Source organism: Euphorbia lathyris, chromosome 2 (genome assembly GCF_963576675.1).
Source record: "Euphorbia lathyris chromosome 2, ddEupLath1.1, whole genome shotgun sequence".
Lineage (NCBI taxonomy): Eukaryota > Viridiplantae > Streptophyta > Magnoliopsida > Malpighiales > Euphorbiaceae > Euphorbia > Euphorbia lathyris.
Genome location: NC_088911.1, coordinates 35,037,480 through 35,109,568, shown reverse-complemented (window position 1 = coordinate 35,109,568; position 72,089 = coordinate 35,037,480). Strand labels below are relative to the sequence as shown.

Genomic DNA, 72,089 nt, shown 5'->3' with positions numbered 1-72,089 from the left:
CAGTGTCAAATCGGGTTTGATTGATATTGCGTTAAAGCTGTTTGGTGAAATGCCTGAGAGAAATGTGATTAGTTGGAGTTGTATGATAAATGCGTGTGTGAGATGCGGGAAGTATAAAGAATCGCTTAATTTGTTCCGAGAGATGCAGACATTGGAAGCCAAATATGTTAAACCCAATCGGGTCACTATGTACAGCGTCCTTTCAGCCTGTGGACGATTAGGTGCTCTCGAACATGCAAAATGGGCTCATGCTTGTCTTGATAAATATGAGATTGAAATTGATGTCATTTTAGGAGCTTCATTGATAGATATGTATGCAAAATGTGGAAGTATTGAAAGGGCGAGAATGGTATTTCAAAACTTGGGTCCTGATAAGGATGTGGGGGCTTGGAGTGCTATGATTTCAGGCTTGGCTAGGCATGGTTATGGTGAAGAAGCACTTCAACTATTTTCCGAGATGGCAAATCATGGATTAACCCCAAATGCAAAGACGCTCATGGGTGTTCTTTGCGCCTGTGTGCATGGAGGTTTGGTTAATGAAGGGAAGGAATACTTCACGAGGATGAACGAGGATTTTGGTATTAATCCTTCAATCCAACACTATGGTTGTTTGGTTGACCTTTATGCTAGAGCTGGTCTAATCAAAGAGGCATGTGACGTGGTTAAAAGCATGCCTGTGGAGCCAGATGTGCTCACATGGGGAGCTCTATTGAGTGGTTCTAGGATTCATGGAGACATTGAAACTTGTGAAATTGCACTTAAGAAAACTAATAGAATTGGAACCCACCAATAGTAGTGCCTATCTTCTTCTATTTAATGTTCATGCTAACATGGGTAAATGGGATGAAGCTAGGCATGTTAGGTATCTTATGAAGTCAAAAGGGATCAAGATAGTTCCAGGCTGCAGTTTGATTGATATGGAAGGTGATGAGGACATCTCTGCCGCAAAGACCACAAGGGGAGCAGAAACCACAAATGGGGTAGAACAGTATGACATGTCGAGCCAGCTGCCACACGACGTGCCGCCAAGGGAACCGAGAGGATGAATGGGCAGGATCAGCATGGCACGCCGAGTCGTATTCCGTATGGCGTATCGCTCGACGTGTTGCTAAGGAGGGTGAAATACTATGAGAATCTAGCACTGGACTCACACGCCGTGTGAGTCATATGGCACGGCGTGTGGAGTCCATTTAGTTGCCTTCTCCGCCAAGATGATTCAAAGAGCGACGAGAGCTGCCATCAATTAATTACTCTTTTGCCATTAACATATTTATTGTTCTGCCATTAACTATTTTTACCCTTTTGACGTTTACACACTTTATCCCATTCTATTCCTATTCCCTTCTTCTTTAGTCCTAACCTAGTAAGTATATTTTAGTATGTTCACCTAATCTAAGGGAGGAAGTATATAAGCTCCTTACTTTGTAATGAAAACTACTTCTTGATTAATATGAAATTCTAGTTTCCATTATTAAGAGTTTTTCTATCTTGTTGGGATTAACTCTTTCAAACTTTGGTTTGAAAAGAAACATCAAAAGAAAGGGTGTTGTTAGGTCAGACGACACTAAGACTTCGAATGGGGTAAATCACTAGTTGGAATGTAAGGCCCTTTAGGACTGTACCACCCCTTAGGAAAAATAACATTTATACTAAACCGGTTAAGTTCAAATAAATTATATATAAATATATTTATTAAATTATTTGGTTCAACCAAGCGATATATGACTCAACTGTTTGAATCGGTTTGATCCTAGGATCCAATTCCAACAACATTGCTTAAAAGCCAATTTGAACCGAAGTCCCGCCATCATGCCAGAGCAGAATGCGCTTGCTAGCTTCCGCTAAACGAACATCCTCCACGCACCCAACTCTCCACATTGGGCAGCCAACCCTTGAATCTTTCACATGGAACAACATCTTAAGATCCCATGCCCAAGCCGATGGCTCGTCGTCGCATCCACCAATATCCATCTATCTTCGCATGCGCAGCCATGGCGTCCGCCCCGATTTCCACACCTTCCCTTTCCTTCTCAAGTCTTTCAATTCCCCATCCCACTTGCAATCAGGGAAGCAAATTCACGTTCAAGCTCTTCTTTTCGGCCTCTTGCACGATTCCTTTGTACAAACATCTCTCATCAACATGTACTCCTCTTGCGGGAATTTGGCTTTTGCTCGCCAAGTGTTTGATGAAATTGTTCAACCTGACTTGCCATCCTGGAATTCGATCGTTCATGCCAGTGTCAAAGCGGGTTTGATTGATATTGCGTTAAAGCTGTTTGGTGAAATGCCTGAGAGAAACGTGATTAGTTGGAGTTGTATGATAAATGGGTGTGTGAGATGCGGGAAGTATAAAGAAGCGCTTAATTTGTTCCGAGAGATGCAGACATTGGAAGCCAAATATGTTAGGCCTAATGAGTTCACTATGTGCAGCGTTCTTTCAGCTTGTGGGCGATTAGGTGCCCTTGAACATGGGAAATGGGCTCATGCTTATCTTGATAAGTATGAGATAAAAATTGATGTTATTTTAGGAACTTCTTTGATCGATATGTATGCAAAATGTGGAAGTATTGAGAGGGCGAGAATGGTATTTGAAAACTTGGGTCCTGATAAAGATGTGATGACTTGGACTGCTATGGTTTCAGGCTTGGCTATGCATGGTTATGGTGAAGAAGCACTTCAACTATTTTCCGAGATGACAAATCACGGATTAACCCCGAATGCAGTTACGCTCTTGGGTGTTCTTTGCGCCTGTGTCCATGGAGGTTTGGTTAATGAAGGGAAGGAATACTTCATGAGGATGAATGATGATTTTGGTATTACTCCTTCAATCCAACACTATGGTTGTATGGTTGACCTTTATGCTAGAGTTGGTCTAATCAAAGAGGCATGGGATGTGGTTAAAAGCATGCCTATGGAGCCGGATGTGCTCATATGGGGAGCTCTATTGAGTGGTTCTAGGATTCATGGAGACATTGAAACTTGTGAAATTGCACTTCAGAAACTAATTGATTTGGAACCCACCAATAGTAGTGCCTATGTTCTTCTATCTAATGTTCATGCTAAGATGGGTAAATGGGATGAAGTTAGGCATGTTAGATATCTTATGGAGTCAAAAGGGATCAATAAAGTTCCGGGTTGCAGTTTGATTGATATGGAAGGTGTATTTCATGAGTTTTTTGTCGGAGATGATTCTCATCCAGACAGTCAAGAAATTTATTTGATGCTTGATGAGATTATGAAGAGATTGAAGGCAGAGGGTTATGTGGGGAATACAAGGGAGGTACTGTTTGACTTGGACGATGAAGGCAAAGAATTGGTATTAACCCATCATAGTGAGAAACTGGCAGTTGCCTTTTGCCTTCTGAAGACAAGTCCAGGCACTCCTATACATGTGGTTAAGAATCTTAGAATATGCAATGATTGCCATGTTACTATGAAGATGATATCTAGGGTGTTCAATAGAGAGATTGTGATTAGAGATTGTAAACGTTTTCATCATTTTAGAGGAGGACTCTGTTCCTGTAAGGATTACTGGTAGATACTGATTAGATAGTCCTAGTTTTGTTTAGATTTGATCTTTGACACTACATGGCAACAGGATAACCACAGGCTACCTCTGGCTTGAATGCAGGACAAAGTTTTTCAGCTTTGGTCGGGATCATGAGAGAACGAAAATTCTGTGCTCTTCCCAAATAACCATGTGTGGAGCGTTGTTAAAACAAACAAGAAATCTCAAGGTTCCGGCCTGTGGTGTGCTTCCTTGATGTATGTGATGGATTTGATCATTGTGGCTGTCAATGATATTCGATCCGGGGCAATGTTGGAGGGTGTTTATTGGAATATCATTTGAACATGATTATGAATTCGTGTATGTTGGAATGGAGAAACTGACGTCATCAAAATGTATGATCGGAAGCAACCTTGAGAGGATGAAGTATGGACTCTTACGCGCATAACTTAGAGAGCACAACATAGGATAGAGATAAAGTTTATCTTCATTTGGAAATTGTTGGTCTATCTTCACTTTCTCAACATAGTTTCTGGAAGGGCATTCCTAGTGTAGGGGTAGCAGGTTTTATAGAGTGCATAATTGAATTGCTCTTCCCTTCCGCGTCGTCTGTCTGTCGTAGAAGTTCTAATCACGGGGATGAGAACATGGCAAATTTTAGTTCAAGACATAGCAATGAAAATCTGAGATTAGGTTTGCTGGAATTTTGTTCTCTAGTTTTGTCATTACTTTGAGTGGGAGATTGGCATACAAGACATAGAAATAAACAGCCTTTGGGTTATTTCACTGTGTCTAGAAGTTCATCAGTTGCTCCTCTATAGTATTGAGGTTGGTTAAAGATTCTAATTGAATCAATCGAATAGCTCAGGAGCAGGTGAAAAAATGGCATATTTATTGTTGAAGAGAAAAACTTAATGCTTAAAACCAGAAAATGTTACATCTTTGCATTTTTTTTTGTAGATTTGATTATTGGATGTTGAAAGAGACATTTGTAGAATTTGGAAAACAATCCAATAATGAATGTTAAAGTTTTGTAAAATTATTGTTTTGGTCTTTCATATTTAGGATTGTTCTCAGCCGTCCTTCCGAAGATTGTTTATATGAAAAAGTTTCCAATCGGGTGGAGATGGAGAAATTAAATTTCCGAAGTTGGAATGAGAACAGAGAATGTCTTTCTTTAGAGGATGTCTTTCGGTAGGGATTTGATCTACCGGCTTGAAGGATCCCTATAATAAAATTATATATTATTTAAATAGGGTGTTGCTATTTACCACCCCCAAATTACTTATCACCGCTCCCATTTGGACAATTTTACCCTTTTCATAAAAAATTTCAAAACTGAAAATTTTGAATTTAAAAAAAAAACGCAAAATTTGGCCTAGGCGGATCCAGCACCCACCCAACCAATTGGCTGTGTGGGTGCTGGATCCGCCTAGCCCATTGTTCCATTTTTAGCAATGACAAACGATAAATTGTTCTATTTTTTGTGATGAAAAATGCAAAATCATCACAAAAAATATGCATTATTTTCATGATTTTTTTTTACTAAAAAACGTAAATTTTAATGTTTACAACTCGTAATCATCCATTTCCGGGGTTTAAATTGTCACACATTAATTATTTTCACAATTTCAATTATTATTGTTTGAGTTTGTGATTTTGGAGAGAGAATTTTTAGTTTTTAATCAAAATTATGAGAATGGCAAAAATGTCCAAATGGAATCGGTAACTAGTAAAAAAAGGGCGGTATTTACACATAATAAATTTAAGGAAAAATTACAAAACTAGGTCAAATGGGAGGTCCATTTACATATTTAACTCATTTACTCAACCTACTACATATCTAGACTGATTTTATGTGACTTTCCCATAATACCCATAACCTTCCCATTTCCCCAAACGCGAACGGTCTCTCCCATCTTCTCCTTGGTTGCACGAAACGGTGGCAGCTCCTCCATTAATGATTCCAAGACTTTTGAGCTTCCTATCTTCCTTTAAATTGCACGAAATCTGCACCATTTCTACAAATCACAATGTATTTCTCTTCTTCCTCTCTTCATCTCTTGATTCAGCAACTTCCTAATCCTAGAAAACGAAGCCATGGTTCTTCATCTTCCATTTCCTGCTTGTTCGAAGAAATGGTGATTCTACGTTATTTTCATCGTTTTTCCCAGTTTATCATATTGGGTTCGTCGAAAAATGTAAGTATATACTGTTTTTTCTGCGTTTTCCCAGACCAATCCACTTAGCATATGCGGTTTTCGCGAAGTTTTCAGGGAGAAATTTATCGATTTAACTTCGCGAAACGATGATTACGCGAAGTTTGCGAGGTAATTCGATAAATTTCTCTCGCAGACTCCGCGAAATCATCGTTTCGCGAAGTCAGAGCATCACATTTCTCCTCGCAGACTCCGCGAAATCATTGTTTCGCGAAGTCAGAGCGTCACATTCCTCCTCGCGGACATCGCGAAATCATTGTCTCGCTAAGTAAAATCACTCTATTCCTTGCACATTTATGTTCGCATACTTAGCGAATCATCGTTTCGCGAAGCCAAATCTTCCTTTTTTCTGACTAACACGATTAAATTTTTCTGAATGTGGTTGAATACATAATATTCATTCTTGGAAGCTGGCGTGTTAGGGTACCATGAGAGACATCCATTCAAAAAGGCCTGGACTTCCAACCATCGGTTGTGAATAGGAGTCTACACCGTGGGACACGTCCATCCCTCAGTGGTTAATAAGAGCCTATGTGTCGTGAGACATCCATCCATCGGTGGTGAATAAGAGCCTATGTATAATAAAGTGATTTGTTAGGAGTTTATTGTGGCAATCTTAGCGAATAAGAGCCTATGTATTATGAAGTGATTTGTTAGGAGTTTATTGTGGCAATCTTGTTGTAAAATTTGATAATGTTATGATTTTAATGTTAGAATCCGTTGTTGTTTGGCATTTTTTGTTATATACCACTTCGCGAATTAGCTTCAAAACACATATGTGGCTTCGCATATGCTAATTAAATTCATCAAGTAAATCAAACATTAGCTTCGTAGGCTTCGCATATACTAATTAAATTTATCAAGTAAACCCAAACATTAGCTTCGTAGAAGATCGAATCTGTGAAGTCAGACGGGAGGGAGGAAGACGCGCGTAAATATTGAGGGTATTATGAGAAAGTCATACAAAATCAGTCTAGATATGTAGTAGGTTGAGTAAATGGATTAAATATGTAAATGGTCCTTCCATTTGACCCATTTTTGTAATTTTTCCTAAATTTAATTATAAAACTAAATAAAAAGCTTGTACATATTAGTACTACAGTGATTAGGCTCTGGTAATATGATTTATGCCAATGAATAATAAGGTTAAATTAAAAAATGTAAAATAAAATTAGCGAGACCTTGACCAAACTGATTAAACAAAAACCATTACAAAAATAATTATATATTAATACATTTGATTTGTTTTGATTGCACAAGGCAATCATGAAGTCTGCCGAATTACTATTATATTATATAGTATTTGATTGTATATGTAGATTCTGAATCTTATATACAGCAATGCACGAAAAGAAAGTCAGCTCACAAGCAAGCAATTAAAAAAGCATGTAACTGTTAAAAAAAAGAGAAAGTTATGTAATTAAAAGCAAAAATTACTGTTTTGTACAATGAGGATTGTGGTATTTTTTTTTTTTTAGGATAAGGTATCAAAATAGGCTTACGGTTTTTAGGGAAGTACCAATTAGGTTTCAACGTTCAAAATAACATCAATATAGACTTAATGTTTACAACATAATATCAATTTAGGCTTAACGTTTACAACATAGCATCAATTTAGGAATTACTAACAGAACATGACACATCATCCGTTAAGTCTGTCAACTCAGCGACACATCACAATTTTTAACATCCTACGTGGCAATTAAAATCATCTAAATTATTGTGCACTATACGTGACCCCCTAATTCCATCTCATTCCCTATATCGATTTCTCACGCTCATCTTGATTCAAAGTTGGAACATTACATTATGATAATAAATGAAGTTGGAACTTCTAAACTTATACATTAGAAAGATTAAAGTTTCATATTCTATCATTTGTTGTTGTTCAAAGAATATGAGTAAAAAGGGAGGGATTACAATCCATGTACCTTCACTTTTACTAACTTCAAAATCTTCTTTCTCACATGAAACTAGCATAAGCCATGGTTGTAGACAATCCGAAATGGTTAGGGTTAAGGTTCAAAGGAAGAAATGAGAAGAGGGGGAGCATGGAAAGTCGCAGAGATTGAATGAAAGATTTGAATCAACAAAGGGAAATTGATGTAGGGAATGAGTTGGAATTAGGGGGTCACGTGTAGTGCACAATAATTTGGATGATTTTAATTGCCACGTAGGATGTTAAAAATTGTGATGTGACGCTGAGTTTGGAGACTTAACGAATGACGTGTTACGTTCTGTTAATGATTCCTAAATTGATGCTATGTTGTAGATGTTAAGTCTAAATTGATGTTATGTTGTAAACGTTAAGCTTATATTGACGCTATTTTGAACGTTGAGCCTAAATTGGTACTTCCCCAAAAACCTTAGGCCTATTTTGGTACCTTATCCCTTTTAAAAAAACGAGGATTGTGTTTGTCGATATTTGTAAATCAAAGTGTTGCAGATTGAAATTGTCAAATTTGACCTTTAACGATTTCAAAATGAAAATTTTCACGATTTAAAGTTGTTTAATATCATATTTACTGTAGAATCATATTTTTTATTTTTTAAAATCATCATTTTTGGAACTTTCTCTCTCTAAAGATTATTTTTCACTCTCCTCACCAAACAATACCTAAATGAACCTAAAACTAAAAAGTTAAAGAATTAAAGTTGCTTAAAATATCATTAAGTTCTTAAAATATTTCATTTTGAGATCGTTAATGATCAAATTTAATAATGTCAATCCAAAAGTCCTCAATTTGCAAATATCAATAAATACGGTCCTTGTATTTATAAAAAAAAATCTGCAAAACATTCTAACCATGTAAATTTCTTTTAAAACTAACCCTAATTTTTATTAGGGTGGATTGAAATTTTAGAATTTTTATTTTAAGATATTAAATGATTAAATAGATATATATTTTGTCACATTAAAGTAATTTTGACTAAATAGTTATGAATATTTATTGTTACAGTTTAAAATAGAGTTTTTTATATTCAAATTATTAAAATATAAATTTTGAAGGCAATTAAAATGAATATACTCTGATAATTTTATATTTAAAGTTATTTTTTTAACCATCAAGCATTTAATATGACAAAAAAAAAAAACTTATGAATAATTATTAACTTAAACTCATCAAAAATCAGATGAATAAAATAAATTAATTGTGGTTGCTAGTTGATGAAATGTCACACCCCCCCAATATTTCTTGTATTATACGGATAAGATTTTCACGTGTTTCATTTCCCTCGTTTCATTTTCGACCATGCAATATCAAATTGCAAACTTGAGCTTACTAGTAGTAGCTATGGTGATTTTTTTTTTTTTTTTAAAAAGCATGTTTTTATTTGTTTTTGGATAAATTACAAAATTCATATAATTTGGAGACTCATTTACTTTTTAAATTTATTACACCACTCCAAAATATTTCATATATATAACATTTAACCATTTCTTCTTCCTCCTCTTTCTTTCTTTCTCTCTTTCTCTCTTCTTCCAATTTCTTCCAATCCTTCAATTTCATACCTTGATCAAAGATCCAAACTTTTCATGTAAGTATTTTATTGATTTTACATTCCAAAATTACTTTGTATAGAATAATTTTGTGTATTTTAAGTAAAATTTTACTATTTTGTATGTACTAGTGTTACCTGTACTTCACTTCGCAAATTACAATTTTGCTTCACAAAATCGTAAACTATAAAGCTAAAATATCAAGAAATAGGGTCTGCAGTTCGTATAACTCCAAAGAACTGCGACTCCATAGTTGTATCATTACTTCGCGGTTATGTGAAATGCGAAGCACATTTCATGACATTTTCCCTATTATTTGTAATATTGTTTAACAAATGTTTGTCTTTTAATAGTAGCAGTATATCAACCGACCATTTCTTGTGTGTGATCATGTGGAACAACCAATGGACAACCATGGAAAAATCCATGACATACGAGTGGGATGAATCGAAGTTGCTTCGACTTTCAACAAAATCAACTTCAAAATTGCACAAGAGAGAGTCTACACTTCTGCACATGTTGATTCAACATCATTTGACGTATGTATGACTATGCAAACTATATATGGTCCAAACAAAGTTCATGAGATAGTAGTTCCAATTGTTGATTCAAGTGATGTTGAGTGCTTTATAGAGTATTACCGGATGAATCTAAGCGATGTTATCCCACTATATGTTAATTTTGAACCACGAACCATAGATGCACAACTACCGCGAGCTATGAAGACAAAGAATGTTATTCAATCAAGTTGTGATGCCACTATTGAAGTTGACACCGCCATTGAAGTTGACACTCATCGACCAAGTAAAGAAAAGATCATAGATTTCAACCTCATATCCAACCCTGTTTTAGATGATATTAGCTCAAATTCGTTTTTTGACCCAGAAGAAACGGTATATGAAGGAGATATTTGGGGTCATTATAACCCCAATGATGATGATGATGCAAATGAAGAAAAGATATATGAAGAACAAAATATCCCTCAGAAACAATCTCATCGCGAAGGTATTCCTGAAACCAATGCACGAGCTGACCATGTATATATCATTAAGTATCTATGAGACGGATGATGAAGAAATAAGAAGGAAGAGGACCGATCCATTTCGATGGATACTAGAGGTCCATGATGCACCTGTGATAAAAAAAATGATTGTCGGGTTAAAGGTTCATGATATATTTGTTGGTCCCGTGTAACGTGACAAGATTAGTTCCAAAGGGGGGGGGGGATAGGAACTATTCAAAAAAATTGTCTGTTAAGGCTGACTTCTTTTCTTTAGGAAAAGGTTTACACATCAGTGCTGAGTAGTTTAAGACACAAGCTTAGTCAACTGGTGACTAAGTCTGCTTCTTTTCTCGAGTTAGGAGATAGCACTTGAGTCTATTCCTGAACTCAGCTTCTCAATGCACTTAACTCAGCGTGAGTTCGTTACTTGGTCAGTTTTATAGCAAGCAATATAAAGGAGTTAAGGGTTAGAAATGTGTTACTCAGCAGACATATCCTGGTTCGGCCTCTCCCCATACGTCCAGTCCCCGGAACTCGTCCGAGCTTTTTGAATCCTCTACTAAGCTCTTTAAAGGTAGAGCACGAAACCTTTTACAATAGAAGCTGAGTATACAAGAGTACCTTCCTCTATTTCTCTACTCACTCCTATTACTACCGCTGAGTACTATAACCGAGTACTCAGCTTCTCCTTTCTATACTTCTAGAAATGATAAGTGTTTGTCCTAAACAACACTTGCTAAGACACTTTAGATGAATAAAATCACTCTGGACTTTTACACAGGATTGTAATTGGTGTAAGATTTGCTTTGCTTTTCTCACAGAACTTCAAGTATGAATTTGGTCAGCGTTTTGACTTAATTGAAGATCTGCATCGAATGAAGCATTTGAAAGGCCTATTTATAGTGACACTTCAAGCACCGGTGATTTCGAATTTCGAAATAACCGTTGGAGGCAAACGGCTTCCTGTCGCTTTCACTCAGTATGTGCTCAGCGTCCTCGGCCAATCATATTCTTGTATCCTCTGTCTTCGCCAGTGCTCAGTAGCTTTTCGTCAGATGAAACAGAATGTTCCCACATTTATGGCAAAGTCTTCCAGACAGCTTCTTGCGCCTTCTGAGCTTTACCCAAAGTAGAAATACTTTGTCTCAAAGTTTATTCTGTTCTACCGCTAACTTGTACTTCTTGTCGTTCAACTCAGTAGCTTCGTTTTGAAGCCGTTCGATGAAGGCTTCTCGATCTTTCTTCAAGCTGAGCTGGCGTTTTAATTAGTACGACTGCGTTTTGTCTTCCTGGGCCGTGAGGTCTTGATCTGTTGACTTGGGCTTGACTTCCACTTATGGGCCTTTAGGCTTTTTATCTTAATGTCTTATAAATCAAATAACTCAACATTGAACAAACACATTAGTATGAATAAATTAAAGCATTTAAATTTAATGTGTTTGAATATTTTTATCATTCACATAAATAATTTTGTCAAATCAAAATCATATGGAAAGGTGTTTCAACAAACTCCCCCATTTTGATGTTGGCAAAAATATTCAGTGAGGAACTCAGTGTTGAGCTCCCCCATGATAGTTGACCTTGTTTTTCTCAAGATACTCCCCCGTAAGGGTTGAGCTACTGACTTAGTTTTACTTTAAACATTTCAAGGTTTAATCAAGTAAGTCTAAGGTCAGTTTTCTAAATTAGGTCAGCTCATGGAACATATTCTTTTTACTCAGTTAAGTTATGCGGAAGATTGAGTTTAGATATCAAAGTACGCTGAGTATATCTTTGTTCAATGATTTTTAGTTAAGAAGACATATAAAAGAGGTCAACATTTAGATCAACACAGCAGACAATCATAAAGCAATGTGAATAAATAACACAGTTGATTTAATGAAGATACATTAGTGTTTAGCACAAAACATAAACAAGCATCACATAAAATTTAGTTAATTTGAATAGTAGATGCATAAGTTTAGATAGATGGTCAGCAAGACAAAATACGCCATATAACAACAAAATTACAAGTTAAAATCTTAACAAATCTAGCCAAAACTATTTCTTTCTGTTGACTTGGACAGTGCTATCTTTGCCTTTTCCCTTGGCGTGTCTTTGTTGCTGCTGACCGCCAGATGCTTCTCCTATATGCTGAGTTCTACCAGCTTGTTCTTTCTCCCCCATTTTTCCAGCATCAGGTGGAGGAGGAATGAAGGTGTCGTTGAGGGCAGCACGAGTTAATCACACGGAATATGCCTTAAGCTTTGTCGTGCTTTCATTGAGACCGTCAAAAACGGGAACACCATCATCCAGGACAGAACGTGGAACCCTGATCGAGGCACTGAGCATACTCAGAATATATTCTTGAGACTTCCCAACCCAGGTTATAGTATCAGTCAGCATGGCATAGGCTTGATGAAACATCTTAAGCAAAGCCGAATCATAATACCGACGTTGAACATTCGTGTGACGCGCATGTTTGAAAATGGATTGGGAGTATTGCAGAAGCTCATTTGTCTTGAGTTGGTCAGTTTCCATCTCTTCCTTACTCAAGTTGAGTAGACGGACATCCTCACTAATTTGCTCAATGGAGCATTGGGAGGAGGAAGAGAGTTGCTCGTTTATCTTGGCTAGTTCAGAATGAAGCTGGGTAAAGAGATTATGAACCTCAGCAGAGGTGGCATACATTGAGTTCGCCACTGACAGGTTTTGGAATTGACCCTGGAGAGAGTTCATGTGATTTACCATAGTCAGCTGGAGTTCGGCCAACTTTATTAGTGATTCCTGCTTGGGCTGTTGAGACTGGAGAGATGTCATAACACTCAGAAGATCCTTAAGACCTTTGATTTCTGTGAGAAGCTGAGTGACAGAGGAAAGTTGAGTTTGCTCAACATGAACTGACCCAGCGGCTTTGACATTGGATTGATGAAGATCCCTGAGTAAGGCTTGAACTGAGTCAATGATTCTTCGACCAGACTCAGTGGCGCGCAGGTAAGTATAGGATTCATCAATGGTTGGCCCAGATGCCGGAATATGAGTAGCACCAGATGGAGGAGGTGATTGGTGTTGTTCATTATTTGAAGTACTAGCGTGGTTAGTGGCTGGACTTTTATTTTGACTACCAGTAGGAATTGACTGGTTGATATTCTGCTCTTGGTGAGGTGAAAGAGGATGATCGGCAGAGTCATTTACTTGCTCAGAGTCAGGCTGAAGCTGACAAGTTGGATGAGGTGGAGGAGATTCAAAACTGATCTGAGCAGGTGTTTCCTTTGCTATCTCAGTATGTTGAGGAGCAGGAACTTCGAGCACTTGCTCGGTATCAACTTGACCTTGAGTAGAAATTGAGTCGGCATGTTCCTTAGGTTGAGAAACAGAGGCTTGCTTTTTCTATTGCTCTGGTGGAGAAAACTCAGTGGGATTGGAGAAGAATTTGAACTGCATATCAGAGAGATCAGTTATGGGATCCCGTAGAGGTGAGTCACCTAGAAGGTCAATAACTGGGGATTTATGAGCCTTCTTCTTAAGTCTCCTCAATCTCTTGGTCTTTGGAGGAGAGGGGTCAGCTTGAATAGAGTCAATTGAGTCAGAAGGTGAAGTTACCCCTAGATCAGCATGATCCTTTGCTGTTGGCTCAGCTTGTTCTTCGACCTGCTCAGTGTTGGTTATTTCATGTTGCTCAACATCTGCTGTCTCCTCAGCATCAAACTGACCTCCGAGATTATCCAATTCTTCTTCATCTTGGTCAGTGGGGGTTTTTCTCAAGACCAATGCCTTGACTTCTCATGAAATGTGAGTCTTTAGAGATAACGACGTCAAGTGGGGGTGCGTCGATAGGACTTAACCCAGAAGAGATCTTCTTCTTCTTTCTCAGTGGTTGCTCAGGAGTGTCCTCTTTTTCTTCTTCCTCAGGCTCAGCTTGCCTTTTGAGGTTTTCTGCTGACTTAGGCCCAACCTGACCTTGTGCAACTTGAGGCTTTGTTCCTTTGGATACAAACCGAATCTTTTTCGGTGGAGCATCAACGTCTTTGGAAGAGGTTTGAACAGCTTTCCTCTTTTTGTCCTGCTTGTCAGCTTGAGCTTTCCTTACTTTCTTTCCTTCTCTGGTCACCATCCCCTCTGTTTCCTGAACAGCGACCCCTTTTCCTTTCTTAGGGATAATGGGTTGGTCGTAGACCAAGCCGAACAATGCAACTGCGGTAATTTTAGTCCCCCAAACATTAATTTCCTCAACCAAACTCACTTGATAGTCTTTGAGGATTCTGGTAATAAGGGAGCCTAACCTAAGGGTTCCAGTACTTCTTTAAAAACCACCGATTAGAAAGACTGGCATGTTGATCGGCTGGTAGGTCAGCATGTGCCAGATGAAGCACTACTCGAAGTTCGACGCTGGGGAAGTGGAGTTGACCTTTGGAAAGAGGAAGTTGGTCAGTGTGTAATGGGACATCTTTTGATTCTGACCCATAGAGGTACTCGAGATTTCCCCGGCATGACCGGCAGGTTTGCAAAACTCAGTGGGATAGTCAATTTTTTCGTGGTCACCTGTTTTTCGAAGTTTAGCTCCTTCAGTTTTCAGTTTTAGCAGTTTGGCAAGGTAAGGAGGGTTGATGAAGATATCTTTCCCTTGAACCTTGGTGACCATGTAGTCCCGGTCATCATCAGTGGCTCTTAGGTTAGCGTAGAACTCCTTCACTAACTCAGGATAGGTGGCTTCTCGAGTCGAGAACAACTCGGTCCAGCCGTTCTTTGAGATCCACTCACAGAAGGGTTGCTCAGCTTCCACAAATCCCTTCGAGAACCAGTGGGAGTGGTCAACCTTATATCCCTTTACGCTGTTGTAAACTAGGGAGTAGGTACGTTCCATCGGTTTCTTTCCCTTATCCTACTTCTGTTTCCCTTTCGAGGAGGTAGCTTGGTCAGCGTGGGATTTCTTGCTTGGTGTTGTGACCTTAGAATGGTCATGCTGACCTTCTCCTTAAGATTCAGTTAAGGTCTCCTCGTGTTCTTGCTCAGTTTGATACGATGGATTTTCATCGGAGTGGTTGTCGTTGTAACCGCCTCCGGAGAGATTCTGAGAATCCGACATGATTTTCAGAGAAATTTGAGAGGTTTGGGAATTTTAGAAAAAAGAGGATTTGAATACCAGAAATTTCTAAGCATAAAGAGGTACAAGTGGGAATTCGTCCACTATTTATAGAGGTGTTGAGTTGATCTGAAGCATTGAGGTGGCGGTTTGACCTCGAGATACTCAACCGACAATGATTCTGGCATTTATGACACAATCGACGCATGTATTTTCTAATTATTGTGCTTACGTCATCCTAGGTGGCTATTTAATTTGCGTGTTTAGAATTAATTGTGCAACGGATCTTTACTCAGTGTTAAGAATTCTAAACGTTTAATGTTCTGAGTAGTCAGTTTTACGCAAAGGAATTATTCGTGTGCTTAGTAACTCAGCTTAAGATAACCACTCAGTGTGTATATCTACTCACCATGTAATAGTTATTGATTTAGCACAAATCACTCAGCATAGTAATCAACTCAGCATGCATATATCACATATTATACTTGGAATTTATTGAAGAGGATTAAACATACCAATGGCTTTTCTAAGTATGTTGAATTGCTCACGAGCCAGTGGCTTTGTGAAGATATCAGCAAGCTGCTCATCCGTTGGGACATAGGTCAGCTTGATCTCTCCTTTGAGTACATGATCTCTGATGAAGTGATGTCTTATGCTGACGTGCTTCATCCTGCTGTGCTGGATTGGGTTCTTTGATAGGTCAATGGCACTTTTGTTGTCACATTTGACTTCAATTGTTTTAGTCTGAACACCATAGTCTTCCAGCTGTTGCTTAATCCAGAGGACTTGAGCAACACAGCTTCCAGCAGCAATATACTCAGCTTCAGTGGTTGACAGGGCTACTGATGACTGCTTCTTACTGAACCAAGACACAAGACAGCTTCCAAGGAAATGACATCCTCTTGAGGTGCTTTTTTGTTCAAGCTTGTCTCGTCCGTAGTCAGCGTTAGTGTATCCAATAAGTGTGAAATCATAAGTATTGGGATACCATAAACCTGCATTCACTGAGCCTTGCTAATATCTAAGGATTCTTTTTACAGCTATATAATGAGATTCCTTAGGGTTAGATTGATATCTAGCACAATAACATGCTGAGAACTGAATGTCCAGTCTACTAGCAGTTAAGTAGAGTAGAGAGCCAATTATACCTCGGTACAATTTGCTGTCTACAGACTTACCATTCTCGTCAGCGTAGAGGACAATTTCAGTGCCCATTGGAGTAGATATTGACTTACAGTTCTCAAGTTCATACTTCTTCAATATCTCCTTAGAATACTTGGTTTGACTGATGAAGATGCCATTTTTCCCTTATTTGATTTGAAGTCCAAGGAAGAAGTTGAGTTCTCCCATCATTGACATTTCAAAATCAGCCTGCATCTGCTTACTAAATTCTTTGCACATGGACTCATTAGTGGCACCAAAAATAATGTCATCAACATATATCTGAGCCATTAGGGTATCTTTACCCTTCCTCTTAATGAATAAGGTTGTATTAGCTTTACCTCTGACATAATTTCTAGTCAGCAGGAAACTGGTCAGCCTCTCATACCAAGCACGTGGTGCTTGCTTGAGACCATACAGAGCCTTTTTGAGCTTATAAACGTGGTTTGGGAACTTGGGATCCTCAAACCCTGGAGGCTGATTAACATAGACTTCCTCGTTTATAACTCCATTAAGGAATGCACTCTTAACATCCATTTGAAATAACTTAAAGTTCATGTAACTAGCATAAGCACATAGAATTCTTATAGCCTCTAGCCTTGCCACTGGGGTGAAGGTCTCACCGTAGTCAATACCTTCTTGCTAACTGTAGCCCTGAGCTACAAGTCTTGCTTTGTTCCTAACTACGTTCCCTTGTTCATCTAGCTTGTTACGGAAGACCCATCTTGTTCCTATGGTCTTCTGGCTTCTTGGGTTTGGCACTAAGTCCTATACTTCATTTCTTCTGAACTGATCAAGTTCTTCTTGCATTGCACCCATCCATAAGTCATCGTGCTCAGCTTCAGAGAAGTTCTTTGGTTCCAGAACTGAGACGAATGCTACATTGCTGAGGTATCTCCTGAGTTGATTTCTGGTCATCAGGGTGTTTTCAGCAGCATCAAGAATAGCACTCTCTGAGTGTCCTCTTGGTATTCTGATCTCCTTTGGTAGATTGATGTCTTGAGCTGGTTGTGTTTCAACAATCTCTGCAGGTATAGATTGGTCAGTGAAGAAAATTTGAGTTTCGCTTTTACCTTTGACCAGCCCTTGAGGTAGTGAGTCAGCGGCTGTTTCTTGGTCAGCGGGTGCTGAGTATGGATCATCCTCAGTCAGCTGCTTGTCTTTTCCTGCAGGGTTAGTTTCATCGAACTCAACATGTACGGACTCTTCTAAGACCTGAGTTCGTTTATTAAAAACTCTGTATGCTTTGCTGTTTGTTGAGTAGCCTAAAAAGATAGCTTCATCAGCTTTTGAATCAAACTTAGCAAGGCTGTCTTTAGTATTTAAAATGAAACATTTACAGCCGAAGGCACGAAATTATCCAATGTTGGGTTTTCATCCTTTCCAAAGTTCGTAGGGAGTCTTCTTTAATATGGGTCTGACTAGAGCCCTATTAAGTATGTAGCAAGCTGTGTTGACAGCTTCTCCCCAAAAGTACTTCGGAAGCCTATTCTCACTCAGCATTGTCCTGGCTATTTCAACCAAGGTTCTGTTTTTCCTTTCAACAACCCCATTCTGTTGAGGCATTTTAGGAGCAGAGAAGTTATGGTCAATGTCGTTGGCTTCACAGAATTCAACAAACTGTTGATTTTTGAATTCTCCACCATTATCACTTCGGATGTGAGCTAACTTTAGGTCTTTATCATTTTCAAGTTTTCTTACTAATGTTGAAAACGTCTCAAAGGTTTCATCCTTGCTACTCAGCAAGATGATCCAAGTGTACCGAGAAAAGTCATCTACAATGACCAAGGAAAACTTCCTACCACCCAAGCTCAGCGGTTGGACTGGTCCGAAGAGATCCAAGTGTAGCAACTCTAGTGGACGCTTAGTTGAGACGATGTTTTTACTATGAAAAGATTTTTTGGTTTGTTTTCCTTGCTGACAAGCATTGCACAATTGATCTTTTTCGAACTTAAGTTCTGGCAGTCCCTCAACTAATTGCTTTCTTGCTAATTTGGCCAGGAGGTTCATGCTTACATGACCAAGTCTCCTGTGCCATAACCAGGAATTTTCTTCCTTTGACACTAAGCATACATTTTTTGAAAATTTCTTTTCCAAATTCAGCATAAAGACATTATCCACACGAGGGGCAGTTAAAATTACTTCATTTGTTTTTCCCTCAAGTATTTTACATCCAGTGTTATCAAATATAACTTTTTTGTCGTTGTCATATAGCTGAGCTACGCTCAGTAAGTTATATTTAAGTCCACTGACTAGGGAGACTGACTCAATAGTAGGATTACCACCAACGGTTCTTGACCCTACTATCTTACCCTTTTTGTTGTCTCCGAAACTTACGCTTCCACCTCGTTTACGCATAAGTGTGATGAACTGAGTTTCATCACCAGTCATATGCCTCGAGCATGCGCTGTCAATGTACCACATTGTTTACTTCTCAGCACACCTCAGGCTTACCTGCAATATAGCTAGTTATCTTTAGGTACCCAAATCTTTTTGGGTCCTTGTTTGTTAGACTTAGCAGGTGAAACATTGTTGTCCTATAAACAGACTCTAGCAAGTGTACTAGATACAAGTATTAAAGTGATAAGTGAGTATCGTCTCCACAGGGATTGTGATACAAATAAATAAGAGAAATTGTTGCTAAACAGTGTGTGTTATAAAAATGCCTTCCTTTATGGTTGTTTGTTTGATATTGGTTGATTAGTGACTAGCAAATTACTCAATCAGGGAAATAGGGTTACTTTTCAACGATTAAAGGAAGAGAACGGGCTTTACATGACCGAACACGGTGTGCTACATCTTACAACATTCGATGAATAAAAGATAATGCCAACGAAGCCAAAGTATCAGTTTTCAAGTGAGTTTGAGTCAACTGTCGTGTGTTCTCAAACTCCTAAGATTTACTAACATCTTTAGCGTCCTAAAGACACGTTCTTTCTAGCATTAAGAACAAAACTGCATTTCTGGATGAGAAAACCCTCGACACAACCTTCTAACTTGTCAGCTTCGAAGATGGGAGATCAATAGAGATATCGGTGAAGATGAAAGTAGTGTCCTAACATTCATCTAACACATACATACATGCTTACGCAAGAAAGTTAAATCCTCATTGATCACAACATTGGCAAAATACTAGATATTCATATAAGCATTGTAAAACTTACATCACCGGGTCGGCCATGCCGAGCCCGTTCAAAAGGTCTACTCACTCATATCGAGCAGTGAGCAGAGGAATATTGTTGTTACCGCTTGAGACTCCATGAGAGCTCTCTTCTCCTTCTATTCTATTTGATACAAAGAACTAAAGCTAAAAAAGAAAATAAAATCCGATCCCTAAACCTTCTCTGCTTTTCCTATTTAAAGGGGAAAAGACCGAGACTGTCCAAAATCTGGTACAACTTCGTACCCTTCTTACACACAAAGTCAACTACTTACTACAATTAACAAACTAACGAAATGATTAACTTTTAGATTAACCCTTGAACACTCAAGGGGGTGAGACTTCAAATCATCATGCTACTTTGGGCAATCCCGTCACCACACACTTTCACCTGCTCCTCCTGCCGCTTTCCTTTCACTGCCACCAACGATCTGTCGCTGTCCGTCATTGGATAATCCGGCGTTTAACCGCTGGACACAAGTAAGGCTCCACTCCTCATTGGCATTAGCGAAACAAGCTGTTTCCAGCGAGTTTAGCATTTTTCTTTGCTTATCTGCACAAGGACATTAATCAGCCCTTATTCCTTGCAAAATGATATAAAAATACCCGAATTTCCTTATAAATTAACTGTTTAATCTTAGTCAATTTCATGCCTAACAAATACCCCCAAATTGAACCTTTGCTTGTCCTCAAGCAACAAATTGTAAGAAGAGAGTAAACAAAAGGGTTAGGAATGAAATTAGTTTAATGACTGAGAACGACGAGTAAAGAAACATAGAACACTTGGTATTACTAGGAGATGAACAGATGCATGCTAATGTTTTATCGAAGAGTAAAAGCTTGTTTTGAAAGTTGTGTCCTTTTTGCTCAAGAAATTCCTCAAATCTTAAAATTTAGACTTTCTTTTTCACAAAGAGTTACCAACAGCCAGACATGCCTCACCTAGGGATGGAATAATTCACTCACTCTCACATGACATCTTTTTGCCATAGGAAAACGAATGCGATTTCACTCCTCAGCTCAGACACCACATCCTTAGGGCGTGAGTTTGCCTATTGATCCCGAGTCTAAGGGTCAAAGTTCCTCCTGACATAGTCCAAAGGACTTTGTAAAGGTTGTAATGTTAGGCTAGGGCTCTGGTTTGACAGTGAAAGACTATTTCAGTGTATGAATTCTGTCTTTTTGCACTTTATTTATCATATGCAGCCTATAATGATTGCAGTTTACACACACTTCTTCTACACAACCTGTTCACACATAACCCAGTACTCTTTTGAATATAAAGGTTCCTTCCTCCCCACATTATGTTCCCTAGTTCCTTCAATCTTTTCCTTTTTCTCAATTGCTTATATTTGCATAACTTAAGCACATGATTTTTATTTTAAACAATTGGCAATTCGAGGCATAAGACAGAACTCAAGGTATTTTAGAGTTAAGTGGAGGGAGAGGGCTATTATTTGTGGTTATTCAGAAAGAGCAGGTTATGGCTCGACTTGGTTATCCTAATAATTGGGGTGCATAGCACAGGTGCCTTTTGTGTAGCGGAGGGAATAACTAAATGCCTTTTTCCTCCTATGAAATTCAGAACTAATCACCGTTTCATCAGGGTACTAAGGCAAATTCCCCCTAAAGATAGTGAGTGCCGGCCCACTCGAAAAAAACAATGCATACCATGGATGCATTATGAGGCTCAATTTCTCACTATTTTCGGGGAAAAAAATTGCAGTAAGGCCATGATTACTAATTTTGAAAGAGGAATTAAAGATTTCAAAATTTTTGGAACTTCCTTCATCAGGGAACACGAAATACAAACAAGCAATTAACACAACCTAACACCAAAGCAAGCACAGTCTGCTCTATGATTCCTACATAACACCAAGCAATTCTCTAGATGGAACAAACATAGGCGGAAAGAAAATAATGGAAGCAGACAATAATTACCAAGGATATGCACAAGGATTCTCAAGGGATATTTGTTCTACATCAAATCACTAAATTAAACCAACAGATTTGCAGCATTTATCATGTTATTTCCGCATAAATTATAAATTGTGATGCACACAGCACAATCCCCACCCCTAAAAGAAAACAAAACATTGTCCTCAATATTAATAATCACGGCAGCAGATTGTACAAGATAGGCGGAACAAAACATGAAAGAGTAAGGGTGTTAGAGGTTACCAGATGCTAGGACAGCGAATATTTGGTCAGATCAGGCGTGATGGGAAAGAGAGGAGTTAACCTCTCTATCCCCAGGGGCAGGAATACCCTCCTCCTTTGAGGAGGCAGCAGCGTTAACCTTAACATTGGCACTGGCAGGTGTTTCAGGCACTTGTCTTACTGGACTTTTCACAGAGAAACCAGAAGGACTTTCTTTGGCATGCTCCTCAATGCACAGGCTTTTAAGCATGTCGATCTCGCCCTGCTGTGATGCGTACTTTTGCTCCATGGCGAATATCATTTCGCGGTTTGCCAGATTCTGGGCAAACAGGTCATTGAATTTATCCATCACATCCTCGCAGGTCATCTTTGCACATTTCTTATAAAAGGCCAAGTCTTTTGGCTTCTCGACTTGCTCAGAATCTGACGACACTGATAGGGCAGGCTCGCTTTTCCCTTTCCGGCTCTCAGTCTGTCGAGATGTAACAAAATCAGACATCCAGACCCATTTCCCATTCACAATCTTTCCAAATAACATCTTTTAGAGGCTCTTGAGATCAATGGGGTCAGGGTGATTCACAATCGTGAGACGAGAGTGGTCTTCAGGTTTAAACACCCCGATTGACTCCGCAATTCTGGTGACAATGCTGCCACAACAGATAACCGACGAGCTTTTCTTGGAAAAAGCGCTGATGTACTCCCCAAACTAGAATCCCAAATTCATTCTCGGTCCAACTGCCATACTCCACAACGCGGTGAGATCTACATGTGGCATGGTGGCTTGGTTTTCCCGGGCGAAGATTGTACCAGAGATCAACTTGTGCAAATACCGAACAGCATAATCATCGATATTGGACGCCTTGGACGAACTGCCGTCATAATGTTTCTGCCCTGAAATTGATTCCCAGAAGGCCACAGGGTCGAAAACATCAGGCGTTGTGGTGAATGCCTCTTTATAGCTCTCGGATTCTAGGTCGTCATCATTGGTAGCATCTAACATCTGGTTGAACAAGTTAAGCGAAGGCCTTTGGGAGTGACCCATTAGCCTGAAGTAAAACTTTCCCTCTTCATCAGGATCGGTAATCTCCGCATTGTGCTTAAAAGTTGCCAAGAACTCGAGTGTTAGTTCTGGATAGGCCGGTTCCGTCATTTCAAAGAAACATTCAAAATGGCCAGACTTCATGAGGGTGCGTACACGATCCTCGAGCTTAAGCCTTTTTAGGGTTTCCCAGCAAACTGTTCGGATGGGTCCGAACTGAAGTTTCGCGAGCTCATCATAGTACGCCGGAACAGAGACGTCTTTGAACTTGGAAAGCTTCTTGACCAGCTTCTCATCAAGGACAAACGCCACAGTGCACGGTTTCGCCATTTTTGCCTTTGCTTTTTCTTTCTTGGAAGAACCCTCAATTTTCACGTTTTTACCCGAGCCTCGGGTTCTCATTTCGCTGTCAAGTTTAAGTAGGGTTTTCCAGTGGTATAGGGCACAGATCATGAACTGCCTTTATGAAAAGAAGTCTCAAAGAAAAGAAAGAAATTTGGTGATAGAAGGTCTGAACTGAGATACATCTTCTTTAAGTAGGGAAACGAGGCGTCTTTCTGCCAATCTGTCAGTTTGAGGCCGAATCAAAGTTGGCCACCTGGACAAATCGGCAGAAAGGCGCGTGTTTTTGAATCAAAAAGAGGGTAGATGAACGGTCAAGATTTAATTTTAGCATTTATACCCCCCAACCGTTCAATCTTATCGAGGAGAAAAATAGGCGGTATGATTGCCTATTTGGCATAGGAGTGGACGTTCCACTTTCCCTAGCTTTAATAACAAAATCCTACCGCCCAAATTTCTTCGATTTTTCCTTTCCCTACAACACAGATACAATTTCACTACCTCACCCTTGGAAGGATTTTTAGGTTTTGCAATTCTGCCTAGGCAGAATTTACTCAAGATGAAGTCACTTCAAACACTCTTTACACAACGGAAACAACTAAAATAAAAAAAATTAAGACAAAAATCAATAAAATGCAAAGTTACTTGTGCTACAATTGGTGTTTGTAGCGGACACCCTGTTCTCTTGCTTTTATAGTCCTGGGGGATCCTGGAAATGAACAGTATCGATCTTCCTCGTGTGATCGTTCTCTAAATATGGTTTTAATCTTTGTCCGTTCACCTTAAAAGGATCACCCCCATCTTTGAAAATTTCAACAGCTCCATGTGCAAATACACGGTTTACAATGAATGGTCCTGACCATCTTGACTTGAGCTTTCCCGGAAAGAGCCTCAATCGTGAGTTGAAAAGAAGGACGTGTTGTCCTTCATGGAACACCTTGTTCATGAGCTTTTTGTCGTGCCACTGCTTGGTCCTGGCTTTGTAATTCACGGCATTTTCGTATGAGAACAGCCTGAATTCCTCCATTTCGCTCAGCTGTAAACTTCTCTGTTCACCAACAGCCTGTGTCTCAAAATTTAAAAATGTTAATGCCCAAAATGCGCGGTGTTCCATTTCCACCGGCAAGTGACAAGATTTCCCGTATAGCAACCGAAAAGGAGACATTCCAATCGGTGTTTTATAAGCGGTACGATATGCCCAAAGAGCATCATCACGCTTGTTTGCCCAATCCTTTCGAGAGTTGCCAACGGTTTTCTCTAAGATTCGTTTTATCTCCCTATTGGAGATCTCCACCTGTCCACTGGTTTGTGGATGGTAAGGTGTGGCAACCCTGTGTGAGACTCCAAGTTTTCCCATTAATTTTTCAAATTTCGCATTACAGAAGTGGGTCCCTTGATCACTAATGATCGCTCGCGGGACCCCGAATCTGGCGAACAGTCTTTTCAGAAATTTGACTACCACGCGGGCGTCATTGGTGGGACTTGCTAGTGCTTCGACCCATTTGCTCACATAATCTACAGCCACTAGGATGTATTTATTCCCTTGGGAAGTTGGGAATGGTCCCATAAAATCTATGCCCCATATGTCAAAAATTTCGCACACAACTATGTTGTTTAGAGGCATAGCATTTCGAGCGGAAATGTTTCCCATTCGTTGGCACTCATTGCAAGTTCCAACGAATGTATTAGCATCCTTAAAAAGAGTGGGCCAGAAAAAACCTGATTGGAGAACCTTTGCCGCGGTACGGCTTGCACTATGGTGCCCTCCTGCTTCGCGGTTATGACAGTGGCTGAGAACATCCTGTCCCTCTTCTTGCGATATGCATCTTCGAATGATTTGGTCCGCGCACAACCTGAAAAAGGTAAGGGTCATCCCAAAAATAATACTTGATTTCAGAGAAAAACTTCCTTTTCTGATTTGTGGATAGGTTGTGTGGTTTGAGCGAAGTTGCAAGGTAATTGGCTATATCGGCGAACCATGGCGCAGACTGCGCCGCATACAGATGCTCGTCAGGAAACCTTTCCACGATTTCTATTTGTTCAACTCTGCCCTTGTGATCAATCTTTGACAAATGATCTGCAGCAACATTCTCCGTTCCCTTTTTATCCTTAATTTCCAAATCGAACTCCTAAAGTAATAGCAACCATCGGATCAACCTTGGCTTAGCATCTTGTTTCGCGAACAAGTAACGCAACGCTGCGTGATCTGTGTGAACAATCACCCTAGATAAAACCAAGTAGGGCCTGAACTTGTCAAAAGCATACACAACCGCCAGAAGTTCCTTCTCGGTAGTAGTATAGTTTTGCTGGGCCACGTTCAATGTTTTGCTGGCATAGTAGATAGGTCAAAACCTCTTCTCAATCCTCTGTCCAAGAACAGCTCCCACACAAGTATCGCTTGCGTCGCACATTATTTCAAAAGGTTGCTCCCAATCTGGTCCTGCTAGTATAGGTGCGTTGATCAGCTTAGTCTTTAAGAGCTCAAAGGCCTTCAAACAGTCTGTATTGAAAGAGAACTCAGCCTCCTTATGGAGTAGGGCGGACAATGGGAGTGCTATCTTTGAAAAATCTTTTATAAACTGGCGATAAAACCCTGCGTGCCCCAAAAAACTTCTCACATCTTTGACGTTTGCAGGCACAGCCAGCTTCTCGATTACTTCCACTTTTGCCTTGTCCACTTCCATCCCTTTTTCAGAAATTTTATGTCCTAGGACAATTCCGCCATTCACCATGAAGTGGCACTTTTCCCAGTTCAAGACTAAATTAGTCTCCTTGCACCGTGCGAGCACCGCTTCAAGATTGCTTAGACAGCTATCGAATGAACTTCCACAGACCGAGAAGTCATCCATAAAAATTTCCACAGTCCGCTCCACCATGTCATGAAAAATTGACATCATACATCTCTGAAAAGTGGCAGGAGCGTTGCACAGTCCGAACGGCATCCTTCTGTAAGCATAAGTCCCATATGGACATGTGAACGTGGTTTTCTCTTGGTCATCGCAATGAATTGCGATTTGGTTGTATCCTGAATACCCATCAAGAAAACAATAGAATGCATACCCCGCTAGTCGTTCTAACATCTGGTCAATGAAGGGTAAGGGGAAATGGTCCTTCCTTGTGGATTCATTAAGCTTCCTGTAGTCGACTCAAACTCTCCACCCTGTTATTATTCTTGTGGGAACTAGCTCGTCCTTTTCATTTAGGACTACGGTTGTTCCGCCTTTCTTAGCCACAACGTGGACAGGGCTTGTCCACACACTATCAGATATTGGGTAGATAATGCCAGCATCGAGAAGTTTGATCACCTCCTTTCTCACAACCTCCTTCATGTGGGGATTTAGCCTACGTTGTGGCTGAACAGTTGGTCGGTGGTCTTTTTCCATCAAGATTCTATGAACACAGACTGCCGGGCTAATTCCTTTTATGTCATCAATTTTCCATGCTATTGCCGCCTTGTTTCTTCGCAAGACCGCCATCAGTTGTGCCTTCTGATCAGGAGTTAATTTTGATGATATTATGACAGGACTTCCCCTTGGTGGTTCCAGGAAAGCATAGTCGAGATGTTCAGGCAACGGCTTCAATTCTGGCTTAGACACAGGCACAGTGGGTACCTCTGGTGGTTCTTGCTGAGTTGGAATAGCAGGGTCTAACGGAGGTGTCGGAATGTTGCTTTCAATGGAACACCCTGTTCCTTCGCATATGTTCACCTCACTCCCCAATAAGGTTTCTAATGTGTCCTGTTCCTGCAAAGTAGTAAGACTCTGAAAATCATCTAAGAAACAGCAAGTGTCATCATTATTATTCGCGCGCCTCATTGCTTCATTCATTTTAAATATCACTTCCTCACCATTTATCCTTAAGAATAACTTTCCCTCTCCTACATCTATCAATGCTTTTCCTGTTGCTAGAAATGGTCTTCCTAGGATAATAGGGACATGCAAATCTTCGTCAATGTCCATTACAATGAAATCAACAGGCAAAATGAATTTTCCTACTTGGACTAACACGTCTTCTACTATTCCCCTAGGATAGCATACAGAACGATCAGCTAATTGAATAGACATATGAGTGGGTTGTGGTTCTCCTAACCCGAGTTGTGCATACACAGAATAAGGCATTAGGTTTATGCTAGCTCCTAGGTCACAAAGTGCATTTTCAATAGTCAGCTTCCCAATTGAACAAGGAATCGAAAAACTCCCTGGATCTTTTAGCTTCTTTGGAAGCTGCTGCTTGTTTTGGAGTATGGACGAACAGTCTCTGTTGAGTTGTATCATGGAAATGTTCTCCAGTTTCTTCTTGTTCGATAAGATATCTTTGAGGAATTTTGCGTATGTCGGCATCTGTGCTAGTGCTTCCACAAAAGGTATGTTGATGTGCAATTTCCTCAAAGTGTCCAACACTTTAGAATTCTGCTCCTCCAACTTCTTGTTGATCAGCCGTGTTGGATATGGCACTGGTGGGACATACGGCTGTGGTGGTTTACAAACCCTTTCCTCCTCTTGATCACCAGGAACAGCTTGTTCTAGTTCCCCTTCAGCCTCTTTGGATGTTTCTGCACGCTCAGCATCTTTGTTAGATAAAACAACTGGTTGAGTTTCCTTACCAGACCTCAAGGTGATTGCCATGACATCGCCTTTAGGATTTGGCTCAGTATTGCTCGGTATTATTCCTTTTCCTTTTGATGTTGACGCGTCGATCTGGTGGACTTGTGTTTCCAGATTCTTGATCGATGCCTGCGTCTGTTTCATGAACTGCATCATCATTGTTTTCATATCTGGTTCGACTTCTTCCTTTTGTGGCACAGGTTGCTTATAATGCTGCTGAGGTTGTCTTTGGTAATGTCCTCCTTGCTGTTGTTGATACCTTGGCTGCTCCTGATACTGTCCTTGCTGGTCCGATTGGCCTGTCCATCCAAAATTTGGATGGTTCCTCGTTTCCGAGTTGTAAGTGTTGGAGTAACGGTTGGGCTGATTCCTCTGATTGTATCCTGCGTAGTCGCATTCAGCCCGTGTGCCTTTTCCTTGCTTTACTCCAGGACAGTTGATATTGAAATGAGCTCCTCCGCAAAAACCACAACTTTCGGTGAATGGTGGTTCACTAAATGGCGGTTCATTGTGAATGGACGAGACATTTATCTTTCCCAGCTGTCGGGTAAGCTGTTCTACTTGGCTTGTTAGTTTTGAAACGACATCCTCGTTTCCTGTCCTTTTTCCTTCACTTCGTGACGAATGCCAGTTGTAACTCGTGCTGACCACTTTCTCTATTAGGTCATATAAAGCTTGTGGCTCTAGATCTTCCGGGTTACCATTTGCGATAGATTCGATCTGGATTTTGTAAACGTTGGTCGCTCCATTGTAAAAATTTTGCATTTGCATCCACATGGGGATACCATGATTTGGCACCCTTCTGAGCAGCTCCTTGTATCTTTCCCATGCTTCTGCCAACGACTCATCTTCATCTTGTATGAAGCGTGACACTTCATTTCGTAGCTTAATGGCTTGTCGAGGCGGAAAATACTTCATCAGAAAAGCTCGTGCCATTTCTTCCCAACTCGTGATCGTTCCAGGCTGTAAATTCCGCAGCCATGTTTTTGCTTTATCCCTTAGTGAAAAAGGGAACAGCTTTAATCTGATCACATCATCAGAGACACCTCTGTTCGACCTGAATGTGTTGCACAAGGTAATGAATTCTTGAAGATGCCCATTAGGATCTTCAGATTGAAACCCATTAAATTGCACCGAGGCTTGAATCATTTGTATCATGGACCCTTTTACTTCGAACATATTGTTTCCCTCGTTGGGCAATATGATACACGATGACTGTCCCTCGGTAGTTGGCCGAGAGTAGTCTCTGATTCTCATCACAGGAGGGTTATTATTTTCTCCCTCCTCTTCTTGGTTTGGTGGAACTTGTTGTTCTGGTCCTTCCCTTCCAGCCATTCTTCTCTCTCTTTGCCTTTCTCTTTGTCTAGCACGTCGAGCTCTCGCTCTGTTTTGTCTACACGTTCTCTCTAATTCGAGATCGATAGGAAAAACAGGAGGTGTAGCTCTACGCATAAACGAAAAATGACCCTTTTTGTTCCTGCACGCCTTAACACACAGATTAAAAACACCCTGTTTTACAGAAATTTCTGCTATAAACTTGTTGCTCTCAATCCCCGGCAACAGCGCCAAAAACTTGTTGTCCTATAAACAGACTCTAGCAAGTGTACTAGATACAAGTATTAAAGTGATAAGTGAGTATCGTCTCCACATGGATTGTGATACAAATAAATAAGAGAAATTGTTGCTAAACAGTGTGTGTTATAAAAATGCCTTCCTTTATGGTTGTTTGTTTGATATTGGTTGATTAGTGACTAGCAAATTACTCAATCAGGGAAATAGGGTTACTTTTCAACGATTAAAGGAAGAGAACAGGCTTTACATGACCGAACACGGTGTGCTACATCTTACAACATTCGATGAATAAAAGATAATGCCAACGAAGCCAAAGTATCAGTTTTCAAGTGAGTTTGAGTCAACTGTCGTGTGTTCTCAAACTCCTAAGATTTACTAACATCTTTAGCGTCCTAAAGATACGTTCTTTCTAGCATTAAGAACAAAACTATATTTCTGGATGAGAAAACCCTCGACACAACCTTCTAACTTGTCAGCTTCGAAGATGGGAGATCAATAGAGATATCGGTGAAGATGAAAGCAGTGTCCTAACATTCATCTAACACATACATACATGCTTACGCAAGAAAGTTAAATCCTCATTGATCACAACATTGGCAAAATACTAGATATTCATATAAGCATTGTAAAACTTACATCACCGGGTCGGCCATGCCGAGCCCGTTCAAAAGGTCTACTCACTCATATCGAGCAGTGAGCAGAGGAATATTGTTGTTACCGCTTGAGACTCCATGAGAGCTCTCTTCTCCTTCTATTCTATTTGATACAAAGAACTAAAGCTAAAAAAGAAAATAAAATCTGATCCCTAAACCTTCTCTGCTTTTCCTATTTAAAGGGGAAAAGACCGAGACTGTCCAAAATCTGGTACAACTTCGTACCCTTCTTACACACAAAGTCAACTACTTACTACAATTAACAAACTAACGAAATGATTAACTTTTAGATTAACCCTTGAACACTCAAGGGGGTGAGACTTCAAATCATCATGCTACTTTGGGCAATCCCATCGCCACACACTTTCACCTGCTCCTCCTGCCGCTTTCCTTTCACTGCCACCAACGATCTGTCGCTGTCCGTCATTGGATAATCCGGCGTTTAACCGCTGGACACAAGTAAGGCTCCACTCCTCATTGGCATTAGTGAAACAAGCTGTTTCCAGCGAGTTTAGCATTTTTCTTTGCTTATCTGCACAAGGACATTAATCAGCCCTTATTCCTTGCAAAATGATATAAAAATACCCGAATTTCCTTATAAATTAACTGTTTAATCTTAGTCAATTTCATGCCTAACAAACATCATGTTTAATCTTATGACGACACACTTGGATAGTGTGCCCATTTTTCCCACAGAAGTCACAACTGACCTTCCGTTGGGGATATCTCACTGACTGGTCAACACCCCAGTGCTGAGCATGCCAGCACACCTTTGTGGTGTGTCCTTTCTTCCCACAGAAGTCACACTGGACATTCCGCTGAGGATTCCATCTTCGTTGACTAGTACTTCGGTACTGAGTAGTCAGAGGAATATCTCTTTCATTTGGAACCTTGAATTGATTCTGAATAGATGTGACGTCCTTTCTCAGTTTCTTAGAATCTGATTGGACCTCAGAGACAAACTTGTGCATAGTTTCTATGTTGCTATGCAAAGTTGAGTTGTCTTGGAGAAGATATCAAAGGTCACTGAGTTTGACCTCTTCAATCTCATCACATCGCCTGCTGAGTGCTCTAACCTTCTTGTTACACTTTTTTGATAAGTGTATAGAGGTCACTCAGGGCATTTATCATTTCATTTCTGAGCAGGGGTAGTGATATTACCTGAGTTGAGTGTGCCTCATCATCAAATGCAATGGAGGGGTCAGCATGCTCAGAAACGTAAGGCTCAACAAGCTCATCAGCCATGAAACAAATCTTTGCTGACTTAGTGGCATCAGCTTCTGATGATGATGACTCATCACTGTCACTCCAGGTTGCCACCATTGCCTTCTTGTTGTTCCTCTTTTCCTTCCTCAAGGTAGGACAGCTTGATTTGATATGGCCAGTTTGATGACATTCAAAGCATGTGATGGGCTTTGAGCTGTCTTTCTTGTACTTGCTGTCGCTGGACTCAGCTTTGTACTTGTCAAACTTCTTGTAAGGCTTCTTGGAATATTTTTCATTCTTTCTGAACAGCCTTTTCATTTTTCTAGTGAACATGACCATTTCTTCATCGTCTGTTGAGCTCCCATCAGTGGAGTCAGCTTTCATGACAAGAGACTTTTGCTTCTTGTCCTCGGACTTCTCCTTCACCTCAAAGTTCTTCATTGAGATCTCATGGGTCAGCAGAGATCCAATGAGTTCATCATATTTGTAGGTGGTCAAGTTTTGAGCTTCCTCAACAGCAGTTTTCTTGGCTTGCCAGCTTTTGAGAAGACTCCTCAGTATCTTCTTGACTTGCTCTTCCTCAGTAAATATATTGCCAAGTCTTTTGAGCTCGTTGATTATGTTTGTGAATCTTGAGTTCATTTCAGATATTCCTTCATCATCATTCATCTCAAACAGCTCGTACAACCTCATGTGCTGGTTCACCTTGGACTCCTTAACTTTGTTGGTTCCTTCATAGGTGACCTCCAGTTTCTTCCAGATTTCCTGTGCTGACTCACAACCTGAAATTTTGTTGTACTCTGCAGCATCTAACGCACAGTGAAGCATGTTTATAGCTGAAGCATGATTTTGTAGCTTCTTAAGGTCATCTTTTGTCCACTTAGTCTCAGCTTTAACAACCGTTTGGCCGTCAACAGTTTCAACAGGAACAAATGGGCCTTGGACTATAGAAAGCCATGCACTCATATTTGTTGCCTGAATGAAGTTTTTCATTCTGTTCTTCCAAAAAGTGTAGTTAGACCCGAAGAACAGAGGAGGCCGAGTAATGGACAGTCCCTCAAGAAGAATCTGAGTTGTCTGATTTCCTGGGAGGAAACGAGTGCTGTTCTCAGCCATTGTGGGGATCAGGTCAAGATAGTTATATCTTGCTCAGTGAGCTTTTAAGCTCTGATACCACTTATTGGTCCCATGTAACGTGACAAGATTAGTTCCAAGGGGGGGATAGGAACTATTCAAAAAATTTATCCGTTAAGGCTGACTTCTTTTCTTTAGGAAAAGGTTTACACAGCAGTGCTGAGTAGTTTAAGACACAAGCTTAGTCAACTGGTGACTAAGTCTGCTTCTTTTCTCGAGTCAGGAGATAGCACTTGAGTCTATTCCTAAACTCAGCTTCTCAATGCACTTAACTCAGCGTGAGTTCGTTACTTGGTCAGTTTTATAGCAAGCAATATATAAAGGAGTTAAGGGTTAGAAATGTGTTACTCAGCAGACATATCCTGGTTCGGCCTCTCCGCTTACGTCCAGTCCCCAGAACTCGTCCGAGCTTTTTGAATCCTCTACTGAGCTCTTTAAAGGTAGAGCATGAAACCTTTTACAACAGAAGCTGAGTATACAAGAGTACCTTCCTCTATTCCTCTACTCACTCCTATTACTACCGTTGAGTACTATAACCGAGTACTCAGCTTCTCCTTTCTATACTTCTAGAAATGATAAGTGTTTGTCCTAAACAACAATTGCTAAGACACTTTAGATGAATAAAATCACTCTAGACTTTTACACAAGATTGGAATTGGTGTAAGATTTGCTTTGCTTTTCTCATAGAACTTCAAGTATGAATTTGGTCAACGTTTCGACTTAATTGAAGATCTGCATCGAATGAAGCATTTGAAAGGCCTATTTATAGTGACACTTCAAGCACTGGTGATTTCGAATTTCGAAATAACCGTTGGAGGCAAACGGCTTCCTGTCGCTTTCACTCAGTATGTGCTCAGCGTCCTCGGCCAATCATATTCTTGTATCCTCTGTCTTCGCCAGTGCTCAGTAGCTTTTCGTCAGATGAAACAGAATGTTCCCACATTTATGGCAAAGTCTTCCAGACAGCTTCCTGCACCTTCTGAGCTTTACCCAAAGTAGAAATACTTTGTCTCAAAGTTTATTATGTTCTGTCGCTGACTTGTACTTCTTGTCGTTCAACTCAGCAGCTTCGTTTTGAAGCCGTTGCGATGAAGGCTTCTCGATCTTTCTTCAAGCTGAGCTGGCGTTTTAATTAGTACGACTGCGTTTTGTCTTCCTGGGCTGTGAGGTCTTGATCTGTTGACTTGGGCTTGACTTCCACTTATGGGCCTTTAGGCTTTTTATCTTAATGTCTTATAAATCAAATAACTCAACATTGAACAAACACATTAGTATGAATAAATTAAAGCATTTAAATTTAATGTGTTGGAATATTTTTATCATTCACATAAATAATTTTGTCAAATCAAAATCATGTGGAAAGGTGTTTCAACAATATTTTATAATTTTCTGAGGTCATCCTCTGTCCACTCAGTTTCACTTTTGATAACTTTCTCATTATCAACAGTTTTATAAGGTATATGTGGACCTTGAACTATTGCAAGCCATGCACTCATGTTTGTGGCTTGAATAAAGTTCTTCATCCTATTCTTCCAAAATGTATAATTAGATCCAAAGAATAGGGGAGGTCTAGTGATTGATAGTCCCTCAGGGAGTATCTGTGTTGTTTGGTTTCCTGGAAGGAACCGAGTGCTATTCTCACCCATTTTTAGGGATCAGCTCAAGATTGTTAAATCTTTGAGTAGTGAGCTTAGGCTCTGATACCACTTGTTGGTCCCTGATAATTAGTTCCAATGGGGGGGGGTTAGGAACTAATATAACTTTTTCGCGTTTTAATTAAGCTGACTGGAAGTAATTTGGAGAGTTTATTAACTCTGCTTTTGGTCAGCTTGGTGAGATATGTTTGAAGACAGCTTTAGTCAGATGTTGACTAAAGTTGTTTTCTCGTGAGTTGAGAATTGACACTCTTGGAGGTCAGCTTCTAACTCAGCACCACTTATTTACTCAAGGTCAGCTTAGCCAATTTATATGCTGAGTAAATTTAGCAAACAACACATACAATATAAGAGAGAGTTCAGAGATTACTCAGTATCACTTATCCTGGTTCGGCCTCTCTGCCTACGTCCAGTCCCCAGAGTCCTCCGGGCTTTTTGAATCCAATACTGAGCTCTTTAACGGTAGAGCACAAACCAATTACAAGGCAGTTGAATATGCAAGAGTACCTTCCTCTATTCGTCTACTCAACTCCTACTAAGTGCTACAACCCAGCACCTAGATTTTTCTACCACTGAATGCTTACAACCAAGCACTCAGCTTAACACTCTCAATATTCCTATTGATCACACACTTGTTCTTTTTATGCTAAAGAACACTTTAGATGATTACACAACAATCAATCTAGCATTTACACAGAGAATAGAAAAGTGGGTGTAAGATCCTTTTGTATTTGAGTGCTTTTAAGATTTTCTCTCTTTGTATTTTTCTCTTGATGCTTCGGTACAGATCCAAGGTTCTTCATTGTCCTTTTATAGAAGGAAATTGCAGATTTGGATCCTTTGAATTGTTGTTACCGTTAACACCAAAACGGCTCTTTAGGGGAACAATTTCTGGTTAGTCTTCAGACTGCTCCGCCATTCCCTTTCACTATTTTCTTCAGGCGACAGTTTTGTCTTCTTGCGTCTGGCTTGTCTTTTTGTACCAGTTGTCTGTTTCCAATAATCCAACGTCCCATGACTCTTGGAATTAGTCTTTTAAGTGTCTTCGAGGTTCCAATTATTGGTGCAGAAGATTGGCAGACTTTGTCCTTTAGTGAACGTATTCTTCATGCTGTCCTGGCTGTCACTCAGCTTCGTTTGTTCTCTTTGAATATTCAACGTTCATGCTGAGTTCCTTCTAGGTCAGCTCCGTTCTGTTTAACCTCTCCTGAAGAAGTCTTCATCTTTAGTCAGCCTCGTTTTGCTTCTGAGTCCTACTCCACTCAGCTTTCATTCTGTCATACTGAGTTCCGTTCTACTCAGCTTTGTTTGTGCTGACTTTTGTCATGTCTTTACTTTATATATTTTTGCACTCAATATTTAACAAACATATTAGTACAATTAAATCAAAGCATCTAAATTTAATTGCCTTTTAATCATGGATGATTTTGTCAAATCAAAATCTTGTGAAAAAGGTGTTTCAACAACGTCCAGTCCCCGGAACTCGTCCGAGCTTTTTGAATCCTCTACTGAGCTCTTTAAAGGTAGAGCATGAAACCTTTTACAACAGAAGCTGAGTATACAAGAGTACCTTCCTCTATTCCTCTACTCACTCCTATTACTACCGCTGAGTACTATAACCAAGTACTCAGCTTCTCCTTTCTATACTTCTAGAAATGATAAGTGTTTGTCCTAAACAACAATTGCTAAGACACTTTAGATGAATAAAATCACTCTAGACTTTTACACAAGATTGGAATTGGTGTAAGATTTGCTTTGCTTTTCTCACAGAACTTCAAGTATGAATTTGGTCAGCGTTTCGACTTAATTGAAGATCTGCATCGAATGAAGCATTTGAAAGGCCTATTTATAGTGACACTTCAAGCACTAGTGATTTCGAATTTCGAAATAACCGTTGGAGGCAAACGGCTTCCTGTTGCTTTCACTCAGTATGTGCTCAGCGTCCTCGGCCAATCATATTCTTGTATCCTCTGTCTTCGCCAGTGCTCAGTAGCTTTTCGTCAGATGAAACAGAATGTTCCCACATTTATGGCAAAGTCTTCCAGACAGCTTCCTGCACCTTCTGAGCTTTACCCAAAGTAGAAATACTTTGTCTCAAAGTTTATTATGTTCTGTCGCTGACTTGTACTTCTTGTCGTTCAACTCAGCAGCTTCGTTTTGAAGCCGTTGCGATGAAGGCTTCTCGATCTTTCTTCAAGCTGAGCTGGCGTTTTAATTAGTACGACTGCGTTTTGTCTTCCTGGGCTGTGAGGTCTTGATCTGTTGACTTGGGCTTGACTTCCACTTATGGGCCTTTAGGCTTTTTATCTTAATGTCTTATAAATCAAATAACTCAACATTGAACAAACACATTAGTATGAATAAATTAAAGCATTTAAATTTAATGTGTTGGAATATTTTTATCATTCACATAAATAATTTTGTCAAATCAAAATCATGTGGAAAGGTGTTTCAACAATATTCTCAAACAAACGAGAATCGTAAGATGCACTTGGAAAATATGCAATTAAGAATAGGTTTGAATGTAGAGTGTACAAGTCTAAAAATTCCATGTTTGAAGTTAGATGTAAGCATGGTGAGACATATAAATGGTGGGCTAGAGGTATTGTGATACCCAATTCTGATATGTTCATGCTCCGAAGAATGCATGAAATGATAAACACACATGTGCCAGAGATCAAATGTTCACATCACAGGCAAGCAGGGAAAAGAGTTCCCATCATACTACTTATAGATAAATTTGATCTCGAGGATAGAGTGTATCGACCAAAGGAAATTGGTTAAAGATTTTGAGGAAGTGTGTAAAATCAATGCAAGCTTGGAGAGCAAGATGTTGGGCTTTAGAAGATGTGGAGGGTTCACCAGAAGAGTCATATATATTGTTACCGGACTACTGTAAGACCTTAAAAAATGCAATCTAGGTACGGTGACATATATTCAAACCGACAATGATGATCACTTCAAGTATTTCTTTTTTAGTGACGAGTCCTTCATTTAGAGCGTTTAAGAACATATTCGACATGTTCTTTGTATTGATGGAGCATTTTTAAAAGGTGAATATCTCGATCAAGTGTTACAGTTGACATTAATGACATTATGCGGGTGAAGATATTGAAACTTCCCTTGAGATAACCCCAAACTTCCCTTGCTCTCTTTAATGACATTATGCGGGTGAAGACACTGAAACTGCAGCAAACAATCAGGCTTTTGCCTTAGACTTTATTGTCTTCTTCTTTTTCTGTTGTTTGATTTGTGTCATAGTGAGACTGTTTGAAAGTTTTGGAATTTCATAATCTTTTTCCACTGCTTCCCAAATATCCAAAGCTTCCAAGTATGTTTCCATGCGAACTTCCCAGATTTGGTAGTTATCGCCATTGAACGTCGGTGGAACAATTAAGGAGAAACTTACTTCGGCCTCTATGACTGATTAAACTCACTCACAAGTCCTTTAGGAAGAGTGCTTTGATACCAATTATTGTTATATTGAATGATAGAAAAAGTTCAAGAAGTTTTGAGTTGTAGTTGAACTAAATTCCATATAATAATTAACATTAAAACATTACAATTTAAAGCTAGAAAAATAACTACCCACTAAGAAAGTGTACCATGAATATAAAACATGGGAAAACTAATTCCTAAAAATAAGGAACAACAATTAAGTAAAGATTTAGTAGTCATATACACGTTTCTAACACCTTCAACCAATTGCTTCTGCTAGCAAAGAAGACCTTCAACCAATTGCTTCTGCTAACAAAGAAGACCAATTACCATTAAGAACATTTGATTGGCAAGTAACCACTCTCCCAAGAGAATCATGACAAACATGACCTAACCCTACTCTGCGACTTTCAGTGTCAATGGCAGCATCAATGTTCAATTTAACCCATTCCCCAAGCGGTAGAGATCGGAGCTTGACACAACGAACAATAGAAGCACTAGAAAGCCTAGTTTGCAAGGCATTGCAACGATGATAGTCCTGCAAAAATTCCAGCCCGTGATAAATAGCTAATCTCGTAAGAAGAATTTTATTATTCCAACGCTTATTATTTCATTGCTGCGACAAATTCCACATTATTATGCAACATTTTTCTTTTGTTAAATCAGTCTCCTCACCACCCATGAAGCTGGAACCCATGCAGATAAACTATTCACATGCATAAGGCCAAGGATGAGGACTAAAAAGTTCCAATAGGCCCTTGCATAATAGCAAGCAATAAAAAGGTGTAAATTATGCTCTCTTAGCTCATTGCATGTAGCACAAATATTCGGAATATCAGTCCCTTTTAGAAACAACTCTTCACGTTTTGGAAGAAAATTATTACAAGCTCGTCACATGAAATTCTTCACATTAGGAAGAATGATTAAAGCCCAAATATACATCCAATCTCCAGTAATGGCTATGGCATTAGAGCCAGACATCTGTTTAAAAGCAATACGATACCCCAATTGTACCAAATAGTGACCCTGTTTTTCATACTGCCAAAGCAATGTATCGGCTTCAGTCGCATTACCCATTGGAAGAATCAAGATATTGCTCATATCCTGGGGCTTAAACACTTCATTCAAGAGAGCAACATTTTCCACTCATCCTTATTTTCCAACCTCAAGTTTACAACCTTTAAGCCATCCTAACCCACATTAATTGAAGTCTTTGGTCTAAAATCAATGGTATTAGGAATCCAAGGACTAGTCCAAACACATATAGAATCACCCGCTCCTATTCTCCCCATACACCCGTATATAAGCACCATTTTAGACTCGAATATGCTCTTTCAAACTAGGCTAGGGTTGTTACTTAGTTGAGCCAATCAAAAGTCCCCTCCTCGGAAATATGTAGCTTTGAGAATCTTACAAGTAAGAACATTGCTATCAGACACCAGGTGTCAGGCTTGCTTATCAAGCAAGGCGATATTAAAAGTTTCCATCTTTCTGAACTCTAGACCCCGGCACTCCTTCCTCAAGCATAAACGATTCCATGATGCCTAGTGCATTCTTTGTTTATCACTCTTCGAACCCCACCAGAACGAATTCATCATCTTCTGCAGCTCCTTAAGAGAGAGACTAGAAGCAGGAAAATGCTCATACAACAAAGGGCGGTATACCTTGGGCAACAACTTTAAGAAACACTTCACGACCCGCTTGAGAGATAAGTTTACTGTCCCAATTAAAAAGATGCTGCCAGAGTCTATCTCAAAGTTAACTGAAAATTGACCTCTCCTCCGCCTTATTAGGAAGGCAAACCCAAGTAACTACCTCTATTCAAGGGAGCCAAACCCTTAAGAATTGTCTTGATGTCCTCCTAGACCTCTGTTCGGAGATTGATGCTAAATGTAATATCTGAGTTTTGAAGATTGACTGCTTGCCCTGATAAATTTTCATAGAAATTCAAAACTTCTTTCATAGCTCGATCCTTCTCCGCATTTGTTCTAAAGAAAAAGAAATTTGTTATATATAAACAAAAGATGAGAAACTCTAAGAGAATATCTAAGTGGATGCCACATGACATCGAAATCTCTTCGCTAGTTGTACACGTCATGTTTTTTGTGCCACGTGGACATTAAATAACCCAATGTGATTTTATTATGAATGGAGTAAAAATGTAGTGATATTATTGTGCCATTTTAAAGTTCAATGATGTTGGTGTGACAGTAGTTAAATCTTTTTATCCAATGAAATTAGTGAAGTTTTGTAATTTTTTTTTTATAAAGTATTTTGTTTTTTAGTTTTAACCTTTTTCTTTCAAAGGTGCGATCATATCAGCGTTAATGTATTAGATCCCATCAGAACTTCGAATTTAAATAGATTAGAATAATACTAAGATGGGTGACCTCTTGAGAAGTCTTGATGCTCGTGTTGCACCCAAACTTTTTTTCTTCCAAAAAAAACTTTTCCCTTTTAATAATTACTACAGTTTATGAATGACGTCATAAAACTTAGCCTATTTGATTGGTTCCGATTTCACATATAGAAATTGCAGTATAATATTAATTTCCCAGAAGACATGTGCTAAATGCTAATAATTTCCACCGCAAATTAAAGAAGGAAAGAAAGAAATTTCCTACGTAACAAACACGTCCCAATTGAAGCTGAAAATTGAAAGAAAGAGCATCAACATTCTTATGAATCGTTATCTTGTAAGAAGGTCCCCCCCTCCCTGTTGAACCTTTTTCAATCTGAAAATCGCAACCTAAAACCTGTCGTATTCGTTTACTCCAACATCATTGGCATCTGAGAAAATGCTCTGAAGATCTCGCTCCGATGATTATATTTAAAGCTTGGTTAGTTCAGTTTCTATTACTTTATATTTGAGCTTAAGCTTATAATAGTTTCTTGCAGTTAAAATGGCGACCATATCGAAATCCTGCTGGATTTTTGAAATTTGATCCTTGTTGCTTTTCTGTTTGACAATCTTACTCTTATTGTTCGTTCCTCAATTAGTTCCGGTTCGGGTTTATTGAATTTCGATTTGGAATCACTTGCAGAGAAGAACAATATGTATTCGTAGATGAAGTTGTAGAATGCTAGTCTAGACAGTGGAAGATCCAGCACCAATCGTACAGTTTTACACCGATAATGTTATTTATGTGAGAGACTCTGAATTAACGCGTGAACTGAGTCTACAAGTATAATCAAGATGGTCTGGGAGGCATATATTCAAAGCGTTAAGAGCAGAGTTGGAGTTCTCAATGATTTGGAGGCTGAAAAATGTGGAAGTTACTTTCTATTCTATGGTGAAACTTCGCTTGGTGTTGGATTGCGGACCTTCTTGTACTGTCTTGCTCTGGCTTATTGCTTCGTTGGATTATCAACTATAACAGCTCGATTTTTCCGGTCGATGGAGAATGTAGTCAAGCATTCGCGTAAGATTGTGGAGATAGATCCTTACACTAATACTGAAGTTATCAGATATGAGAAGGTATGGAATTACACAATTGCAGATATTTCCTTGCTCGCCTTTGGAACTAGTTTTCCTCAGATATCATTAGCAACCATTGATGCCATACGGAATATTGGGAGTCTTTATGCTGGAGGTTTGCAGTCTGCACTTCTATATTTCTCTACAGTTTCTGTTTATTCACTTAATTTTAAGAAAGTTGCAAAATAGATATGGGTCAAGAGCAACCTTAAAAAACAAAAAGAAAAGCCTAATTTGTGAGTGCACGAGTGATACATCTAGCTTGAATAATTGATCAATTATTGATAACCTTAGTTTGTTTGCCTGGTACTGAAGACGCAATGTGAAAATGATAATATCTATGAGGTGCTGTTGATGGTGTAAATACATGAATTTGCTGGACTTCAGTTCTCATATCACATCAAAGTCTTTATCTTTCCCCTTAAAAAATGTTTAGCCTGCTATATGTGCAAGTTGTATCCATTGTTGTCTTAATATCTTAATAGCATTAGTTTGAAAAGCAATTGTGTTAACATGTTTTTGATTTTCTGTAAACTTACCTGATCCATAGGTTTGGGACCTGGAACACTTGTTGGTTCTGCCGCATTTGACCTGTTTCCCATCCATGCTGTTTGTGTGGTGGTTCCTAAAGCTGGAGAACTGAAAAAGATATCAGATATAGGAGTTTGGCTTGTTGAGCTCTTTTGGTCTTTCTGGGCTTATATATGGCTCTACATAATTTTAGAGGTAACCTTATGCTGTGTTACAACGACAGTTGTAAGATTTTTAGAGTATCTGACTTATATTTTTGATTGAGTTATGATGGATGAAAGTTTCCACTTAGCTTTTGACTCCCCTTCTGGGAACTTGTACATTCTTGGCCTTACTTTCTTGTTCCAAAGGTTCTTTGCCTGCACATATTAACTGCACTTGGAAATTCTTTTACATTCTCAGATGTGTAATCAGCTGATTGTTGCCACAATTTAAAGTAGCCCTATCCTTCACTCACATGTCCATGTTTCTTTTTTGTTTTTGCTTCTGTTTCCAATAATTATGGTTAGAAATTAATACGTCAGAGATACGAGTTACCTGCTCAAACATGATGTCTTACATTTTTATGAATGCGTTGCAGATATGGACCCCAAATGTAATTACCCTGTGGGAGGCCTTATTGACAGTTCTGCAATATGGTTTGCTGCTAGTACATGCCTATGCTCAAGATAAGCGTTGGCCTTACTTATCTCTTCCAATGTATGATCTTCTTCCTCACCTTCCTTTTCTTTTGAATTAAAATTTGGAAAAAAAAAATAGTTGAAATCCCATCCTCAGCTATCTTATTTCTCATGTTAATTTTAATCAAAAGTGAAAGAGCTGAAAGGCCAGAGGAGTGGGTGCCAGAAGAGGTCACTACATGTAAGCATCAGCAAAATATTAACGAAGACTATTCTGAGATAGATCAAGTTTGGGAAGATGGAAGGAGAAATGTTGTAGATATATTCTCTATCCATTCAACTGATAGTACAGGTAGTCGTGCCTACTGCATTACTTTTACTTGAATAATGTTAGTTTGAAAGGTAATCATATTTTAATTTTAAAAACTAATAGGTCAGATTTGATGTTATTACCGATAACACATTACACATTCATCTTGAATCATTGAATACTAAGCCTACCTTCAAGACTTACTTGCACTGTAACAAAAAAAAAGAAACATTTACTTGCACTGCAGATCCACTATATCAGAAAGTTCCTGATACAGATGTAGCTGAATCCTCCAACAATGATACAGAGAAAGGTCCCAGTGTGGTCTCACTTTGGAAACAGCAATTTTTGGATGCAATCACGGTTGGTATTTGAACTGTTGTTGTTTGTGTTATCTCATGGAAAATGACAAGTCCATGTCTAGACCAAATCATGCTAGGAGTCATTACTGTCTTCTGCATTAGAGCTTAAGGAATGAAGAACCATGATTATCATTTGTGCAATGTCATTTTCTTTTATACAGTTTGTGCAAAATCATCGTTGCATCTCTTGTCTTCAAAATATGCCCACATATTGGGTTCTTAATAATATTGAGTTTCTACAGTTAATACAAATTATATTAGTGTCTCTATAAAATCGTAACAATCTGCAACTCAGTTTTCTTTAATTTTGCTACCCAAAATGAACTTTCTTTTGAATCTCTCCTGGACCTCCCATGTGAAAATTCTTATCGCCATTATTTTTTTTTACTCATTATTGATGTTTTCTTTATGTTTAGTGAACCATTCATGTTCTAGTTTTTTGTTATATTGGTGAATGATATCTATTCCAACTTTTTCATGAACAGTTGGAAAGTATGGAATCAAGAAAATTTAAAAATATTTATATACGACTAGCAAGAATCTTCTGGCAATTACTCCTTGCACCCTGGAGAATTCTGTTTGCTTTTGTGACTCCTTATCATATTGCTCATGGCTGGATTGCCTTCATTTGTTCACTTCTTTTCATCAGTGGAATCGCTTATGTTGTAACAAAGATCACAGATCTCATAAGTTGTGTCACAGGTTAGCCTCCTTTCCAAGATCCAATGCAGATTTCGTTCTGTAGAATTGACGATTGTTTACAATTCCCCACAATAATAACCTGAACACTGTTTCACTCGCGATATATTTTCTTTCAGGCATAAATGCTTATGTCATAGCATTTACTGCATTAGCTGCTGGAACTTCATGGCCAGACTTGGTGGCAAGTAAGATTGCTGCTGAGCGCCAAACAACAGCAGATTCAGCCATTGCAAACATCACATGCAGGTTCGTTATCATAATGTAATTCGTGAAAGCGTGGTTATAGTAAGGACATAACCTAACTAGATATTTCCATCAGAAGTTTCTTCTGAACAAATTGAGGAATGTGATTGATTTGACTGTCAAATTTTAGGCTTCCGCAAACCTGAACTATGATAATTATCCATCCCCTCCCTTGAGACATTGAGAAATAAGTCCACTAAAACATGACTAGAGAGTTGGAAATGCATGTACTTAAATTGAAAGTTAAGCTTTTGCTTTTGGGAAATTTATATTCAACAGAAATTGATCGTTTACCTTTTCCCTTTTGCAGCAATTCAGTGAACATATATGTGGGAATTGGTGTTCCATGGCTAATAGACACAGCCTACAATTACTTTGTATATAGGCAACCTTTAAGGGTAGAAAATGCAGCAGGACTGAGCTTCTCATTGCTTGTTTTCTTCTGTACATCTGCTGGTTGTATTGTTGTTCTTGTTTTCAGGCGTTTGACATTAGGTGCAGAACTCGGAGGGCCAAGGATTTGGGCCTGGGCAACGTGCTTCTACTTCATGTTGCTTTGGTTAATTTTCGTCGTGCTGTCCTCCCTCAAAGTTTCTGATATCATTTGAGATAGGAATTCTGCATTGATATGCAATTTTCTAAAATGGGGTATATGATTTTTTCTTTTTTATTGAGTTGCTTGCCAACTAAGCAATCAACCTCTTATGGTGCAAAAAGAAAACAAAATTCAGTAAAGCTAGAAGTAGTCATTTAGGTGAAGAGGGAAGGGTCAGCTCATTACTTCATTTGTTAGCTGCAGAGACAGTGGGAAGATGAATGTACTATTTTCCTGGATCAAACAGTATATTCAGATACATAGAGGGTAATTTATTTTATGCAGATCATGTCTTCTGTAAAGCTCGGTGCCATATTGCAGATTTTTCATTTTTGTGTGTCAAAACTAGAGTTCAATCAAAAGGCCGTATGGTGCCGTCTAGACTTTCAAAATCAAGAATCTGTCCCCATTAATCTTTCTAGGCGCTTTTGTGGCTCATGTGGCCCCTTGAACGATTTTTAGCGACCTAGGTTGTCTAGGCACCACTTAAGCGTCGATCAGAACAAAAATGTTTATTATTATTATAATTCATTTTTCAACATTGTCGCATGTATATTGGCGAATTGTGTTTATTGTTTTAGGATATTTTTGTTTAGTTGCATTATTTACTTTTGTTTTCATGGTATGGTTTAAGATTTTAAAGATACTATTTTATAGTTTTTTATGAATTATTACTTATGAATATTATTTTTTATTTGTGTGTTTTTCTTTATTAAATCATTTTATATTATTATTTTTAGATAGTATAATACATTTTCTTTTACCAAAAAAACCAACCAACTTTATCCATGAGCTAGTCATAACCAAGCTGGAATAAAAAAAAAAAGAAATAAAATCATCACCATTGAATGGAGCCTGCCTAGTGACAGTATGTGATATTCCATTGACTAATCTCGATGCATAAGCCACTCTAAATCCTAGGTTATGAGATAATAAATATCTACAATCTTGAATAATATGACCAAAATCATATACATTCTCTTTATGAGATTGCAGACTTGATAACACCACTTTGGCATCATCTTAAAAATCACTTGAGTAAAATTTAATGAAATTACCCAAGCAATTTCATATCGTAAAGCTAAAACTTTTTGCCTTTTTTACCTCGAAAAGGCTACTTGTAACCGAGCTTTTCATTGCATAAAATGACCCGTCACTTCCTCATGGAATCGCTCCAACACCACACACATTCCTCTCCCGGAATATTGACGCATTACATTTATAAACGTCTAGATCAGGTTTCTCCCATCGCAAACGACATGGCTGACTCGTATGAGAAGCTCCTCCGTGTTGACGAACTGATTTAGGCATCTGTTGTCCCTGCTTCCACGCTTCTACATACCGCAATCCATATTCCACTGCGAAAATTGGGTTACTACAGTTCCCATTCCAAACCTTCTTATTATGCTGATACCAGATACACCACAAGACCGTCCCTATTTGAGCAGCTTCCCGTGATCTAGCCGATGAGCATATATTTAAGAACCAGTCAGAAACCTCTTCTATTGTATCAGATGGTGAATTAATACAGGCAGCATCCCAATAGGATCTCGCAGTCCGAGAAGACATGCTAGTCATGCTTGACGTCAATAGAACAGAATGGACAATTAATTAGTACATTCAACTGCCACCCAGATAACCTGTTTCTTATTGGCAGAGTACTGGTACAAAAACGCCATAGAAATAATTTTATTTTGTTAGGTAACCAAACTCCCAAAAAATGTCGTCGCCCATCCTGTGAAATACCCGGCTGTCGCACAGCCTCCAACAGTTTGTAACCTGATTTTGCTGTATATAAATCTGTTTTTGAATGCCTCCATTGCATTGAATTCGCTACGACTCTCATTGGCACAACCAAGTTACAGATACTATATGCTTCAACATGTTGAAAAATAGCAAATATATTCTCCTGATCCAGTTGACGTGTTCCTGCTAAAAACAACTCTTTTACAACATCCTCTTCCAACGCCATATTCGAACGACTAAGTTGTGCATCCTCACCACATTGAAGAGGATGTACCCTCAAATTTGCAAAGTACGAACCTATCAGGTTGGATGTACCTTCTAAATTTCAATGTCAAACTAACTTAAAATACACAAAACTAAACTATATAAAGGAATTTATGCATATAAAATCACCAAAATACTTACATGAAGAGCTTGGATCTTGGATCGATGTTATAAAATTGAAATTGGATTGCATAAAGGATGAGAAGTGAAATACAAGTGGTGTTAAGTGATAATATATATAATAAGGATATTTCGGAAAAGTTAATAATGAAAATATCTAGTTTGATAAGATGTGTTGTAATGAGTCTAAAAATATAAACCGACTTTTCAATTGGATCAGTTTTATAATTAACCCATATTTCAATGGTATGATTTGCACTTAGCTGTTTTTCTTGCTGTTGTAATTTGTTCAGTGCTTCTTCTAGTTATGGAGTCATGTCTTCCCAACACATGATTCATGCATCACTGCTAAATAATAATTGGTTTTCTCACAAAAGATACACAATCATTTATAATATTATTAGTTTGGACCTTGTTTTTGTAGGCTTAAAGTAATATTGAAATACTTAGTTGGATATTTGGACAAGGACTATAAAACTTTGTGCTCCATATTTTTTTTATATAAATAAGCCCATTAGTTCTCAAACTGAAATATGTACTTGTTAGCGATATTTTGGGAATATGCTAATTTCAATCTTGTCACGTGTGGTTAGGGTGCGGGCGTGCCAGAGGAATTATTCCTCAATTATGAAAAACGGTTACGTTTGTGAAATTGTGCGCCGAAAACATGAATTCTAAATCGAAACGATCGGCGAGGGACGCAAGGATTGAAAAAGTCTCTCTTGGGTCTCTCGCGCCGTTATAGAAACTTTGCGAGATAAATTGTTTTTATTTAAGCTAAGCGTATAAATTGAAGACAATAAAAATAAAGGAAATTAAAGTGCGGAATTGACAAAAGACTTTGGAAAAATTGGTATTTTATTGATTGAATAAGTGTTTGAATACATGAAATTGGAAATGAATTACAACTGAAAATGTTCTATATTAAACGTATAGACAATCAATTGAACTAAGAGAAGACAAATCAATATAAAGAATTGAGATGCAATTAAAATAAAATTGGAATTCAACAACAAACTCGGAGCCACAATAGCTATCTCGGATTGATGTTGAATTTTGGCGTTGGTGCGAGGTCCTCGGAGAGCCGCAGTCGGTCGGGCCCGTACGGTATGCGCTTTGTGTAATGTCAAAACGTTGGTAGGCAAATGGGGCAGATTTAAACTTGACTTTGGGGAGCTTGATTGGAGTGCTTAAGAATTCGTAATTGGGCAAGTAAATAGGGTAAATTGAACTTCGGGAAGTCAGGGACAACTTTCTATAAGGGATCGAAGGCTAAAACGGATTCTAAATGGACGGAATCTGGCTTTGAAAACGACTAGTCGAATCTGGAAAATTCTGGGCAGAATAGCTAAAAGAATTTGGGGTACAAAGATCAGCTTGTAAACGGAGTTTCTGGACACAGAATTGAGTGAATCAAAAGGCTAGATCGAAATTCAGGACGTTAGGAACAACTTTGTCGAAGGGATCGAAGGCAAAAAATGACGTTAAATGGACAGAATTGGGCTTTGAAAAAGGATGGACGAATCTGGAAAATTACTTTGGAAAATGGAATTCTAATTGAAAATTGAGCAAAGTAACAACTTAGGAATGCTAAATTGAATTGAGAAACTTGGAAGGAAGGCTATTGGAACTTGAATTAAGGCTAAAGGAAGCTAAAGGAGGGATTGAAGCTAAGAAAAATGAAGAACGAAAAGAAGAACTTGAAGAAATAAGAACAAAAGAACTTAAGAACTAAGAACTAGGGAGCAAAACTAAAGATTAAGCATTGGAGTTTGAGAGAGGGGTTTTGTTGTGTGTTGAGTGTGATTTTTAATGAAGGGGATGGGGTCTATTTATAGTATTTTGGAGTGGCATTTTGGTAATTATTCAGTGGCATTTTGGTAATTATTCACCAACTAACTCCAACTAACTAACTTAACTTCCTCAACTTCCTCCAACTACCACTAACCACCAATGCCACATCATCCCACTACCTCAACTTCCACAAACTGTTGTTGACTCCTTCCAACTGCTGCCGGAAGAGACGATACGCCCCGCGTATTCTTGGTTACGCCTCGCGTAGTGTTGATTACGCCCCGCGTAGTGCAGCTTCTAGAGTTGGCGCGTTTTGTTGATGGTGCATACGCGTGGCGTACTTGGCATTACGTCCCACGTAAGGAAGTATGTCCTGTGTATGAGAATGGACGCCCCGCGTGTTGGAGCCTCTGATCTCGAAACGCCTTGTTGCCAAGTTTTACGCGTGGCGTCTCTGAGGTTACGTCCCGCGTATTGGAGCCTCTGAAGCAGACCTTCTCTGGTTGCTTGATCTACGCCCCGCGTATTGGAAGACACGTCCTGCGTAGTGCCGGACTTTCTCATCGGTTGGCGGTTAGTTTACAAGTGTATTTTTCATTATTTTCTAGACAAAAATAGAAACTATACCCTAAATTAAACATAAGCTTTCTATATACATAAAAATAAAATTTATTTTATTGTACTTTTTTTTTTTTTTTTTTTTGGTTTGGAACTGAAATATGTACTTATCATTTGATTGTTGCACCAATCAAAGTACTACTTTAATTTTTTTTAATAGTTTGTTCGATTTCTCGGTTCGAAACTTGTCAATTACCCTTTAAGTGAGGGTGGATCCTCTTCTGTATACGTTAGGACTCGAACTCGAGATCTAACTTAAGCGGTTTCATACCCTTAACCACTCAAATCAACCAATTAAAATATTACTTTAATTATTAGGTCTCAAATCTAATTTGTCAGTGTAATTTTTAACCGGCTCATTCTTATAAAATGACAGATTTTTTTGCACTGATCAATAATACTTAGTTCATCTCTAACATATCTCCCCTATGTATCATCTCATTAGATATCTTTCATACTCAGTAGCTTACATTGTGATTTTCAGAGTTGTTTATGTTTCAACTCTACAGTTTCTGGTATTCAAAGTCTAATAGATACATTTGCAGCACACATCAGTTTATATTTTTTATACTTAGTTAAAATGTGCGTCAATTCTCTTCAATTTACACCTCAATGCCCGTGTGTATTGCCACAACTAATTTTTTTTATTAATTTAAAACATGTCCATATTAATCATTTTTACATAATCATAATTTTACTATACACTAATTATCAATCAACTAGAATATTAAAAAGAAAATGAAAAAGAAATTATAAAGTCACGAAAGCTAGATTACAAAGAGATGACGACAAATAAAAAAACAGAACCATTGGAGGGATCTGTTATTCACAAAAGTGGAAAAAAAAAAATTGAACAAGACGATATCAAAATTCAATCAATTTATTTGATAAGGATAAACTTCCTTCGTCAACAGTTCAATAACACTACAACATCTATCTGCTACAAATTTTTGAGATTGAAAAAACTATATAAAACAATACAACAAACTTCCTTTAATACCCGAACTTAATTCTTGCTTAAGCAAAGGCACCCGCGCTAGCTGTGGCTGGAGTCGCCTCAATCTGTTTCTTTGGACAACTGTACTTCTTCGTGATGAATCTGCAAAACAATGTCAACCACATCATATTTAGATTCTAAGATAACAGAAACTTCAAATCAATCGGATCCCTCGAAGAAAAGAAAACGGGTTAACAGGCTACCTGAAGAAATCCCTCCACATTAACTCAAACATCAACCAGTTCATCCCAGTGTCCGGAGAGCTACCACCATCTTTGCGGCTTGAAGCAGAAATAGTTCTGTTAATCAGATCATTTGATTTGTCAGCACAGATTACATATACTAAGCCTGAGGAAAAAAGTAGTTGAAGACACACCTGGAAGCAGATTTCTTTAGCTCATCAAACATGGAGCGGGGAGAGATGCATCCAACGGTTAGCCAAGGAGAAATTTTGCAGGAGAAGTTTGCACCATATATGGTGTCACTGCTTCCTGCTTTTGGTGGTTGTGCTTGGCACTCTGCTGCGAATTTTTGAAGCCTCTGTAGTGCTTCAGTCTCTCCTCCAACCATAGAAGCATTAACAGCGGTTTTCCCATCCTACATTACCATTATTCAACAGCATTGTTACAAAATTTATATTCATGAACTAATGATGATAAACTCAAGGGGTAGCAACTTGTTCCAGACAAGGCGAGAACAGCAGCAGCTCGTATGAGAATTCCTAGCAAATTCGTATTTGCTATATCAGTTTTCAAGTATAAGAACTAATGCTCAAGCCCAATGGTTCAGCAAATATCCTTCTCTCAACAACTTGAGGATTGCATCATTACAAACATTATGAGGGTAACTCCGATTAACTAGGATACTGTTACACAACTTAAATCAAATGCCTAATACATGTCTCGACCCTCCAAGTTGGCTATAAAAGCAGATTCATCCTCCAAACTTTGAAAACAAACTATTAACCCCTTGAAGTTGCTTAAATAACCCCCTAATTCTTACGTGGTAGAGCAAAGTGGAGATTTGGACAAGTTGAAGCACGTTAAGTGAGTTTAGGAGATCACTAAATTACTTTAAGCAAGTTCAGGAGCTGAATAGGTCAAGTTAAGTAAGTTCGAGGGGCCAACGACTCATTTAAACAAGTTTAAGAGACCAATAAGTCACTTTAAGTTTTAAGTAATTTCAAGAGGCGAGTAGATCATTTTAAGCAAATTCAAGAGGCTAATGAGACAGCTCCAAACTTCAGGAAGCCTTAAGCAAGTCCATAAGAGGTTTAAGCAAGTTTAGAGGTTAATGAGACAGCTCCAAATATAGAGCCCCTAGTGTACTAAGCCTAAATCAAATAACAGAATGTTCTATGCATATTATAAAGATGTTATCATTTCTATGTTACCTCTGTAATCTGTTTGAGACCTTAAGCCCTTGTTTGGGAGGAGGTTAATGAGAGTAAATGGAAGTAATGGAAGGTTAAGTATTAAGTTAACCTTGTTTGGGAGTTATTTTTTGAGAGTAAATGGAGGTTAATAGGGTTAAATCTTTACTTCCTCTAACCTCCAAACTCTAACCTCCAAATTGGGGATTAATGGGAGTAACGTAAACTTTTTTAAAATTTCTTGTCTCTGCAGTGTAAATTTAACCTTCATTCCCCTCCATATTTAAACTCCCAAACAAGTTTAACCTCATTTACATCCTATAAACTCAACAAGGTTAACTTTTAACTTTCCATTCCATCACTTCCCTTCCCTTTCCATTACCTCCTTTAACTCTCACCTCCGTTAACCTCCAAACTCCCAAACAAAGGCTAAGTTAATTTCTACTCAAATTCTCCCTAGAACTAATAGTAATGCAATATTCAGAAGAAAACAAAAACTCCGCTTAACCATTTACAAAAATAGGAAAAACAAGCAGGAAAACGAATCAAATTTGAGGAGAAATTCAAACCTGGGAAGCATTGAGACCCAAATCAAGCAAAGTTGGGATCTCCCCAGCCTCCACATCTCCTCTTGATGGCACCCCCTTCAATTGATCCAATGCAGCAATTGTCTTCCTAACGTCCAATCCCTGCACTTTTTCCTTGAATCCACCATAGTTGGATGGCATATCTTCCAGCTTGAAAGGAAGATCATCCACATGATACAAAGTACTTCCCCAAGAATACTTAACCTCAATTCCCTCATCTTTCATACCCGCCTCAATCTTCTCCTCCGCCTTAACCTCATCATGAGAAACCTCTCTATGAGCATAAATAGCATCAGCACCAATAGCCTTCGCCAATTCAACCAATACAGTCTCCGGCTGCCCAACTCTAACCACAAGATCAGAACCTTTCGCCTGCAAATTCTTCCGTAAATCAGCAACCGACTCAATTATAAAAGAAGCACGATAAGGCCCAGTCTTATCAAATCCAGAAGAGGATTTCCCATACTCCCTCGGGTCAAAGCAATAAACAGGCAAAACAGAAACAGACTCATTATTAGCAGAATTAAGGCACTCATTATCGTGGACACGCAAGTCATTGCGGAACCAAACAATGGAAGCTCGACGAATTCCGGCAGCATTAGAGGGGTCAGAAGGTCGACGAGGGCCTAAAGAGAGAGTATTCTGCAAAGGATTAGCGGAAACTGTAGACTTGAAGGAAAGCTTACGTGAATTGAGAGTAGAAGAAGAGGAGGATAGAGAAAGATGAGAAAGAGAGAAAGCCTGGGTAGGGATTTTGGCCTTGGTTGGAGTGGAAGAGAGTAAAGAAGAGTTTTTTGTCTGGGTGAAGAAGTGATTAGGAAGAATTGTTGATAGAGAAAGAGAAGCAGTAGCAAATGGGGGATGAGAAAGAACAATGGGAAGCTCTTCGTGGTTTTGATTTTGGTCATCAATGGCGGAATCTTGAGATTGTAGGGTTTGGGGAGTGGAATCCATTGGAGATAAAAGGGATTTGTATGTGTGCCTTTGGTTTTGGGTTGGATATCTGTTTGTTTGCAATGCTGTGTGAGTTTAAAGAAACAGAAAGGGGATTTAAATGCTGATTATGAGAGTGTCGTTTCGTTTAATAGCCATTCTGCCCCTAATTGGCTGCACCTAACTCTCCCACTAACTTTCAACCCTTGAGGGGATTTATAAGGGTATTTTGGAGATTTCGATGTAGGTTAGGTAGGATAACCCAATTTATTTTTCTTAATACATTTTGATTCAGCATCTATTTTGACAAATAAACTTCCAATATTATATAAGAAAAAACATTAAAATTAAAATTCTCAATTATTATTTATATTTTACGCATGGTTGGTATCAACTTATTTCTCATAGTATGTTAACTCGAAAATTTCTGTTATCTGTCAAAAATAAATAAACTCGGTTATCTTTTTTTCTTTAGGAGTATTTTTTTTTTTTAACATTCTTTAGAAGGAGTATCTATAAAAGTTAAAAGGAGTTGTTAGTTAAATTCCACTAAAGTTTTTCACCCACTATATTAAAATATATTTTTGGGCTGGTTGAAAAGAGTTTTCAGTCATAGTATCAGTCCGCCCTTGATTACAAGTCTCACGATATTGACTGTCTCTGAATCAAGAAATTAACTTTTGAAACTTGGTTTAGACCTAATAATCGTAAATTGTCTTTCTAAATGGTAGAAAGAAGAAAACAATCAGAATGTGTAGTAAATTGTCCGTTAATAATAAATTGATTTGAGATTTAATAGTTGTCAATTTTATAATAGGATGAATATAATAAAATAAATTAAGAGATAAAGATCAAATTTAAGTCTAACATTTTAAGAGAATTACAGATTTAGTCTTAACGTATAAAATTGTAGATATCTAACCCTAACGTTTCCAAGCAAGATCAATTTCAGTGTTATGTTATCGAAAATTAGAAAAAACTGGTTTGACTGTTATTTAATTGTTACTTCAGACATTCCAAATATCAATTATATTTAAGATTTTTAATGTGTTACTAAAATAATTATATATTTTTTTTGTTAAAACACTAATAACTAAATTTATTACATATAAGTTAATCGCAATTTTTTTTTTGTCAAACTATCTGAAATATATACTTTGTTATTAATATAATTGTAAGTAACCAATAAAAAAATATAAGAAACGGTTTCTGTTTATCGACAAACATGTTTGGAAGGTCTGATGTGACAGTTAAATAATAGTCAAACCAATATTTTCAAATTTTTAGTAACGAATTACTAAAATTGATCTTGTTTGATAATGTTAGGGTTAAATTTAGATCATTTTATATATTAGACTAAATCTGCATCTCTCTTAAAATGTTAGGAGTTAAACTTGACCCTTATCCCATGAATTAATAACCATAACTCTTAAATTTTCAAAGGATTGGGATTCTAATATTTAAGAAGAGAAGGGAGCATGTTAAAGCATTTTTTATTTTTAAAAAAATAAAGGTTAATATATCATTTGTCTTCTGAATTTATTCAAAAAGTTTGATTGGTCCCTAAATTTTCAAAGTGTCTCGATAGCTTCATCAACTTGTATAAAAGGTTCAATTAGCCTCCTGAACTTGCATAAAATGTAATCAATTGATCACTCGGTTGCAAAAAGGGTAAGTTAAATGTGGAAGATGTATTCCACGTGTCTTAGAATGTTATTACATAATTCAAGAATAGAGTAAAAATGAAGTTATTACTTGCTCAACTATAAACCTTGTATTCTCTAATGTTACAAACGTAATACCCCGATCTTGATTGTTTTACTTTTTTTAAGACGCATGCAATACGTTTTCCGCATTTAACTTACTTTTTTGCAACCGATTGATCAATTGATTATATTTTATACAAATTCAAGGAGCTAACTGGATATTTTATGTAAATTCAGTGGGCTATCGGAATAATTTAAAAGTTTAAGGGGCTAATTAAAATTTTTGAACAAATTCAAGGACAAATGATGTATCAAGCCAAAAATAAATGTAAAAGCCAAATTTAAATTTAAGTGTTGAGATTCATGTAATGAGAGAAGAAGGCCTGATAGACATTTTATATTTAAAAAAAAAAAAATCAAGTTAACAGGTTGACGGCATTATTTATTAGGATTAAATTTGGAGGCCTCAAATTTTCTGAGGCCCTAGGCACCCGCCCAGAGGAACTCTCCTTAGAGCTGACTCTGAATTAGAGACAATATTTTAGGAATCTATATATAATATAAAATAGTAACGATGTAACTGAGGTGTCACTTCCTCCTTTTTTATTGATAAAAAATATAATATATAATATATTAGTTTTTATTTTATTATTATATTTATCTATAAAAATATTATTTAAAGTAAATGTGAAAATCAAATAATAGTATTTAATTTATATAACACATTTATATCATTAATTGTAATTATTAGATTGTATTTTTTATTAATATCTATATATAATATAAAACAGTAACGATGGAACTGAGGTGTCACTTCCTCCTTTTTTAGTGATAAAAAATTTAATATATTAATTTTAATTTTATTATATATATTTATCTATAAAAAGATTATTGTATCCGTACTATATCTAAGAGTTCTACAGAATTTAAATTAATCCCTAAAATCTTTCTAATTCTCTACACATCTATATATAATATAAAACAGTGACGATGGAACTGAGGTGTCACTTCCTCCTTTTTTAGTGATAAAAAATTTAATATATTAATTTTAATTTTATTATATATATTTATCTATAAAAAGATTATTGTATCCGTACTATATCTAAGAGTTCTACAGAATTTAAATTAATCCCTAAAATCTCTATAATTCTCTACACATCTATATATAATATAAAACAGTAACGATGGAACTGAGGTGTCACTTCCTCTTTTTTTAGTGATAAAAAATTTAATATATTAATTTTAATTTTATTATATATATTTATCTATAAAAAGATTATTTTATCCGTACTATATCTAAGAGTTCTACAGAATTTAAATTAATCTCTAAAATCTCTCTAATTCTCTACACATCTATATATAATATAAAACAGTAACGATGGAACTGAGGTGTCACTTCCTCCTTTTTTAGTGATAAAAAATTTAATATATTAATTTTAATTTTATTATGTATATTTATCTATAAAAAGATTATTTTATCCCATATATCTAAGAGTACTACAGAATTTAAATTAATCCCTAAAATCTCTCTAATTCTCTACATATCTATATATTTTTTTTTGGTAAGAAGGGAAGAAAAAAAAACAAACAAACAAAAACCTAACCCGGGATCAGTCTAGGAAGACTGACCCCAATCCTATCCTCAAGAAGAGAAGGTAACAGAAAAGAAGGAGGAACGGAAAGGGTAGAAACACCTAACATCCCCCCATGCCCAGCAGCTGCCAAGCGATCCGCCTCGCGGTTTTGCTCCCTATAAATATGGGAGAAGGTAAGAGAATCGAAGGCAGGACGAAGCCTCAAGATGGCTTTAATGAGATTCTGACTCTTAAGACAAACAGCCTGTCTATCCGAAATCCTGTTGATAGCCTCCAAATTGTCAGACTCCACCGAAAGTCTTTTAACACCCATGCGAATGGCGAGTTTAATGCCAGACAAGATCCCCCAGAGCTCTGCAGTAAAGGAGGAGCCCGTACCTAAGTTATGGGTAAACCCAGCCAGCCAGGCGCCACCAGCATCCCGAAGAACTCCACCAGCAGCAATTCTGCCATTACTAAGGCAGGAGCCATCCGTATTCAACTTGACAACCCCTTCCCTGGGCTTCCTCCAACCAACTAACTGGACCTCTTTAACCGGGGAGGGGTGAACCAGGGGCTCTCCTTCAAAACTCTTTGTAATAACAGAGAGTTTTTTCGAGAAGTAAAACCGGAGGTCAGGAATAAAGACAGTCTTCTCAGCAAATAACTCTTCATTCCTCCATTTCCACATTTGGTGACAAATAATAGCGAAGAGAATAGCCCCGTGCTCCATACTGGCCAACAAATTCCCATTAACGCCTTCAGAGAACCAGTCAATATCAGAGAACCCCATAAAGGAAGGAAGGATGTGGTGAGGAAGGACCCCTTCCCAAACCTTTCTACTATTCGGGCAATCCCTCAAAGCATGGCACAAGGTTTCCACATGGCCGCTGCATCTGCTACAGGCACCAGATACAGCCAAGTGCCTTCTGTGTCTATCTGCATTCGTGAGGAGCCTGTCTTTGACTCCCAGCCATAGGAAACTCCTAATGCGGTAGGGGACTTTGAGGGCCCAAATGGACTTCCAAATTTCCAAAGGAGGATCAGCCCTATTAGGGGTAAAAGCTTCATAGGCCGATTTGCAAGAATAAGAACCATTATTAGTCAAGGCCCAGCAGTGTCTGTCCTTATCCTCCTCCTGATTACTAATCTTCACACCTCTAATATTAAGGAGGGTCTCCAGGCTAAGAAAGGAGTCGAACTTAGACCAGATCCAGTCTCCCTCCGAGTCCACCACATCAGCAATTCTCCAGGAGAGGAGATCATTCGGCGGAGGGGCGATGCACACCTCAATCAACGGTTTGTCACCAATCCAGGTGTCATACCAGAAACTAATGGATCTCCCATTACCCACCTCCAAGCCAATCCCCGTACAGAACTCAGCAAAAACAGCACTAAGCCCTTTCCAGAGGAAGGAACAGCTGACAACCCTCTCCTTCGGGCCACCAAAGATTCTATCTTTCCTATACTTGCCGCACAGAAGACGAACCCAAATGGAGGAGGGGGATTGCCACATTCTCCAAAGAAGCTTCATTAACAGGACTTTATTATTGTCCTTAGCTTGCCTTATACCAAGACCCCCCCTGCTCTTAGGCTGGCAGGCTTCCTTCCAAGGGACCAGGTGAATCTTCCTCCCATCCCCAGACTCTCCCCACAGAAAACGCCGATTAATTTTATCAAGGTCGTTGAGGACCGGCTCAGGGAGCTTACAGGCTTGCATGATGTGATTTGGAGCAGCGCAGTTGATAGACTGGATTAAAGTAAGGCGACCTGCAAGTGAAAGAGAATTAGCTTTCCAGCTAGCACACAAACCGTTAGATTTGTCCAAAATGTCTTTAAAAGAGGCTTTGGACACCCTGTCACTATGAAGAGGGACCCCAAGGTATTTCCCAAACGATTGAGTCAGGGGAATGCCAGACATCTCACTCAGTCTTCTACACAAGCTATTATCCATATTCTTGGAACAAAGCATACGGGATTTATGGATGTTAATCTTCTGGCCAGAAGCCTCACAAAAGCAGTCGAGGATATCCATCACAGCCTTAATTTGTTCCTCATTACCCTCCACAAAAAGCATGACATCATCAGCAAAGAGTAAATGGGTAACAGGGGGGCAATGTCTGTTGATGGAAACAGGGTGGAGAGTCCCTTTGCTCACCGCCTCTTGGATCAGGTGAGACAATCTTTCCATGGCAATAACAAAAAGGAATGGGCTCATAGGATCCCCTTGACGAATACCCCTGGATGGAGAGAACTCATCCGACATATCCCCATTGATCATAACCTGGAAAACAGGAGAGGAGATACACTTTCCAATCAAATTCCTCCAGTTCTCCGGGATACCAGCTTTGGCTAAACTATCCAGAAGAAAGCTCCAGTTCAACCTATCATAGGCTTTCTCCAGATCCAGCTTGAGAGCCACGATCCCTTTCTTGCCTTTCTTAATCTTCATAGAATGGACAACCTCCTGGGCAATAACAACGTTATCCATCAATTGTCTTCCAGGAACAAAGCTCCCTTGATTTTGGCTGATAATATCCGGAAGGATCTTCCGGATTCTATTAGCCACAATCTTAGTAATAGCTTTATACAAGACATTACAAAGACTGATGGGTCTCATCTGGAGAAAGGAAGACGGCTTGGCAACCTTAGGAATCAAGACAAGGAGGGTTTTATTAACCAAACTGATATCGTTCGAACCACCAAAGACACCTAACACAAAGCTGTATATACCCTCTTTAACAGTGTCCCAGTGTTTATGATAGAAACTAGCGGGGATACCATCAATACCAGGAGCCTTAGTGGAACCGATGCTGGAGAAGGCCAGATCAATCTCTTTAAGCTCAATGGGATGGAAAGCATTATTAATAGCATCCTCCCCCAAACGATCTACATATCTATATATAATATAAAACAGTAATGATGGAACTGAGGTGTCACTTCCTCCTTTTTTACTGATAAAAAATATAATATAATATATAATATTTTAGTTTTTATTTTATTATTATATTTATCTATAAAAATATTATTTAAAGTAAATGTGAAAATCAAATAATAATATTTAATTTATATAACACATTTATGTCATTAATTGTAATTATTAGATTGTATTTTTATTAATATTTATATATTAAGATGAATCCGTGCATCGCACGGGCCAAAAACTAGTATTGAATAAGAATGACAAGTTTAATAATATCACGAGAGAAAATGATTATGTTTGACAAATAGTTATTAGCTGATTTTTTATTAGCTATTTATGTAAAATTATTTGATAAAACTTTGATGATTATATTAAATGACAAATAAAAAATATTACGGAACCTTTTTAAAGTATAATAAAACATTTGACTTTTTGGACAGATAACGATATAGTAAAAGACAAATAGTTATTAGCTGATTTTTTTTTGTTAGCTATTTATGTAAAATTATTTGATAAAACTTTGATGATTAGGTGCCCGTTATCCTCACTTCCTTTAAAAACAAAGTAAATTTACTTTGTTTCAATAACGAATAGTATTGTGACATGTGTCAAATTAATTTAAAATAAATTAAATTATATTAAAAGTTGACCTGCTATTACAGGTTACCACTAAATAGGGAAAATTAAAGTTACACAAGGTAGAATATAATTCTATCCATCAAACTACTTTACGGAAATTGACACTACTTTACGGAAAATCTAAAAAACCTTTACAAATTTCCGTAACATTTCTATAATTTTCCGTAAATTAATTATTTTTTGTTAAATTATTAATAAAAAAAATAATTTTAATTACATCCACCAAACCACTTTACGAAAATTAACATTACTTTACGGAAAATCTAAAAAACCTTTACAAATTTCCGTAACATTTCTATAATTTTCCGTAAATTAATTATTTTTTGTTAAATTATTAATAAAAAAATAATTTTAATTCTATCCACCAAACCACTTTACGAAAATTAACACTACTTTACGGAAAATCTATAAAATCTTTACAAATTTCTGTAACATTTGTATAATTTTACGTAAATTAATTATTTTTTGTTAAATTATTAAAAAAAATAATTTTAATTATATCCACCAAACCACTTTACGAAAATTAACACTACTTTACGGAAAATCTATAAAACCTTTACAAATTTCCGTAACATTTGTATAATTCTACGGAAATTAATTATTTTTGGTAAATTATTAGTAAAAAATAATTTTAATTCTATCCACCAAACAACTTTACGTAAATTGACACTACTTTACGAAAAATCTATAAAACATTTACAAATTTCCGTAAAATTTTTATAATTTTACGTAAATTAATTATTTTTTGTTAAATTATTAATAAAAAATAATTTTAATTCTATCCACCAAACCACTTTACGAAAATTGACATTACTTTACGGAAAATCTATAAAACCTTTACAAATTTCCGTAACATTTCTATAATTTTACGTAAATTAATTATTTTTTGTTAAATTATTAATAAAAAATAATTTTAATTCTATCCACCAAACCACTTTACGAAAATTGACACTACTTTATAGAAAATCTATAAAACCTTTACAAATTTCCGTAACATTTCTACAATTTTACGTAAATTAATTATTTTTTGTTAAATTATTAATAAAAAAATAATTTTAATTCTATCCACCAAACCACTTTATGTAAATTGACACTACTTTACGAAAATCTATAAAACCTTTACAAATTTCCGTAATATTTGTATAATTTTACGTAAAATAATTATTTTTGGTAAATTATTAATAAAAAATAATTTTAATTCTATCCACCAAACCATTTACGTAAATTGATACTACTTTACGGAAAATCTATAAAACCTTTACAAATTTCCGTAACATTTCTATAATTTTACGGAAATTAATTATTTTTTGTTAAATTATTAATCAAAAATAATTTTAATTCTATCCACCAAACCACTTTACGAAAATTGACACTACTTTACGGAAAATCTATAAAACCTTTACAAATTTCTGTAACATTAGTACAATTTTACGTAAAGCAATTATTTTTCCGTAAAATATTAATAAAAATAATTTTAATTCTAACCACTAAACTATTTTAAGTAATTGCAATACTTGACGTAAAATCCATAAAATCTTTACAAATTTCCATAACATTTGACAATTTTACGTAAATTAATTTTTCGGGAGTTTTTTTTTTGCGCTTTAGTTAATGTATTAGTAGATTAGTTAGATGTAGCAACCGATATTTTGAAATCTTTTATTTCTGATGTAATATTATGTTGAATTTTTTTTAGGGTTTAGGAGTTATTTGTTCTAAATAAGCAACTTGAGGAGTTATTTATTCCACTTGAGCAATTTGATGAGTTATTTGTTTAAAATAGGATTAAGGTGCAAAAATACCCCTAACGTTTTGGGCCAGGATCAATTTTACCCCTAACGTCTAAAATGGTGCAATTTTACCTTTAACTTTGGAAGCCAGGAGCAATTTTACCCCTAACGTTGATAAATTGGTTCAATTTGAGAAATAATTGATCAAACTGTCTTCTCGGTCATGAATTTTGTCATTTACATTTCACATGTGCATCATTTTATCAGTAACAGATTGCAAGCATATGTTGGGATGTGAAAAAAAAATAAAAAAATATACTGTCTTTTTGTACGAACTAGACAAACAAAATCAAAAAAATCACCGAATTTATAAATATAATCTCCAATTCTATTATTAAATTATAAAAAATATGAAATCGCTTTTTTAAAAACGAATTGTTATACAATTGGTGCAGAATAAAAAAGAAAAATATGTGTTTTATAATAGTGTCTGAAATTAATCCAATTTATTAACATTAGGGGTAAAGTTGCTCCTGACTTCTAACGTTAGGGGTAAAATTGTACCATTTTAGACGTTAGGGGTAAAATTGCTCATAATCTAAAAAGTTAGGGGTATTTTTGTACCTTAACCCTTTAAAATAAGCAAGGTGGGGGATAAATTATCACAAATCTAAATTCGGGGGTCAGTTACGTAAAATTATAAAAATGTTACGGAAATTTGTAAATATTTTATAGATTTTTCGTAAAGTAGTGTCAATTTACGTAAAGTTGTTTGGTGGATAGAATTAAAATTATTTTTATTAATAATTTACCAAAAAATAATTAATTTACGTAAAATTATAGAAATGTTACGGAAATTTGTAAACGTTTTATAGATTTTCCGTAAAGTAGTGTCAATTTACGTAAATGGTTTGGTGGATAGAATTAAAATTATTTTTTATTAATAATTTACCAAAAATAATTATTTTACGTAAAATTATACAAATATTACGGAAATTTGTAAAGGTTAGATTTTCGGTAAAGTAGTGTCAATTTACGTAAAGTGGTTTGGTGGATATAATTAAAATTATTTTTTTAATAATTTAACAAAAAATAATTAATTTATGTAAAATTATACAAATGTTACGGAAATTTGTAAAGGTTTTATAGATTTTCCGTAAAATAGTGTTAATTTTCGTAAAGTGGTTTGGTGGATAGAATTAAAATTATTTTTTTACTAATAATTTAACAAAAAATAATTAATTTACGTAAAATTATAGAAATATTACGGATTTGTAAAGGTTTTATAGATTTTCTGTAAAGTAGTGTCAATTTTCATAAAGTGGTTTGGTGGATAGAATTAAAATTATTTTTTATTAATAATTTAACAAAAAACAATTAATTTACATAAAATTATAGAAATGTTATGAAAATTTGTAAATGTTTTATAGATTTTCCGTAAAGTAGTGTCAATTTACGTAAAGTTGTTTGGTGAATAGAATTAAAATTATTTTTTATTAATAATTTATCAAAAATAATTAATTTCCGTAGAATTATACAAATGTTATAGAAATTTGTAAAGGTTTTATAGATTTTCCGTAAAGTAGTGTCAATTTTCGTAAAGTGGTTTGGTGGATAGAATTAAAATTATTTTTTATTAATAATTTACCAAAAATAATTAATTTCCGTAGAATTATACAAATGTTACGGAAATTTGTAAAGGTTTTATAGATTTTCCATAAAGTAGTGTTATTTTTCGTAAAGTGGTTTGGTGGATATAATTAAAGTTATTTTTTTATTAATAATTTAACAAAAAATAATTAATTTACGGAAAATTATAGAAATGTTACGGAAATTTGTAAAAGTTTTTTAGATTTTCCGTAAAGTAGTGTTAATTTTCGTAAAGTGATTTGATGGATATAATTAAAATTATTTTTTTATTAATAATTTAACAAAAAATAATTAATTTACGAAAAATTATAGAAATGTTACGAAAAATTGTAAAGGTTTTTTTAGATTTTCATTAAAGTAGTGTTAATTTTCGTAAAGTGGTTTGGTGGATATAATTAAAATTATTTTTTTTATTAATAATTTAACAAAAAAATAATTAATTTACGGAAAATTATAGAAATGTTACGGAAATTTGTAAAGGTTTTTTAGATTTTTCGTAAAGTAGTGTTAATTTTCGTAAAGTGATTTGGTGGATATAATTAAAATTATTTTTTTATTAATAATTTAACGAAAAATAATTAATTTACGGAAAATTATAGAAATGTTACGGAAATTTGTAAAGGTTTTTTAGATTTTCCGTAAAGTAGTGTTAATTTTCGTAAAGTAGTTTGGTGGATATAATTAAAATTATTTTTTTATTAATAATTTAACAAAAAATAATTAATTTACGGAAAATTATAGAAATGTTACAGAAATTTGTAAAGATTTTTTTAGATTTTCCGTAAAGTAGTGTTAATTTCCGTAAAGTAGTTTGGTGGATAGAATTATATTCTACCTTGTGTAACTTTAATTTTCCATATTTAGTGGTAACCTATAATAGCAGGTCAACTTTTAATATAATTTAATTTATTTTAAATTAATTTGACACATGTCGCAATACTATTCGTTATTGAAACAAAGTAAATTTACTTTGTTTTTAAAGGAAGTGAGGATAGCGGGCACCTTGATGATTATATTAAATGACGAATAAAAATATATTACGGAACCTTTTTAAAGTATAATAAAACATTTGACTTTTTGGACAGATAACGATATAGTAAAACCTTTTCAAAGTATAATGAAACAATTCGCTTTTTTGAAACAATCACACTCATAAATAATGAAACAATTCGCTTTTTTGAAACAATCGCACTCATAAATAATGAAACAATTCGCTTTTTTGAAACAATCACACATATATTTTGGTTCTAAAATTGATGTTATGTTAAATTGGCTTTTTTTTTAATGTTGAATTTGTTACTCTAACCATTCTAGTTTCAATATTAAAATTACAAGAAAAAATTAAGAAACGCTAGAAGGAGGGGTCGAACCTCCGACCTTATGGTTAACAGCCACACGCTCTAACCAACTGAGCTATTCCAACTACTCAATATTAAGATTTTGTTTAATAAATAATTATTAGCTGTTAGCTTATTTGACTAACGATTATGTAAACTTGTTTGATAAAACTTAATTGATTGCTAATAATTGTTTGCGTAAAATGACAAATAAAGACATGGAAAAACCATTAATTGGGGTTAAAGGATAATAATTATGGGTAAAAATATTTTTCAAAAGAGATTGAGCAATAAGCTAATTGAAAAAACTCTTAAAACTCATATACGCACTCTTGAGGACCAAAAATGGGATTTCACACCTCGAAACTTCCGAGATGCTTAGCTCTCAAATCGAGCATCTGATCTGACCCAGGTCATTTCTGTTAGATCCATGATGGGACACTTTACGACTCTATAATAAAAATTAATTCTAAAATTGTTCAATGTATAGGTCAAATCTCAATTATGTCCCGAATTTTTCCGGACTGCAATTGGCTCGTGGTGGATCTAAATCTAGCATAGTTAGATGTGTTGGAACACTAATCCCGAGTTCTATCATCTCGCAGTTTTTCAGGGTCTAAATGGCCTTCAAGTAAAGGATGTACATTCAACTTCGACTATAATTAACTGATGCTTTAGACTTCTAGGATTTTTCTTCCCCCAAACATTATTGTGGTTGTCCCTAGTAACCAACGAGTGGGTTTCATCATTGAGAGCTCGACTTTAGTGTCTGCACTAGCAACTTGGCCTGGACAAGTAAACAAACATCTCTATATATCTGGCTTGACATTTTCTATAGCCACGATTCTTTTCGATATAGCTGATGAATGATCGAATTATACAACAACTATGCACTTAAAAGTAAAGGTCAAATGTCAATTTGACTTCTCATAACTTCTAGAGGAATGAGACATTTCTTTCTAAAAATGGGGCACTTACTCTATTATATGTTTGATTAGATTAACTTGGAAAGTTAATATATAGAAATTAATGAGTTAATTAGCTATCTAGTTTGATAAGAATTGAAATAAACATGTATGATTAGTTGTGGTGAGAACCTGATGGGTCACACACAAATAATTAAGAAACGAAAGGTAAAACGGTAATTTAAAAATTGAATCCAATGACACACTAATTAGGAACTAGAATATGCATATAGTATGAGTAAATGATTTAATTGAATTTAGAGTAATTAATTGTTATATAGAATAGATTGGTTAACTATAAAACTAATTAAACTTTTAAAAGGATTAGCTAAATTATCAGTCACAGATAAATTTTATTTGTAATTAGATCTATTCATGGGTTGAGCCGGATCTAGGGGGTTTTATCTAAAAATGCTCATCTCATGGCTAGTCTAGCCTGCTGTTAATTTAAGCAGGCTCGAGCTGGGTTCGGACTCAAAAATTAAATCTCATGCTCAGACCATATAAATTCACACACACACATATATATATATATATATATATATATATATATATATATATATATATAATCTTTACTAATAGAAAATAAAATTTTACTTAAACACAAATATTAATAAATAAACATATAAATTTATTAATTAATATTAATAGACGGGTCGAGCTGGACCGATCTGTGCTATTTTTATAAATTCCAAACCTGTCCAAAATATAGACGGACAATTTTTCTTATCCAAGTTTGGTCTATGAGCCACGGGCCGGACGAGTACCCAGACCCGTGAACAAGTCTATATGTAACTGATAATTTAATTTAATTATATAAAAAAAACATTTAATTTAATTGAATTTTTCCAGTTTCAAAAATTTATTTAACAACTTTATGAAATTGAAAATATAATAAATTAAATAATCAGTTGCAGATAAAACAATAAATTTCTAAAACTAAAAAATTAATTAAGTAGAATAAAACAATAAATTTTTAAAACTGAAAAATTAATTAAGTTGAATAACCCAAACCTGTGAACAAGTCTATATGTAACTGATAATTTAATTTAATTATATAAAGAAAACATTTAATTTAATTGAATTTTTCCAGTTTCAAAAATTTATTTAACAAGTTTATGAAATTGAAAATATAATAAATTAAATAATCAGTTGCAGATAAAACAATAAATTTCTAAAACTAAAAAATTAATTAAGTTGAATAAAACAATAAATTTTTAAAACTGAAAAATTAATTAAGTTGAATAATAAGTTACAGATAGAGCTATATATATATATATCTATATATATATATATATATATATATATATATATAGATATGCACAGGGGAATTCAGCAAACACTGATGAGTAATAGGATTTTTTATGCTTTTCTTTTTGTGAAAATAAAATTTTATACACCAAATTACGTGACCTAGCCAAAATTCCAAAAGGATTTCACCATTACCATTCTTCACTTTTGTTTGTGTGCATTACCATCGGAGTCGTTCTATTCGTGCACATGCAAGTTGTTTTGTGGATTGATCCATAACAACAGTAGATAGTTTTAAGAGGTAAACACGAATAACCTCTGATAGTAATTGTTTTGATTCAATTAATGAAATTAACTTGATCCTCAATGACGGAAATAGAAAAAAAATTGTATTTATACGTTGTGCTTTTGTATGTTTTATTTCCTTACACCTCATTTCTCATTACTCAAATTCTAAATAGCATTTCCATTAATGCAACTTAAAATTTTGCCATATAATACAATTAGGTAAATATAATTTATAAAATATAAATATAATTTATAAAATATCAGTTTACTAATACGAAAAATGAATTAAACATAATTATTAAATAATACATCAATCTATCAAATATATAAATAAATAAAAATTATTCAAATATAAAAATAAACATTTAAATATCCATATAAGTTATAAGTTGTCCAATATAAAAGTATATTAATCTACCAAATATAATACTAATTCATTTTTACAATAGAAAATACCAATTCATTTACTATGTCTTTCCATTTATTAGGTCAGGCACTTGAGATTTAGGTTACTATTGTATTTTTAAATTTAAACCAAAATAATTTTTATATTAATGTAAATTATAATTAAATTATTTTATGGAATATGTCATTATTAGAACATATTTCATAAAATAATTTTTGTATTAACATAACAAATGTTAGCTCAATTTATAAGAAAATTGAATTCCCCAAATCTCAACAATTTATTTTACTTTTTTCATTTTAAGTAGATACTTTATCCGTTTTCAGATATCAATTTTGACATGAATTAATAAATTTAATGAGAGTTCAAGGAATTGATTTTGGGGATTTAGAGTTTTGCCCTTATTTGGGAGGAGGTTAATATAAATTAATGGAGGTAATGGAATGTAAACTTTTAAATTAACCTTGTTCTGGAGTTTTTTTTATGAAGAGGAAATGAAGGTTAATAGGAGTTCACATTTAACTCTCATTTAACTTTTTAATGTAAACTAAATTTTTAACTATCATTTACATTCCATAAACTCCCAAACAATGTTAAACTTTAACCTTCATTTCTATCACTTTCTTTCCCCTTCCATTATCTCCTCTAACTCTCATGTCCATTAACCTTCAACTCTCAAATAAATGCTTAGGAAATTAGAGTTCATGAAAATAAACATAATATTACACTAATAAGTAATGAAGTTATAAACAGAGAAAAAGGCGAAAACCATGAGTTTCATAAAACACATGTGTTGTATTTAATAAAAAATCATTATTGTGTTACATTAATTAAACAAACAAAGTAAAACAAAACAAAGTAAAAACAACATAAAAATGTTCAACGATATCTAAAATGAAATCTATATTTTTCTGCCTCTCCTCATCCAACTGTTCTTGTATATCTTTCAGCTTCTTCTTTAATTCATCATTCTTCTCCATTGTTGACTCAAGATAGTCAATCATTGATTCAGAGAGAAATTTCATTGCAGATGCAATACATTTCACGAAACTTATGATTCCATCCTTATCTCCACTCTTAAATACATCTTGTATTCCCTCAAACACACTTTCAAATTCATTTTCTAATGCAGGAGCATCATTACCTTCACTGTTTTGGCTTGTCTTTCTCTTTTTTCCTGAAGACTCCCCGCGACATTTCCAAACTTCTCTCCAGACATAGTTATCGATTGAGTATAACACTTTGATAATATGTGATATGTTATGCAATGATAAAAGACTATTAATAGAGATTAAAACACCTTTTTCAAATTCCCTACGTTTTTAATTGACACTGCTTGGATTTCATGAATACATTGTATGCAACTTGGATGCGAATGTTATACTTCATTTAGATTCATCGTACAAACCCAATCACATATGTAGACATCTTCTTATATGCATGATTTTTATATTTTAAATTTGTATTAAATTTATTTTAACAGCAAATTCGACATATATAAATGTGTTCATGTATTTAATTCTACGTTGCAATACCTAATTACTTGCAATACGTAAGGAATTTGAAAAGAGTTTTTATTACTATAAGTAGTCGTGTATCATTGAAAAATATATCACTTTCTCTCAAAGTTTAGTAATCATTCAATAACTATGTCTGTCATAATAATTCCTGATTCTATGGATCATTCTAAAGAAGATGAGAATGACGAGGTTGATTCCTCAATGCCTAAAGTGGGGGAAGAGAAACTTGGAAACACTAGGGGAGAGTCTTCAAGAAAAAAAGAGGAAGGCAAATAAAGACAGTGAAGTAAATTTGGGGACTCCAACAAGGAAGCAGTTGATTGAGAAGGATCATGGTGCGGATACTGATGCTACAAGAGTGGGAGATGAATTTGCAAATATGATTAAAGGATTTCAATATATATTTAGGGATGAAGATGCAGATGAAATAATAATATTCATGCAAATGATTGCATCTGCAATGAACTTGATGTATGAATCAATGAATTACTATATGAATTCAGAAATGAAAAGGACAACGGACTTAAAGGAGAAAGTGCATGAGAAAGAGAAGCAGTTGAAGGAGATGAGAAACAAAAACAAAGAATTGAAGAAATCAATTTAATCCTTTATTTTTTTGTTTGTTTTTAATTTTGTTTTTTTATGGCTGTTGTTTTTTTATATCATGTAACACATGGTTAATTTATTATGAACATATATTTTTTTTAATACAACACATTTTCTTATCTATCAAGTTATAATAAACCTTGATAGATAAGAAAACGTGTTGTATTAAAAAAAAATATGTGTGCACAATAAATTAACCATGTGTTACATGATGTAAAAAAACAACAGCCATAAAAAACTAAATTAAAAACAAACAAAAAATAAAGGATTAAATTGATTTCTTCAATTCTTTATGTTTGTTTCTCATCTCCTTCAACTTCTCCTCTTTCTCATGCACTTTCTCCTTTAAGTCCGTTGTCCTTTTCATTTCTGAATTCATATAGTAATTCATTGATTCATACATCAATTTCATTGCAGATGCAATCATTTGCATGAATATTATTATTTCATCTGCATCTTCATCCCTAAATATATATTGAAATCCTTTAATCATATTTGCAAATTCATCTCCCACTCTTGTAGCATCAACGGAAATATAAAATTTTATCTATTTCTCTTTTTCCAAGATCTGTTAATCATTATTTCATATAAAGAGGGATTAAACAAGTGTACCTTTTCTGAAGATCAATCTAGCATTGCAAACGAAGTGCCCACAACTTCTCAACCGTATTTCACGAACAATGAAATCATAAAAAAAGAAAACGGTTAGTAATCAACCAATGCATAACAATCTAAATTAATTGCCTCTAAAGGAATCGACACGAGATCAAAGAGAGAGTAAACGGAAGAGTAATTAAGACGAGATGGAGTCGGATGAAATCCTCTAGCCTCTTGAGCTTAGCTTAGCCGAAATACATAGGGGTGAGGGACTATTTATAGTCTTCTCAAATCCTAACCCTAGTCGTATTTAATCCTTTTCAGAATAGGATTATTGATTAGATAAATAAATAAATATGTATCTTTATCTTTATTTATATCCTAATATAAATAGATAATAATCTTAATCCTAATTAGATATTTATTTATGTTAGGGATTTAATTAATTAGAGATATAATCACATCAAACCTTCTAATTAACATTATCACATAAATCATAATTTAATTATAACCATAATCTAATTATAATTAGCAATTAAATTATTCTATCCCTAATGTATACAAAAATCGGCCCATACACTTCATGTCCTTTAATTATAATTTCGTCCTCTGATTCCAAGTCCCATATGCGACCCAATAGATTCTTACCGCTGTTAGCCATATATATTTATTGGAATGAATTCAAAACTAATTAATTTCAACTAAATATATAACGGAATGAATTTGAGGAATGTTACTAGCAGAACCGTAGACATTTCCCTAGAGTGATAAGAAGCTAAGTTGATACTTGCGTTTACCTTTCTGTATTAGGTCCAGTATAATTCGATCATTCATCAGCTATATCCTTAGACGAATCTATAACTATGGAATATGTCAAGTTACATATAATGAGACGCCTGTTTTACTTGTCCATGTAGAATTAACTCTGAATAGATAGGTTAAGTGAAATCTCCATCTCCACTCTTAATGATATCACCTTGCAAGGATTTCCCGTTAATTCTCCACAAGAGGCTATGGATATATCTCCTATTTATCAAGAGTGAAAAATGCTCAATTTAACATTAACTATCCTGCAATTACTTTATGTGATACCCAACGCCTGCCTCACACACCCTAGAGTCCCCTCTATAGTGGATCGTGTTTGAACAGAGTCAAAGCACCACACTCCATTATCCAAAATCACTAATTAATGTTTATTTAAGTCTAAGGATTACTTGTACCTACTAATACCATTTGAGATGAAACAGGTGACATTCGGATAAATCTATCCATCCCGTGATCTCAAGTTGGGTCTCCAATCCTAATGAACTCCTTCACCGAATCCATGTAACTGTCTAGACATCTTCATATCTGAAGCTTATGAGATCAACTCTCTGTTCACAACAGAAGACATTATTACGTGCAAGTCTCAACAGCACTATATTAATCTCATAAACATATTACTTGACTTGAGGTTGTTTTGAGTTTATTGGTTTATTATAAAGTTTAGTCTCACTTCATGCTTGTATGAACACTTTATGATCACTTAAATAAACTTGAGATTTCTTTTATTTAACTTAATTAGTTCTGATAAAAGATTAATGACTTTATATAGTTAAACTTACTATATCTTATAAAACAAACGATAATGAACAATTCATTTACAAATAGTTTATATCCTACAACAATTGTCTATAGGCCCACTCGGTGTGTTGGGTCATGCTAGATAACATCAATTACCCTGAAATTACTTTATATGATACTTATTTACTGCTCAAGGCCCACCCGGTGTGTTGGGTCATGCTAGATAACATCGTCAAAGCATCGCACTCTATAATCTAGAATCACATGATTATTTAAGTTTAAGGATTATTTATACCTACTACCACCTATGAGATAAACCAACTGACATTGGAAAGATTTATCCATCCTGGTATCTCATGTCGGGTTGCTAATGTATAGGAACACCTTCATATACATCCATGTAACTGTTTAGACATCTACATATCTACAACTTATAAGATCAACTGCTTATTCAAAAATATGAAACATTAATATTACATGCAATTTTCAATAGTATATATCAATCCTTTAATATAATGCTCGACTTGGGTGCTTTAAGTTTATGCTGAATTAGTTTTAGTCATAAAGCTTAGCCTCACTTCATCTTGTATGAACGCTATATACAATAATCAAATATAAGCAAATAAACATTTCATAAACTATAA

General features: G+C 36.2%; 3 protein-coding genes and 1 pseudogene across 3 annotated transcripts; 3 read left to right on the top strand and 1 right to left on the bottom strand.

Annotated features, from left to right (window-relative positions):
* The window catches only part of LOC136216833 (pentatricopeptide repeat-containing protein At3g62890-like), a 1,759-nt pseudogene extending 713 nt beyond the window's left edge, over positions 1 to 1,046 (top strand).
* A 694-nt stretch (positions 1,047 to 1,740) lies between these two features.
* LOC136217743 (pentatricopeptide repeat-containing protein At3g62890-like) lies at positions 1,741 to 4,538 on the top strand. The gene has a single exon (XM_066004391.1). The coding sequence runs from the start codon at positions 1,823 to 1,825 to the stop codon at positions 3,536 to 3,538; it is 1,716 nt and encodes a 571-aa protein (XP_065860463.1). The 5' UTR covers positions 1,741 to 1,822; the 3' UTR covers positions 3,539 to 4,538.
* Positions 4,539 to 39,991: 35,453 nt separating this feature from the next.
* LOC136217744 (magnesium/proton exchanger) lies at positions 39,992 to 44,808 on the top strand. The gene is made up of 9 exons (XM_066004392.1): positions 39,992 to 40,258; positions 40,463 to 41,011; positions 41,447 to 41,622; positions 42,008 to 42,126; positions 42,239 to 42,399; positions 42,605 to 42,720; positions 43,205 to 43,421; positions 43,538 to 43,667; positions 43,975 to 44,808. The coding sequence occupies exons 2-9, from the start codon at positions 40,615 to 40,617 to the stop codon at positions 44,270 to 44,272; spliced, it is 1,614 nt and encodes a 537-aa protein (XP_065860464.1). The 5' UTR covers positions 39,992 to 40,258; positions 40,463 to 40,614; the 3' UTR covers positions 44,273 to 44,808.
* A 4,855-nt stretch (positions 44,809 to 49,663) lies between these two features.
* LOC136217742 (blue-light photoreceptor PHR2) lies at positions 49,664 to 52,797 on the bottom strand. Its single transcript, XM_066004390.1, has 4 exons — positions 51,740 to 52,797; positions 50,175 to 50,395; positions 50,002 to 50,097; positions 49,664 to 49,900 (listed from the first exon to the last, which is right to left on the bottom strand). The coding sequence occupies exons 1-4, from the start codon at positions 52,709 to 52,711 to the stop codon at positions 49,819 to 49,821; spliced, it is 1,371 nt and encodes a 456-aa protein (XP_065860462.1). The 5' UTR covers positions 52,712 to 52,797; the 3' UTR covers positions 49,664 to 49,818.
* Positions 52,798 to 72,089: the final 19,292 nt, after the last annotated feature.

Coding starts and splice junctions, on each gene's coding strand:
- LOC136217743 (XM_066004391.1), top strand. CDS start 1,823: ATGCGCTTGCTAGCTTCCGCTAAACGAACATCCTCCACGCACCCAACT.
- LOC136217744 (XM_066004392.1), top strand. CDS start 40,615: ATGGTCTGGGAGGCATATATTCAAAGCGTTAAGAGCAGAGTTGGAGTT. Junction 41,012..41,446: donor TGGGAGTCTTTATGCTGGAG/GTTTGCAGTCTG, acceptor CCTGATCCATAG/GTTTGGGACCTGGAACACTT. Junction 42,400..42,604: donor CCATTCAACTGATAGTACAG/GTAGTCGTGCCT, acceptor CTTGCACTGCAG/ATCCACTATATCAGAAAGTT.
- LOC136217742 (XM_066004390.1), bottom strand. CDS start 52,711: ATGGATTCCACTCCCCAAACCCTACAATCTCAAGATTCCGCCATTGAT. Junction 50,396..51,739: donor TGGGTCTCAATGCTTCCCAG/GTTTGAATTTCT, acceptor ATGGTAATGTAG/GATGGGAAAACCGCTGTTAA. Junction 50,098..50,174: donor CTAAAGAAATCTGCTTCCAG/GTGTGTCTTCAA, acceptor TCTGATTAACAG/AACTATTTCTGCTTCAAGCC.